Source organism: Prosopis cineraria, unplaced genomic scaffold (genome assembly GCF_029017545.1).
Source record: "Prosopis cineraria cultivar Desert tree isolate PC_DT_omini unplaced genomic scaffold, ASM2901754v1 PC9, whole genome shotgun sequence".
Lineage (NCBI taxonomy): Eukaryota > Viridiplantae > Streptophyta > Magnoliopsida > Fabales > Fabaceae > Prosopis > Prosopis cineraria.
This window is the reverse complement of record NW_026555340.1, coordinates 26,246,598-26,318,686: the sequence shown is the minus strand read 5'-3', so window position 1 is coordinate 26,318,686 and position 72,089 is coordinate 26,246,598. Positions and strand designations below refer to the sequence as shown.

The window sequence follows — 72,089 nt, the reverse complement described above, 5'->3', positions numbered from 1 at the left end:
AAATCTTTTATATCAGAATAAAAAAAGTTTTAGAAGCATGAGATAGCTTAGAGAAGTAAAAGAATTCAAAACTAGTTGAAAAATAAACATGTGCTGTGATACAGGGCAATGCGTTGTGGCTTGTGCACATTACAGCCATAGTGTATTGCTCTTTGTGCCATGCACCATGGCGTGTTGCATGAAAATTCAGCAGATTCTGCTATCATTTGACAGCAGAATTAGGAAACTTCTGATGTGCCCTGATTCTCCATCCGACGACCGAATGATGTGATTTAGGTGTTTGTGAAAAATTCATTACATGAACTAAACTAATGGCATGAGTTTCACTTCCAAAAAAAGTCACATCAAGAAGTTGGACACCTAAATACATTTTGTAACAGCCCTCCTGGGTCACCACTGCCTCTCAAGGGTCTTTTCCCAGGCGCTGGACAACACACATGTCACCACATGATTGCCGGCTTTCCCACTGGTGGTACAGTGGTTGTTCCTCACCCCACCCTCACGGGTTGACTCAATGGTACCAGACTTCGCCTCAACTTCGTTAAGGTGGTAGAGGTTGGAGGTTCAAGTCTGGGGAGGTTCTAAAAGACCCCCGTGAGGGTGGGATGAGGAACAACCACTGTACCACCAGTGGGAAAGCCGGCAATCATGTGGTGACATGTGTGTTGTCCAGCGCCTGGGAAAAGACCCTTGAGAGGCAGTGGTGACCCAGGAGGGCTGTTACATAAAAGGCGCCTTTTTATGTAACAGCCCTCTGCTCACCCGCCTACCTGAGGTCTTTTATGACGCTGGACACTCTCCCCCAAGCCCCACAACAGGGCGACCCCACCCCTTACGGTGAACATCAGGAGACAAAAGCTTTCCGCAGGATTGTTCCCCTTGTGGAAAGCCTCCCCAGGTTCGATCCTCTAACCTCTCCTACATAACAAAATTGAGGCTGAACCTAGTGCCATTGAGTCTAGCTCTCCGCAAGGGGAACAATCCGCACACTACTGCGGGAAAGCCTTTGTCTCCTGATGCTCACCGTAAAGGGTGGGGTCGCCCTTGTGGGGCCTGGAGGGAGAGTGTCCAGCAGCCTGGGTGACGGATAAGATAAAAGCAATAATACTTGACGGTGGAAAGAGTAACTGAGTCCTAATGGTTAGCCTTTTGGGGAAAGAGTAATGGTCTCGTGACATATAGCTACTCGTCTTCATTCCTCGTGTATTTGCAATCACTGAATAATGGTTGATCTCACGTCTATCTACTTGCAAGATCTAAGAGGTCTAATCTTGTGGAAATGATTCAACGATAAGAGGGGTCCGCTCACACATCTTCTCCGGTGCGTGTCTTAAACTTTCATAACCTCATTTTTGAATATAAAAGGACAAGGTATTCTACTGAAAAACACAAGGACTAAACAAACATTTTAGGAAACTCTCCTGAGATCATCATCTCGTGTGCTCTCTCTGCCTACCGAAATACGTGGCCATTATAAATATTTTAGACGTATGTGATAGCTGCTGTGTTTCATGAGCAAGGGGTCACTAATGTTCTATATAATTTCCTAACTTTTCATTTTCATTTTCATTTTTTCTTTATATCATTAATTTTTATATAAAATAAAAAAACATTTTGATATCTTAAAATCTCAAAACAATGAGTTTTTATGTTTTTTATGATTTTTTAAAAGTTAATAAAACAATATGATTGTGATTATGTTTCCTTAAAAAATCATAAACAATTCAAAACTTCACAATTTTGAGACGTCAAAATATTTAAATGTCTTTTATTTTATATAAAAGCTAAAATAAAAAGTTGGGAAGAATATAAAAAAAAAATACATTAGAGACCTTAGCTATGTTTATTAAACATGAAGAGGATTTAAGATGTGCATATAGGCTCTGACCAAACTTTTCTGGCCTTTCCAATTAAGTATTTCAGAGTAATACTATAGACTTAGTAGACTTAGCTATCTAAGACGTTCTATTTCAGAAAAAAATCCTATTAAATTTCCAAATAATTTAGTGCTGTGTTTCAATTCATGACAATTAGATTTTGGCCAAATCTCTCATCTTGATAGATGAAAGTATGGATTGGAATTTAAGTCAGCCAAATTCAAATCCCATTTCCTATTATAACTAATTTATGAATTCAAATTTCCTACTCCCTCCATTCAAAAATATAAGTCATCTTTTGAGGAGTTAGATATTTAAAAATATAAGGCATTTTTAATTTTTTGAGGTGTAATCATTTCCTTTTTTAAAAAAATACCCTTATTGATAATGACTTTATATTTATTATAGGATGTTTAATAAGAATAAATATAAAAAGATGTGGTTAGTTTGAAAGCAGGTAACTACTTTATAGGAGGGTGAAATTCGGTTAAAAATACCTTATATTTTTTAATGAAAAGAGTATGTACTTTACTTATTTAAAATTTGCTAAAGTATACATTTAATTCTTTAATTTATAATCATTTTAATATTTTAACTTTATAAAATATTTTATCCCAACAGATTTTTACATTGAACTTTTAAATATTCACAAAACATTATCAAAATACTTTTTTCAGAATGACAATAATTAATAAAAAAATAATTATTTAAAATTAATGATGTTAAGGTTAAAGGATAAAAAAATACTTTATAAAATTAAAAAATCAAATTAAAACTTTATGTAAAGTTAAATTTGAAACTAACGATGTTAAGGTGAAAGGATAAAAAAAATACTTTACAAAATTAAAGGATCAAATTAAAACTTTATGTAAAGTTAAAGCTATGCTTTAACCTTAAAATTTTTGCCATTCAAACTCTCTCTTCTCTCTCTTCATATTTTTATTTTTGGTGTTTTTGTCACTGCTGCCTCTTTCTCATCTCTAACATTTTGTTTTGGATTGGTTTGAATCTCAACTTGTCACTATTTTTTCTTTTGAATTTTTTATACTATGCAAATAAATGATTTTAAATATATAAATTTTAAATGTAGAATTTTAAATATGAAATTTTAAATCTAAAATCTAAATATAATTCAATCTACCAATCCAAATACCACCTTGATGAATTAGAATACAAGAACAATGGAATACAAATTAGTATTCAAACAGATAAGTATATTTAAACTGAATTGACATACAACGGCATAATATTAGGAATAAATAGCTATACAGATGACAACAATCGCCATGGAAAAAAAATACAACTAAATAAGAAATTTTAAGCATAACAGTAACCGTATAATATAACAAAAATGCAGAATTAATGAAGTGACGTGGGTATCAATATATACCTACAAATCATTGGCGAATTAAAGCAAGGCCTTGAGCATACCCAGAGAGGTGTAAGCATAAACTTAATCTGGAGCACGTGCATTTTGATGTGATTCAATCTTCACTATTATGGTATCCTTAATCAACGTACTCCCTTAAGCAACCAAAACTTCGCTCATAAGGCAATTCCCATAAACAAGAACACAGAACTTCTCGAAATTACAATTCTGGGCCATTTGTACAGCAAAAAGGAATTTGTAGTTTTTTTATCTTGCATTGTTTTTAATTTTTTTTTTCGTTTGTTGCGTTTTATTAATATTAGAATCGGTTCGATTTTTGTCCGTCCAATCGGCTTAACTTAGTCTGATTTTGGAGTCATCCATACTGGACTAGTGATTGGTTCCCAATCCAACAAGTTGAATTGGATGGTCCAGTTTAATAAGTTGTCTTAATTAAATTTTTTATTAATTTTACCTCCTAAACAAAGATAATTTTAGAAAAATCTTACTAATTATATTTTAAAGTTTAAAATGTTTAAAATACCTTATATTTTTAAATACAAATAATTCAAAAAGTGTTTCTTAAAATATATGGGGTGAATACCTTGAAGGTAAAGAAACTACGTCTCAGCGATAATTTACGTACACAATGAAGCTGACGAGAATGGGTGGAACAATGGAATTGATGGCAGTACGGGACCAAAGAAAAACCCAATATGATGGCCACCAGCCGAAGATCGTTTAATTTAGAACATGAGTGCTCCTGGCCTCTAATGTTACTATCCACCACTATCTTTCTTTTAACGTGGTGCTTCTCAGCTTCTGTGGCACGCTTTTCTTCTTAGATCCTTCACTGGGCCGGGCTGCTTTTGTTCGCTTGCTATTGCAATGCGATGACCTTTCAACAACTTTATATGGGTTAAAAAATTCAACCACAATTAGTTTATAGTATTAGCAATCAAGAATGGAGAGCGACATTTCGAAAATAGAGAAGAGAAGAAATGAGTAAAAGTAGTGAAAGGATACCAAATCTCAATTTAAAACCTTAAATCTCAAGTCTATGAACTTTTTTTTTTATTTTATATCAATTGTTAAGTTCAATTTTATTTAATATATATCTCCCTACATCCTCTCACCACTCAAGTGTGAGCTCGTAAGTCCCTATTCTAAGGCGAATCCAATTTCATGAGTTTCAAACAGTGTGACTTACATGAGTTGTTTGAAAATGTATTTTAATAACAAAAAAACTCAAGTAAGGTTTTGTTTGTGCATATTATAAACTTATATATAACAAAACCATCAAAGAAAGCAAAGGCTCGAGATCAAGGGGATATTAGACTTGTAGATTTTATCTTATATTTCTCTTAGATTATGTTGTTAAAAACCTTGAATCATGAGAGCTTGCATATGCATGGTAAATGTTTCGAGAGACAAGTCTTAAGCTCATATATTCACTCATGGATTTTGAACTTAAAAAATATTTTCGGGCATTTCATGTTCCCAATCTCTTTCTTGCAAGAGATCACCTTACCCACACAAGTTTTAGTAAATATCTTAGATTATTCTTCAGTATTGCATCTCATACTCACAAGCATCAAAGAGTTCCCTTACAAATTTTAGAGTTTCAAAACATTGATTTAAATTCGGTAACTGTACTAAATACAAGCATTGAGTGTCAGTATTATCTAAATCATTAAAATCCAAATCAATGATTTTTAATTTGTACTCCTCTTAAAATTAATAAAGCAGTAAGTTTATCTAAACTGTTGATATAGATTTTAATGACTCAAATAGTATAATGTCTGTATTAAATACATTTACCAAATTCAAATGTCCAAAACACATTCTGGTTTTGTGATGCTCAAACATGCAAACGTTAATATGACACACACAAGTTTTAAAGCTTAAGAAGAAAAGGAACTTCTAAAGTACTTGAACTCACGTGGGCATGGCTAATGCCAATGCAAGTTTGAGTTCTAGAAGGGAACTTAGTTTTGAGTACTCAGAACATGCAATTAAGGCCCAATTGTAACCCATGCAAGTTTTAATATGTCAAGGTAAACCAAGGTTCTAACTTCTTACCCTCACGAAATTGAAGTTCTTGACCTCATGAGTTTTGAATCTTATTTGCAATTTAAGTTCCTGAACCTTCTAGTCCTCATGTTGGCAAGTCTGTCCACTGCATGTTTAATGCATTACTCAAGTTTGCCTTAGATTGAGTGTTGAACTTGAGCCAGGCCAATTCATTTTTTTAAGCATTCAAAACTTATCTTAACCATGCTCGTGTTGTTTGGATTTGTCCCACGCATTTTTTTTAGAGTGACGTACTCTCTTTGTTTTTGAATATAAGTGGATGGATGGATTTTTATATAATTTTCTAGTTTTTTTTCCCAAAGTGACGTACTCCCTCTGTTTTCGAATACATGCAAGAGAATTTCAACACCTCACATAATTTGAGAAAATTAGTTAATCCTAATAATTATATATGAAATTAAAATATTTAGAATAAAATATCCATGTAATTAATGCTTTCTTTTTACCTCTAATTTAATGATACTATCCACTTATGAGGACAATTTGGGGAAATGTAATTAATATTTTTTGAAATTTATAGTTTTGCTTATAATAAAAAAAAAGAAATATAGAGTAGTTTCTTTTATATTTAAAAACAAAGGAAGTTATGTGTGGTCCTTACTTTAGTGTTAAAAAAAATACTATCTTAAATGATATTATATTATAATTGATCTTCATAAATAAGAATATGGTATTATAAGAAAACCTTTGTTCGAAAATAAATTCTTCACCATGCAAGTATGTTTGTCCAAATTTTTGAAGCAAATAATATAATTTATACAAATACATATACACAATAAGACAGATTAAATTCTAATCTATAGTGAGGCTCAAGATTAAAGGCAGATTAATATTATGTAATTTATCTCTTTCTTTCTTTCCTTTTCATTTTTTTACCAGTGGTAGAGGGAGGGTGGGATTGAAGACTCATATTTGTTTAGGTATACCCAATTCTTCCATGTTGGCACGGGTCCAAGTTGATTTCGTTGAAACTCAACTCAAATAGCATTCCTTTGTATATATACAGAGAAAGAGGATAATCTCATATGAAAAAATTAAGGATCTCCAACAGAAAATTAGAATTCGACCCAAATGCTTGGCTGAGAAATTTCTCAGGGCTTATACTTCTCCCATGATTAATCTTCACGAATGGGTTCACAGAAATATCAGACAAGATGAAGATTGTCGGAATATTAAAGGTGATTAATTAGGTGTTAATCACTTAGTAGTTAGTGACTCTAATGTGTATATAAAAGGTACATACAACTGTACATTAGAAAATAGAAAGGTTAAGTTAGTCCTCACCTCATCATTTCGCCTCAAGTTGGAATTGGTTTAGTACATATCTTTTAAGAAAAGGCTATGTAATTTCTTTGTAAATTAGCCAAGAGGTTTGTCATCTTCATTATCATTTGTTGAGTTGATTTTCATCATCATCTTTGTTGTTAATATTCTCTTCTTCAATATTCCTAGCACCGGGGGAAAAAAAGCAGAAGAAGCGAGAAGAAAAGAAAAGACCAATAGGATCTGATAATGCCTTTGAAAAAGTTATCTTCAATGGGTCTGATAAGTCTGATAATGCTCAAACCTCACCTAGTAGTACTAGATATCGGATAGCTGTGTGGAGGAGAGAAAAGAAAAGGAAAGAGGCTACTATAGACCTATGCGTGGAAGCCCTCTAACTCAACTACTGTACATGTTCCCAAAGGAAAGTACTTGATATCTTCCCCGGCCAGCCCGTATTGGATTTGGATCACCTTGAGGCATGTTTAAGAGAATAGCTGTTTATACCTACACAAAAGTATGACTGTATTTTAAAAGAAAAGGGATATACATAAAAGGGACAGGTAAGACCCAATGGGCTGTCATAAAAAGATCCAACTCACTCGTTTGATTAGTCATAGATTTGCTTTGGGCTTTCCCATCACGGTCCTTCTCTTCTGACTCCTATGTGCATGCTTAAACAACGAATTCCCAAAGCCTCCAAAACTTGGAAGTGTCCTTTTTCACTCACTCACTCACTCACTCACACACACACACACACATTTAGCATTGTCAAATATTTGCTAGCCATTTTGTCTTAATATATAATTATGTTTTGGTCCATCCATATAGTTGGTTGATCATCAGAGAGCAGAGGAAATGTTTGCCATGAATTGCATTCTGCTCAATGTGTAACGATTGAACAAGACATTATTACGTGAATCGCACTGACTTTTTAATTTGTTCACAGGATGAATAATGGTCCTTGTATTATAGCGTTACTCTTTTGCACAACAAAATAATGAATTAATCGCCAAACCCTTCTCCTTGCACCGACCAAACACTTATAATTTTGTGCAGCTAAGGATGACTCATGTTGTCGGGCATGTGTACCAAGTCCCGAAAACAGAATGGGGTCGATTTTATGCGATGCTGGAAGTTGATTATATATATATATATATATATATATGAAATTCAATTGAAAATAAAACATCTAACCTGATCCCACGATACTCGAATTAAGCTACATATACTATGTTTGAACGTGATAAAAGTCTTGTACGTCTTGATAAAATGGAGCTCTTCATTCTATTGTTATATGTGAAGATGAATATTTATAATGAGAGCGTGTTTTTCTGTATATGGTGTTCATCAACAAGATCGAAAAGAATGCTTTTCTCTGCAAGTTTGGATGAGCTTGGCTCAAGTTTTAGGATTAAATCCAGAAGTTGTTTCTGCAAATTAAAAACCTGAGGTTGACATTTATTTACTTGGAACAACCTTGAGTCCGAATTAATTTTCTTGTGGCCATCATATGCTTATTCCATTATCACAAGCTAGTGTTATTCAGCTTGATCGGCTCTTTAGAGTAAAACTTTTCACTTACATTTAAACTCAACAGTTATAACCTCTCTTTTTTTCAAAAAAGAAAAAGGAGCTGAGCTAGCTAATTAAGTGCGTAGCTAAGGAATTCTAGAGTGTAAACTATAAACATTCTTAAAACAAACAGAGACTTCCAAACGCATGCATGCATGTTGATCAGTGTGAAGTGAGATCTTGAGCTATAAAAATATAATTCTGGTTAGTGAGAGAGAGAGAGAGAAGGGGAAGCAAGTTGGGTTCGAGTAAAGAGAGGTGGCTCTCTTTGTCCTCACTAGCAGACAAGTGAGCTTGACCTGATTGCCATGCATGACTGAAACACACACACACACGGAGATCAGAGTCAAAGTCTTTAATTATATTTATTTTTTCGTCATAACATTTTTCTCCTTCCTTGTTTCATGGCTGAAACTGTTGCACCTTCTACAAGGCATGGATTTTCACCTCCTCACAAAGTAGTTTTTTTTTCTCAATGAAATTATAATGTTTCCAAACTACCATACCCAAAAACACAAAAAGGGGCGACAAGTGGAGAGAGAGAGAGAGAGAAGATTCAAATATTATGTTGAACAGTAGCTCTTAGGAAGGCATGTTAGCTTTTGTTCATTAGAGGAGGGGCCAGCATGCCCCCCTTTGGCTTTTAGAAATGTTAGTTATAAGTGGAAACACACGCTTGCAGTCATAAAGACCAGCTACCATATTCCTGATTATTAGCGCTGAGCATTCACAAAGTTTTATGTTTGCTACAAGGCTAGCGTTTTGGAGTACATTTAAGAAATGAATAACCCAAGACCCACAAGGAAATCATGCTGTGTGCTGTGCTAGCTCGGATTTTGAATTTCATTATTTTCATCTTTCTTTTTCATCAAATTTGGAAAAAAAAATATTAATGCAAATATGTAAAGCCCGTCATATATCATGCAAGTAAATTTCATGCAGTATGAGAATTATATCTTCACTTTTTAATGTTCAATTATCTAATATCTAGTATAAATAGATCAAATAAGAGTATTAATTCATTAATTGTCAGACCTAATTAAGAATATTCTTTTTAAGTTGATTTTTTTCCGTATAATTTGAATATTACCCTTGCTTATTTAGGAGAGGAATCAAGTTTCTTTCATTCAATACAATCTTTAGCGATGAATGATATTTATCTTCTTTAATTTGTTTTTAATTGTATACCGGTGTTCTCTTATAGAGGCAATAGACATAACGTTAGTGAGAATTTCAACATTGATTTGCCATATTATAAGCAACTAGTCTGCTAGATTCAATCCTGTTGGTATATAGATTTATCTTCTAAAATACTGAACACCATCATAATATTCTCTCCTCTTGCCAAAAAAAAAAAATCATCTAAGAGGAAGAAGAGACAGGCAAGCCAATGTGTGGAACTATCCGGATAAGTGGGTGTGGAACCTTCTTAATTAGTTTCCATGTCTATCTCTTTCATTACAAGATGTTCATGCTTATCATGTGGCATGAGAGAGCCTGTAGAAATGAAACATATCCTTTTTTTAAGGGAACAAAAAGCTTTTTCAGTGAAATTGAAGTGCGTCAGAGAATGGTAGAAAATGTTGTTGAGAATGCTTTTGACCGTGGAGGTCCTAGGATCTGGTGATGAAAGTAAGAAAGAACGAAAGAAGTGGGGAAACGATCGAGGACGAGATGGTTCAAGGCGTGAGGGAATCTGTGTTGTGCTGTGGCACGCCAACTTTTTTATTATCAAACCCTTCTTTTCTCTCTTGATATATATTTCCCAACATATATCTTCATATTCTTCACAGGACAACAAAATTAACTTTCATGATGGCCATATATCATTAAGCAGCAGTTTATAAGTGTTGATAGTTCCGTTTTGTTAAAGAGTAAAACGTGACCACACTTAGCTTTGAAAATATAAATAACCAATTCTCTAAAAAGAGAAGAGAGAGAAGAATATAATGGAGTGATTTAAAAAAAAAAAAAGGCAAGAGGGAAGCAGAAACCAAGAAGAGTGTCTGCTAGTGGAGGTCCAAGGCAGGGCTGCTTTAGCGCCGGTGTCTCCGCTTTTGTTGTTTCCTATTTTCCCCTATTCGCTCTCTGTGCGTGCGTGTGTTTGTGTTTCTAACTCTGTACCTTCCTAGGCAATATCCCCTTCGCTGACATTCTGCATTCCTGCTCCCTCTACCCGGACCCGGATCCGAGTTCTCTTATCCGGATCCTCTATCTGTGCTTTGACCAAGAAAATCATACATCTCTACAGTGAACATATGTATATATGTGTAAGCCAAGTATCTCGTTTTTTTCTCTCTCTCTCTGACTTAAAAGGTATAATGATCGCAATGCAAGCATGATGTAAAAAGCGTCATGGTTAAAGACAATAAGTAATGCTAGAAAGAAAGGGGTACAACATAGAATAGAAAGGACTTATTTGGGTATGTGTTCCTTTTTCTCTATTTCTTTTTTCTTTTTCTGTGTGTGCGTATGTGTTTTGGAGAATATTTCAGGTGCATGCGCAAGCTTGATTTCTATTGAGTACAAACTAAGCATGAAAAACCCTAAAGCACTCGTTGCTCCCCCTCGTTATCATTCCACTCACCTTCTTCACCTTCTCATCCCGAGGCAAAAACCCACCCTTAGCTGCTTCTTATACATACGCTCACCCTCACACTCTCCTCGTTCCACCATTAATCCTCAGTTCTTTCTTCTTCTTCTTCTTCTTCTTATCAGAGCCATGTATCTGTGTTTTTTCCCTCTTTGTGAAAAACCACAGCTATATGTGATCTCAAGATCAACGTCATGAAAACCCTTTATTCTGGGTTTTGTTTCGTCCGTTTTAATTCGAGCGTCAGAATGTGGAGATCCCACTTATTTATGGATTTTGTGCGTTCCACTTGATCAGTTCCTAGTGCATTATTTGCGGCTTCCATAAATATATATTTAGCTGCACGGCGTCATGCATTGATTTTGAAAGCCACTACTCAAGATATATATGGGGAAATTTAAATTGTGATTAGCTGTGCATATATATACACCCCACCAAGACCATATATATCGTCGTCTTCCTCCGACTACTCCACCAAGTACATATCATATTCATGCTTTAGTTGAACATGGCCACCTAAATTTTTGTCATTAGGAGTACACTAATGGGTTCATTTCCGCATTATTTATTCTCTATGAACCACCTTTTTCTCTTCCTTTTGCTTTTCAATCCTACAATTAATATATATCCATAAACATCTCTTGAGTCGATTATCAGGTCTTATTCATGGAGGAATTTATATGATTGAGATCATCTCAACTTATTGTGTTCTGTGGTTTATTTTTATTTTTATTTTTTTGTGGGTTTGGGTCAAATGATTGATATGTATAATGTTTGGGATGTGGGAAGCAGAGAAAGCGATATTGGTGAGGTTCAATCCGAAGACGGAATTACATGTAGCAGCAGTAATACGATCTCAGATTGAGCCGCGCCAATATCACTTTTAATGTTTAAATGGTTTTTTCCAGCTTATCATCATCCCACCTCATCAGAGACATTCATTAATTCTCTTTTCAGGATATTTCCATTAGTGATTGTCAGTTTTCACCACCACGCACTCTTGATCTTCATATCACACACACACACACAACATACATATATCATCCCTCTCTTCTACGTCCAATAACCAAGAAAGGATTATTCTCGAGTGACCTGTGTAGGGATTTAAATGCAATTAATTACTTCTTTCTCATGTGATGGCACACAGGTATATCATATATGTATATAAACGTACACACATGTTTTTGATCTTCTTCTTCCTTCTCACCGTCTTTCACAAGATCCTTCGGTAGAGACAGAGAGGTACGGAATCCAATCTAATTTCGGTTTGGTGCGACCAGTTCTTTTTGCAGGTATACTGTTTTGTATATGACTGATTATTTACGCAGATATCTCAGTATTGATCAAGGAATTTTAGATTACAAGGAGAATTCACAGATGGGGTCAACCTGTGATTTGCCAACAATCATATGTGTTTCTTCGTAGTCATCAGTCATCTCGCCATATGCTCGGACTGACCAGGACAGTTGCGTTAAATCCTCGACAGATTGGCAACATATAAATCACTGTGTGACGTGAATCAAAGGTGTTTGCTGTGACAGTCTACACTATACCATCCACGAGCTTCAAGGTAGCAAGCTAGGTTAATTTGCTAAGTATAGGTAATTATATATTTATCCTGAATTTTTCATGATTATTTCTTCTTATTGGGATCAATAATTGAAGGGATGGCCAGAAAGAACAACAGTGGAAGATATATTGTTGCAAGCCTAGTTATATATATAGCATATCATCTTGTAGTTTTGTTTAGGGACCAAAATGAGGAAACATGGGAAAAGTTAAATTCACTGTTGTAGATACTGATATGCATATAAATCATATCCATTATACATATATATATTCACCATTTTTCCCTTTTTGGTTAAGTTCTTGTTTTACCCCTCTTTTTCTTATTGAACTTCGTTACATATTAGTTTGAATACTTGCATAATTGAGACAATATTCAGCACCTAGCAAGAATCTCTAATTATAATTATATATATTATATTGCATCATAATCAATTAAATTTGAACAGAAAAGAGAGACCGAAAGAAGCTGATATGTGGCCAGTTTGTGTTAGGCTGCTCAATCATTTATATCTTTATTAGTCAACTGCAATACCTTTAATTAGTTTGCATTTTATTTTTTGTATTGGCACGAATTATAGCCTTATGATTTTTTTATTTTTATTTTACATAGGACTTTTCTTAAAAAGTTTAAAGTTAATTGATAACTACATCAAAATTTTCCAAGTCAATTAGTAGCATCAAATATCAAACACTTATAAAAAAGTATTTCTTAATTTTAAAGATTATGGTTATTTAATAGTATGCTTGTTAATGATTAGAAGAACATATCTATTGCCATATGAATTTAAGTGAAATGAATTCAAAAGTTTACTAGAGTGTAGAGTCAGGACAACATATATTTATTCATTTTTCATTTATTGAACATTTCATATGTTTAATTAGAAGACTTGGATGACTTTGAATCCAAATAAAATCATATAACATATATAAAAAAGTTATTTAAAAAAAGTCGATCAACTGAATTGTATTTAAATAGTAAAAGTAAAAAAATATAATGAAGTTGTTCTCAAAAAAAAAAATACAATGAAGTTCATGTATAGTTTTTTTTTCAAAAAAAAAAGAAGCTATAATTTTTTTTAGTTGCTTAAAATATCCTCATAACTAGCAATTATGAGATTAATCCTCAAAAATTTGAATGTCATTTAAAAAATTATCCTCTCTTTTAAATAAAAAAAAGTTATAATTTAGCTTCATAGAAATGCACGCTAAGTGGTGGGCAACTGGGCATGGAGTCCATTTCCAGCCCATAATGAACATTTGATGAAGGAAATGAGTTGACGTTGCCATTCATTCTCTTGACAAAGCCAATTAGTGGACATTTACATGTACTCGACAAAATAATTAAATAAAATATAAAAGTGACTTTTATTTTATGAGTTTCATTTTTATCTCTATTTCTTTCCTCAGTTAAATAATTAAATAATCTATAATCAACGGTCGCTTCGTGAAAATAAATTAACCATCATTCCAATCCTAGCCCGGCGGGGGGGACCATCATTCCAACCTTCACATTCTTTGATATAAACCAATTTTTGCAGTTTATCTTTGATAAAATTGACAAGACTTTAGCCAAAACTTGATCCTAGTCTATAACAATATAATCTAAAAAGATATTCCCTTCGCGAAAAAAATGTAAGGCATTTCATAACAATTTATCTTTGATAAAATTGACAAGACTTGAACGGAGGGAGTACTTGTTTGGCCCCCTTCTTTTCTTTTTTTAATCTCTACTAAGATAATATCATGGATAAAAAATTTGCATATATTGGAGGAAAGTTAAGTTATTTACCTATATATGTCGTACTTGTTTGGCCCCCTTTTTTTCTTTTTTTAATCTCTACTAAGATAATATCATGGATAAAAAATTTGCATATACTGGAGGAAAGTTAAGTTATTTACCTATATATGTGGTTGTGTAGTTTATCTGTTTGTCACTATCAGTCAATGCCATTCTCATATAGTATTAGGAATAGAAAGTATATACATCAAGGCACATATATAATTGTCACGCATACATACATGTGCGTGTGTGCGTGTGGATGTAAGCTGTTCTAAGCCCAGACAATATAGCTTACCTCAAATATCCAAGTTTTGTACGAAAAGATCATATTAAATGAAAATTGGCACCGACTGATCATGTTCTATTACAGTAAAAAACAAAGAGACTCTTAATTCTTAAAGGCAAGTGATACCGTGGGTTTCACTAGAGCCGTCGATAAAAATTGAGCCCTTCAATTACTTGTTTAGATCCTGCAGTTTTTCAGGGTTGGAGTTAGAAAAAGGGGGATTTTTGCATGAGAAAAGCTTTTAGTCCCAGCCCATATAAGTCCTTTAAAAACAGATTCAGATTAGAGCTAATCCATTTAAGTCTTGTATTTTAATAATCTATCTCTTTTTTCTAGTTAACATGTGATTGGAATTGTTAAAAATTATTTAAATAAAATTGTTAGTATTAAAAAATAACATGGTTGAAAATTGTTTGGTTTATTTTCACTTTTTTAATTAATATATGAAAATGATACAATCTTTTAAATCATATGTCAACATAATTAAAATTTTAAATAAAAATTAAAAAAAAAAGTCATGTGAGCTTTCAAACCCAGCCTTGAACCCAATCAATAATGGCAATACTTGAAAAATATAGTCATGTATATTGATGAAGATGTTGTTTTTGTTGTGGTGACATAGTGTGTCCCATAAATCTTCATTGAAACGAAGAGCATATGAGGCAAGAAGACAATTCCAAGTGAGAGTCAAAATGAAGATAATTTGGGTCACATTTTATTGACTAGCTCCTCCTCAGGGTTTGGTCCACTTTATTTATAAATTTTCCCACTGAATTTGTTGCTCACACTCCACGCACATGCTGATATAATAAGTCCGATACAAAGGCTTTTGACTATTGCGTCTCACCCAATTGTAGCCAATCATGAGACTTCATTCTCTGGATTGTGATCGTTCACCACCCCCCTCCTTATGGATGCTTTAATTAACCAAATCTACCTCTTATCAAATAATCATATTGAATCATTTGAAAACTAAACAAGGATTAATAAAACAAGTCAAGAATCTAGTAAGAATTAGTCTTTTATTGTTACATTATATTTTATATTAAAAAAACTAAACATATAATCGTATAACTATGATTAGATAAATAAAATTTGAACCAAATGATCCCTAGGATTCAAAACTATTAGTTACAAATTTGTAAATTACTTTAAAAATAAAAAAATTAAAAAGTGAAAAAAAGAGAAAAAAATACAGAAATTTATTTATTTTATTTCTTTGATTTTAGAAGGACTTCAACTTGTACATAGAGAGAGGGGGAAGGGGACTTCAATTTTTTTTAAAAAAAATTACATCTAGGTCTCAGATAAAAAAATTTTTACTAAAAGATATTATAAAACTCACAAAATACTCTTAAGTCTCAAATCTTGCTCACTAAAAGCATTGATAATTGGATAACGGCTATTTATAATTTGTAAAAGGAAAATGATAAATTGCAATAGCAAATTGTAAATGATTGTTATCCAATTATCAAAGTACTTAATCAATTTGTAAATGTGTAGATTTAAGACTTGAAAGTATTTTGTAAATTTTCTTATGCGAAACCTCTTGGTAATAAATTTCTTTATATAAGACCTAGGTGTAATTTTTCCTGAAAAAAAAAAAAAGAACTATGATGTCTATGCTTAGGATGTTATGTTGCTTTCTAGAGTTGGAAATTGAGTGAACCCATAAACAATCCTTATGGGTTTAGCTCAACAGGACTTGACTTTAAAGGTCCTATTTAGAGTCGGGAATTCGGGCGGAGCGGGCTTATTCAGGCCCGAATAAGCCCGAACCCGAACAGGCCCGACTTCTCGAAAAGCCCGAATAGCCAAGCCTGACTCAAATTCCTTCGGGCTTCGGGTGGCCCGAATACCCGAATTTAATTTTTAAAATTATTTTTAATTATTCTTTTACTTTGAAATTAATTATTTTATTTTATAAAAAATATAAAATATATTTTTTCAATACTTAAATGATGTCTAGGACTCAAATATATGGTATTTTAGTATAAAATAATCTAAAAATTAAAGAATTAATTAATATTTATTATATTATATATATTTTTTAAAAATATAATTTTTTTTTTGCCCGAATTTTTTCGGGCCTATTCAGGCCGGCCCGAATAAGCCCGAACATAAAAAAAATATTTTTTCTTTCTAAACTTGACCCTAAAATTTTTCGAGCCAATTCGGGCTAGCTCGTCGGGCTTGGCCCGAATTACCAGCTCTAGTCCTATTTCCCTCAAAAAGACCAACTTTCAAGGTCCAGTCTAAATGATTAGGGGATTAATCAAGGGGTGAGTGGATGAGAGTGTGGTCATTTGAACTTGAAAGGTATAATGTAACCAATAAAGATTGATCTAATTAATAAAAATTAAACTAATAATTTACAAGATTATAGGTTCAAATCTCACTATCAATGTGAGAACTTTATTGATTTTTTAAGCTTGGAGAGCAAAGACACGCCTTAACTTTAACGAGCTCTAAAATTTAATTTGCCTAAACTTTTTTATATCAAAAAAAAGGAGGGGAAAAGGCATAGTGCACGAGTCATTAAAGGTTTGGACTTAAACAAGCAATGGGTTAAGGTTAGAGTTGTGAGAATAAGAAATTAAAGAAACCAATTAATTTTTTTAAAAAAATAAAACATAGCTTATTTTTTAAAAAAATAAAACATAGCTTATGTGCTAACCCGATCTCAACCTCCTCTTTTAGGGCTTTTGAACTTGAGATTGAGAGTCATTTTCTTTACTCTCTCTTCATTTTTTAAAGCCGTGTCCTATCATAAATATGAGAAAAATAAGTGGCCCCATAACCCTGTCCGAATCCTCAAATCTAATAATTTTGACAAAATTTAGAGAAATAGACCGGTCAAGATATTCTGAGACTTTGCGTAATCCCTCAGCCTGAGGCCAGGAAACTTAAAAGCTAAGGACTAGCTAGGATTGAAGAAAGAGTGATCTAACAAAAGAGAAAAGCATCAGCATGATTGGCACTAAAGTGGCATGTGTCTCCATAACTGACCGCAAGCATATTATATAAATAATTGTTTACTTTGATGTAAAACACGCAACTTTATTGGGCTACCTTTCACTGAAATTACGAATAAGTTTAAAGTAAAGGTCAGGTTCTGCTTTGCAATTCAAATTCTCACCCAGCACCTGCATCATGCAGTCCACACACATAATTATGCCTTCCATAAAGAACAGTATAAGCTTCGTTAGCTGGTTTCAAGCATATGTGCTTACTTTGGTGGATTTATCTCCCACTACCCCTCATATAGATTCCTTTTTCCGGGTGTTTCATAGGTAAACAAGTGTCACTGAAAAACTTGGATGATTTCTTCTTAGGCTAAACAGTAATACAAATATACACCACCCTAATATTACTGATCAGGTTGTCAATAACATGCCAGATCCCTTTTCAACCAATACAACCTAAATACAGCTTTACATGAGGCTGAAGATGCAAAGTAGTTGAAGGTAACATAGCAAGACACACACAGTTCATTTGTATGTAAGAAGTAAGATTCTATAGAATTAGAGAAAGCATGAAAACCAGACCACTGAAGCAGAATAATGGTATTCCCACAGCTCAAAGCAATTGATTAAGGTTGCTGCTGCGAATGATGTTCTCAAATGTAAGGCCTTTCATGTACTTTTACTGGACTACATCAATTACAGCATAGACAAATGGTAATGAAGGCATGTTCCACATCAATGGTTAGCTAGCTCTAATAAAAAGGGCTTTAAGAAGATCAGTATAACATACTCTTCCATGGTTCTTCTTGCCCTGATGGATCTTAAACACCCAAAAATTACCAAAACCTGAACTTTCCATCTCCACACAACATAAATTACAAAGGAGGTATCCCAGCCTTTGTTTCAATCAATGATTGAGCCAGCAAAAGAGAGAAGCAAATCACTTCTCATCATCATCATCGATGATGCTTGCTGGTGTTCAAGGGAGAAGTACCCTTGATGATTTTGGATTGTGTGTAGGCAAGCTGTGGGTGGGGAGTTCCATCTGCTTTCTTTTTTCTTCTCCCTTGTTGAGATGATGAACGGGTGTGGTAAGATAAGATTGCAAGGTCATTGAGATCCTGCAATGGAATAAGAGCCTTCACAACTTCATCCATGTTAGGACGGCATTTGGGGTCCCTACTGAGGCAATTGTAAGCTAATTGAGAAATTTTATGCACCCCTTTGAGAGAATAGTTTAATTCCAAGCGAGGATCCACAAGTTGGTATAGCTTTCGCTTGTCAGCTAAATATGGCCGAGCCCATGATACAAGATTTTGTTCCCCACTTGGGCGCTTCTTGTCCATAGATCTTCTTCCTGTTAAAATCTCAAGTAATACAACTCCAAAGCTATAAACATCGCTTTTAGCTGTCAAGTGCCCTGGTAAAGAAGAAATAGAAATCATATAAATAAGTTGAATCACAAAAGTATCAGAAAGGCCTCTATACTTTAGTGAAACATTTGCATATGATGCTCACTTTTAGTTGGATGAAGATGGATCTTGCTCAGTAGAGTGAAGCTCTAACTTCCCATATGAAATGTGAACAGGAGATAATAGTTCATTTACTACAGTTTTCAATGCCCCACATGAAAGCTCTTTCCTTTATTGACAGCAGAAATAAGCATTTTAATGGGTCATATGATCGAATTGATCTTCCTGGCAAGCAAGTTACCAATGCCAGGGACCACATTATATTCCAGGACCAGCTTCTTTATTGTTGGTAGCACTGAAGTGAGCAATAGTAATAATAGTAGTATTGGAACATTTTTTATCCTGACACATTACCTCATGGACCATTTCATTTTTGCCCATGTCCAGCACAGGGCCCAAAAAAAGCCTACTTGAATTATTTGCGTGTGCTGCTTACAGAAAATGTTTAGCAGAAATTATGACACGTTATGACTTTTAGCACTATCTATGAAGAAGCATTTGTGATGTGTCAGATTCCAAGAGTTTTATCATCAAACGTTAAGCTATCTACAGATGTCGTCTTACCAGTCATGACATATTCAGGAGCAGCATAACCATAAGTTCCAACAACTCTGGTAGAAACATGTGTCTTGTCTCCTTGAGGCCCTGCTTTAGCTAGACCAAAATCTGAAAGCTTCGCATTATACTCCTGTAAAAAACGTCACATTAATAATCAATGAAACACGTTTAAAGATCTCAGGCATTGATCTAGTCAGTAACCACATACCGAATCAAGCAAAATGTTTGATGTTTTAAAATCTCTATAAATGACTGGTTCTGGACCACTATGAAGGAAGGCCAACCCTTTAGCTGCACCAAGAGCAATCTTTACCCTATTGGCCCATGGAAGCGGCACAGTTCCTTCAAAAATGCAAAAAACATCCAGGCGTTTTTGTAAGAAACAAGTAAAGGATCAGAAGAGATAAACAAGCTATGAAGTGTTCCAGATTTATCCACTTCATACAGTTCAGTGGTTGCTGCTTATATTGCACTTCATGATGATCAGCGAAAACGGTTTTGCATGACATAACATTCCAGAAACCACATTTAAGCCAGTTTTACATTTCCAGGAAGAGGCAGAAAAACCATTTTTGAATTCAAGAAACCACATTTAATTACCTCAACAAAATAATTCACACGCAAAATGGGGAAGAACATTTGCAGATGAGAAGTTTTAATATTGCTAGCTGCATAGGGAAGAAGTCATAGATTAACAAAAACCATATCTTTCATGACAATTTCAAGGTTCATGCGCTTCAAGAAACCACATAGAGGAAATGATTTACAGTAAAATTCTAGGAACCATAGTCAAATAGTATCCTTTGCTTATAAAAAGTCACTTATATCTCATGACTAAGATCACATATTATACTTAATTCCCACATGATTAACTCATGTCAAAAGAGATTAGCTGTGCTCACTTCTGAAAAGATGATTTTCTAGACTTCCACGGGTCATAAACTCATAAACAAGAAGTCGTTGATCATCTTCAATGCAGTAACCAATAAGTTTCACAAGGTTAGGGTGGTGGAGCTGTCCGAGGAAGTCAACTTCAGCCTGCATCAGTGAACCAACATGTTAAAGTATATCTGCAGTATCCCTAAAGCAATTATTTTATGACATCAATCTACTAACCCAAAGAAAGCAGATATTTTACTAACCACCCATTCTCTGTGGCCCTGGAGACCATCTGGCTTCAAGCTTTTTACAGCCACCGTAACCCCTGAACCAGGTTTGGCAGGGGCAGTCCCATTTTCTTCTATCCACCCCTTGAACACAAATCCGAACCCACCTTCCCCAAGAATGCTATCAGGTCTGAAATTTCCGGTTGCAGCTTTTAGTTCTTGAAAAGAAAATTGAAGAAGCTGGCAAGGAGCCCTGTTTTCCTCAGATGGGGGAACAGTATTATCATAAGATAGTTGAGCTTCATTGGGAGGACATAACTCTCGATTACTAGCATTCAGGTAACGTGTCTCAGTCGCTGCATCAACATAAGTAACGTGTTTGATATTAGAGATCAGATACTGTAAGCTGAACAAAAATATAAAACTGATGACAGACTTATAAACAATTTCAACAGTACTAGATTTTGCAATTCAATTGAACTTGAGTTTAAAACATGGCAAACTCGTAAAAATCCGGGAATTGATCACCAAATTTCGTCCACGTCTGTAATGGAATGGACCCCTCTGATTTTCCAAGAGGGACTAGTTACCTTCAGGCGCTCAGTGTGTTTTCTCTTTCAGAGAAATTATGCAGTCAGCGAAATTTCAAGTGACCAGAACACAAGTGTAGGCAAAGACTCTTGGAAACCAGAAAAAGATGGATTATTTTAGGCACCATCTCATAATTGAACACAAAAATGCACGCCAAGAGATTCTTTGCTTGAAAATTCCGTGAGTTTAGGCAAACCCGGAACCAAATCAAATTTCCGTAAAACTGTACAAAATTATAGCGGGTTCTTTAAGGCTATAGAGAAGAAAAGATGGAGAGCGTCAGAAAACTACCAGTAGCATGATCAGAGGAGAGTTATAAGCGGGCACAAACAGGAGCATTTCTGAGATGTGCCCATTACACCTTGAGATTCAAAAAAATATATATCTAACACGATTCAAATATAGATAATCTTAGATACCTGCATCGTAAACGAGACTAGCACGAGGAATAGTGGAAGCAGAGTCTCTAGGAGCTGAGGGTTTGCACGCACCTCTAACGCCGCGTTTCAGAACAGCCCAGCACCCACACTTCTTCTCCATGGCTCTTGTTGGTCACAATTCTCATGGGTTTTCCATGAAATTACATACCAGAGCGATACGTGAGGACGAGAAGAAGAAAAAAAAAGAAGGGATCAACCATGGGCAGGGATGAAGGAAGAGAGAAAGAATCGGAGGAGCAGGAGGAGTAGAGAGAGAGAGGGTGAGAACGAGAGAAAGAGATGGAGAAAGAGAGAGAGAGGAGGTGGCGTAGGCGTTTGTGTTGGTGAAGGATGCTGCTGGTGTTGGAGATTGCAGGCATCATCATCGCCATCATCGCAGAGTGTACAAAAAGAACTTTTTCGCACCACCTTTTGTGTGGGGATAGGAACGGGACACTTCCTTCCCTACTCTGTTTTACCTCCTTTTACCATTTCGTTCTTTCTTTTCTTTTTTTTTTCTTTTTTTTTTATGGCAACACAACATTTGACCATTTATAAATTAATTAAAACAAATAAAATTTTTAATCTCTATATTTCATTCATATTTTATTACAAATTTTTACTTTTTTGTAAGTTTTAGATCCCTACACTATCATTTTTTAATATTTTAAATCTTTTTAAAGTTCCTGCACTTTGTTAATTTAAGGACTTCAAATATTAAAAATAAAAGTGTAACAACCTAAAATATTGAAAAATAAATGCAAAGACCTATAACAAAATACAAGTAAAGTGTAAAGATTAAAAGTTATGTTTTTTTTATTAATTATATTTTTCCGCCTTTTTTACTAGAGACAATTAAGATTTTTTTATAGAGTAGGAAAGAGAAAATACAGACACAAAAAATGAAAACAAAAACAAAATAAAAAACAACTAAAAACTAAGAAAGTCTCAGCTCGTTATACTGATGAATGTTATTTGAGTTCAAAGCATAAAAACCTTTACATAAGTACATTTTGCCAAACAATAAGCTTCAATATCAGAGTCATGTGAGAAATGCTTGACTCTAGTCTGCCAACTCCTTTGCATAAGTTCTTGAATCTCTGTTTTGTATAGATGCTGGTCCATGGTAGCTCCTCGTATCAACTAGAGAGTGTCGTAAGAGTTCAAGTGTAAGCAGATTCTTTGAAAACCTTTGTCCTAGCCATCCTTTTGCCCTATTAAACATGCCTAAATTTCCCCTTTCAAAATATCTCCATACAACTTAAGCATAAAATCTCCTAGTATATTCCCATATCCATCCTTGAATATTCTACCACAACTAGCAGCTTGGGTTCAACTTAAAGACACCTCATCGACAAACAGCTTTACTTCATCTTCACTCCCTTCCAAGTTTCTAAGGGCTGTAAAATCTTTTGGAGCATGTTGATTAACCATGTTCAATGTCTTATGCGTGCTCTTCATACAATGCCAAATGGCCACCACTTGAGAGCTGATAGTTGAATTTGAGGTAACACTACTTTATAAGATATGTTCATTTCTTCGATGCCAAATCAGCTAATAAACAATAAAAAACCAATTACCCCAGCCTTCTTCCAATGCTCCTACATCATTTATAACATTATAGTTGCACCACTCCTAAAGTTGAAGGCTGAAAAACTTATCAATGTTTTCAAGCTCTACAAATCTCAGCCAAATCTCTCGCACACTTAGGCAGTCTTTAAAAACATGAAGGGAGTCTTCATCCTTTGATTGGCACCATGTACACACTGCATTCGTATATAACTTCCTCCTCACAAGTATTTGGTTTGTCATAGGTCGATCATGTAGCATCAACCACATAAAAGATTTGCATCGATGTGGTATTTTAAATTTCTAGAGTTTTGACCATATTTTGGATTCAAGGGATTCATCTTCTTATAGTAAGGTATAAGCTGATTAGATAGAAAAAATTTTGTGCTTCTCATATTTCCATCTTACCCTCTCTCACCCATCAAATTTTGTGATTCTCTACAACATTGACACAAATAGATCCCAAGTTATTTTCATTCTATTCCATAGCCCAGACCCTAAATGAGAACGATCAACGATTGGAATTAAATTTGGGCCACACTTATACCTTCTTTGCACCACTCTAAATCATAAGGCGTCATTATTTTGAATAAGACCCCATCCAGTTTTCATAAGGAATGCTTGATTTTGAAAATGTAAATTATGAATTCCAAGGCCTATTCTCTTCTTTTCTTTACACACATTTTCCTAAGCTACAACATGAATCTTACATTTCTCTTCACTTGAGCCCCATGGAAAGTCTCAAGGTCGCTTTTATAATTCATCCATAGTTAAGGGGGGTAGCATAACAGTCTGCATGGGTTGTATAGGAATGGCAGCTAGACAAGGGTGTGTCTTCTTGCTCGGGAGAAATTTTTTGCTTTCCAATTGTTCAAGTGAGTCTTTACTTTGTCCACAAGATACTTATAAATGTCTTTAGCAACCTCTCATGAATCACGATGCATAGGAACTCCAAGATACTTGCCAAGATCAAAGGTAGATGAAAAACCTGATAGTTCATTTGACTGTTGGGATCTAGCATGGTTTACATTGGCTAAAAATAACAATCTTGTTTTATTCTTATTAACCTTTTAATCGGAAGCCAAACGGTATTTCTCGAGATAGTTATTAATGATCTCCACCTGGTCGATGGCAGCTTCTGAGAATAGAATTAAATCATCTAGAAAAAAAGAAATGAGACAGGGGGGCTATCCTTATAGAGTAGAATCGATCTCCATGTTTGGACATCATTGTCAAGTACATTTATTGCATGACTTTTTTATGTCCCTACTATTAACTATATAAAATAATTAAGTTTGTTTAATATGATATTTTTAAGTATTTAATAAGCTTGACTTTTTTTTATTTCTCACAATATTCTTTTATCAGAGATAATCATATTCAAATTAATAAAGGTTTATCTAGTTATTAAGAAGTTGGCCTATGAACTATAAGGTAGTAGGATCAAATTCTCATACCAATAAGAGAATCTTATTGATAAAAAATTTGTAAGCATTGCCATAAATACTCTTTAAATTTGAATACACGGCCAGTTGGTGAGTTCTTGCAACTCAATTTACCTGAATTTTTTTTAAAAAAAGAAAAGAATAATTACATTGAAGGCACGACAAGAATTAAATAATAATCTTGACTAGTTTTAACTTTTAACTTTATTTTTTATCTTGGCTATTCCATTACTGTCTCTTGCAACAAAAAGTCGGGGAGAGTATTGTTTACGCCTTACATGATGTGTCTATTCTAATTTAAAAAAAAAATGATATAAGTAATAGCAAGACTGGCTAAAGGTTTCTATAACCTTTTTTATTAAGAAAAAATTAGTTAACTTTGTTCAATATCTTCAAAGATGACGTTATGTTTCTATGGTGACAATGATGTTTGATAAAAACAGGAACTTTAATTAAAAACAACCACAATTCTAGTAACTAATTTCTTAATTAAAAAAATTACAAGAATTTTGATCAAAATCACAATATAAAAATCTAGATCAACCCATCATTAAATCAATATTTTAATTGATTTAATAAAATATTTTTTATCATTGATTTGATCACAGTTTAACTGTAATTTTAACTATCAAATATTGAATTAAATTCTTAATCAGTGTGATAACTAATTCAATTTTAATACCCTGATCAATATTGACTAAAAGTTTAAAACTTATACTCAATTGGTAAATTTTTTTAATCCAAATAGGAACTTTCATGTATACATGCAATTTGAACTGTGAACGTGTTTGCATATAATTAATTTTATAAGAATAATAATAAAAAGAAAAGAAAAGAAAAATCAATCATGTCTGGTAAAGTTTTGGCTTTTTGAGAGGGGAATCATCAATCACTTTAACCAATCAAGACTATCACCCCGGCCTTGCGGTTAATTTAAAACAGTTGCAAATAATCTTAGTCTCTGTTTAATCATTTGGATTCTCTCCTGCTTTAACCATTTTGTCGTCACAAGATTTCTCTGCACCTTCTTTTCTTCCCATAATTAAATTAAATTAAATAATAATCTCAACTGCTCTGGAGCGTAACGTGTATTGTCGTCAAGTTACATACCTCTCTTACGTCAGGATAGGTACAAAGTGTGTTTCTTTTTTATTTTAATATCTGTCAGAAAATAGTTCGGAAATTAGACAATGAGTACAGATACAGATACAGATACAGATACCGAGAGTGTATTTGTAGTATTGTGGATCGCACACATTGTACTCATTCGTGCAATGACTGGTGAATTAATGGTGATGAAAGAAAATTCCATTACAGGCTGTAGTTTCTAGAAGGTATCAACCGATGCTTATGAGTCCAAAGATTCAATGCTCACTAACCATTTTGATTTCAAAGATGCATATTTTAGCCTACTGGCTTTTTGTTCTTTCACTTTGCATAAAATGTAGTAATTTCGTTAATAAAGAAAATATAGTAATTTAGTAATTCTTAGTGGGAGGTATACTTTTAAAAGAATTATCCACAAGCTACTAATTGGATTAATCTGTCTTAGGAGTCTATGATGCTGGAGCGAGAGGGAAAAAATGTAATTTAAGTCTTTTAAAAATCTTTATTGATTAGTTCAATTATCATTTTTTTTTAAAGCTAACTAGTCTTGACTGTTGATACTCAATGGCATGTATTGAACTCACTTCCTTCATTCAAAAATGTTAGTGATTTTTTAAGGAATTATATGTTCAAAAATATAAGCTGTCTTTAATATTTTAAAGTGTAATTATTACATTTATTTTAAGTTTTCCTAATGAATGAATAATTTTATATTCCCTCTAGTCCTATTTATAGGGCAGAGAGAGAAGAATTTTTTAATCTTATTTATAAATCACGTCATTAAATTTTTATCACAAATTTTCTCTTTTACCCTTCATTGAATGTTGGAGAGAAAAAATATATTATTGAAATGTGTATTTTAATATAAGCAAAGTTGAGAACTTACTAAATTTTAAAACAGAGTTAATAAATTTTAAAATTTTTCTTGGTATTGGTGAAACATGTTAAAAGTGACTTATAAATAGGATTAGAAAAGTATTTATTTTAAAGTGAAACGTCATATTAAATAAGGATAAATATAAAAAGATGATATTGATTTGAAAACAAGTAACTACTTTATTGAAGGTGAAATTCGATTAAAGATATTTTATATTTTTTAAAGAGAGAGTGATTCTAATATAATTGAAAGTAAGCCTGGGCTGAAAGTATTTCATTTATAACGAATTGTATTTGTTGCATAGGAAAAAAGAAAAATAAACTCTTGATCTACAGATGAAAAGTGACCAAAAGCTTGATCCAAAAATAATTGAGAAAATCGATCAATAAATTTTTTTAAACAATGTGTTTAGAAATTCATGAAAATTTAAAAATAAGGTGGGCCAAATTTTGAAAAATGAATTATATTATTGAAGAATCGTAAATAGTATATTTATTATAAATTTTACAGCTTCTATTGACGAGGATTTCATTTCGACTCTCGTATCTATTATTTATTGAACTAATGAATTCAATATGTCCTCCACATCCAACACTCAAATGTAAAAATGGGGCAAGGATGACTCCTAAGTCCTAAGAAGGCTCACTTGCAAATAGTGTCAACCAAAGAAAAAAAAATCTCACAAAGAAAGCAGAAAAAAAATATAATATTCCGAGTCTTATTATTACTGAGTCAAAACTAATAGAAAAAGGTCAAGAGCACAATTTGAGTGGCGATCACAAGAGTCTCTCTCTTTCACTCTCCCAAGAGTGGGCAGGTCCGATATAAGACGTTTTAAGAGGGCTATTTTGTAAGTACATGTCTGGCATCAGAGAAAGCAAATATAATTTTTATTAAAAAAGGGGCAACAAAAAAAAATTTTTTTTCTCAAAATATTATTTTATATATTTTTTTGTATGTAGCAGAGAATAAAGACGAGGGTAGGCAAAAAAAAAAAAGAATAAGAATTTGGGGGGTGGGGGGCTTGGTGAGAGGTCATTTCAAAGGAAGAATGAAAAGCAGAAACAAAATGTAGTATTGTAATTGGAATGATGCTTTTTGGGGATGAAAAGCAAATGAAAATCCTATTCTTTTTTCCACAATGTGCTTCCAACTTGACTAGTGATGCCCATTGCCCCCACTACTCTCTATGGGTCCTCCTCACCCTTGTCCCCTTCCACAATTCAATCCAATTTTTTCTTTAAAAAAAAAAATCACATTCACGATCCTACACACAATTCAATGCTTCTTCTATTTCATTTTATAACATAATTTTATATAAATATATATACCAATAAAACTTATTAATAACACTCTATGATTTTATTTTTTAAATAAAAATAAAAATTTGTTTTAAAATATCATTCATTTAATATATTTTTTATTTGTCAAAAATTAAAGAGAGAGAGAATATAATAAGAATAAAGGGTAATACTAGAAAGGTATGTTAATAAAATTTTATTTTTGTCAAATTGTTTTATATTTGAGATATTAAATCACCTCTGAAATTGTCTTATAAACTAGGATGAAGGGAGTATTACCTTAAAAAAAAATTATTTCTAGTAAAATAGTTTTGAAAAAATATAACTTTAGATCCCTACACTTTATCTAAATTTTAATATAAGTCTTTGCACTTTTTTTTGTGTTTTATGTTCTTACGCTTTTATTTTTTAGTGTTCGAGATCTCTTCATGAGTGACGTTCCTAAAATATTAAAAAATAAAAGTGTAGGAATTTAGAATATAAAAAAATGTAAAAATTTATAACAAAACTCAAACAAAATATATGAAACTAAATTTATGTATTTCCAATGGTTTTACTTACAGTTCAGAATATCACCCTAGACAGATTATTCACATATTTTATAGTATAAAATCAACTCATCCACTATATATTTATATAATCGATATCATATATAGTATACTTTGTGATGAATTTTTTATTTCATATTAATTGTTTCTTTTTTTCACACTTTCAATGTTTAATGCACTCAAATTATTTTAAAAAATGCAAAAATAATATATGGAATATGAAATTAATGATAAACCGTATTGTTTTGAGGTTATAAATAGCCTGCCTTATATCAAATTATATATCATCTTGACATCCATCCCATATATGGGAAAAGCAAGACTAATATATAATATTGAAATCCACAAAGTTGGAGAAACCATATGACTGGAAAGGAGAAATAGAAGAGAGGGGTGGGGTTTTGAGAAAATTTTAAGAAAATTATATTCAAGGATCCTTCAAAAAAAATTATTCACAGATAAGAATCAATACAAAATAAATTATTAAAATAAAAATATAACTTATTTTTTAAATGAAACTCATTAATAGTCTTTACCAATAAATAATTTAAAAAAAATTCTTGAATATGATTCTCCTAATATTTTTGGGGGATATAGCCTGTTTGGAAACCTGTTCGGAGAACAGTTTTATGTTCTCCAGAATAAAAAAAAAAAAAACATGTTTGGTAACATGTTTTTAAAAAGTATTTTGGAGAATAAAAAAATAAAATATTGCTTTCAAAAACAAAAAAATAAAAATAACTTTTAAGTATTTTGTGATTATTATTTTGAAAAACAAGAAAAAATAAAAAAAATTTATTTATATTATTTTTTTACTTTTAAAATATGTTTTATAAAATACTAATTTTTAAAATAATAAAATAAAAATAATTTTAAATAACCCTATAGTATTGTGTTGGAGCACAATGTTAGAATCGAGTGCTTCCTTCACGCCCGTTGGGCACTGTCCCCATCTGTTGGAATACTAGCCATCTATTAAATTCTCGTTTAATAGCCCTGTAAATATGACAACTGATAATTCTAAAAATATCTATAGAATCTTTAAAATATTAACAAATGATTGAATAATAATTCAGTGTGGGGTTTTAATTGAAAATAGTTATACTGTATAAAAAAATAAGTAACCTTATTTGGAATACCCACTAAATAATAGGCGAACTTGGAGTAGATTTGAATCCATGAACATGACTGGGATCAGAAGTTTGGTCTGAATTTTTGGCTGCTCGTGGCATTGAATATTATTAATTACACTTTTAGGTTATTTAATTTTTCAAGATTAAAATTACTGAATAAAAAAGATCAGTGTAATTTCACTTTTTTTGCCCAGGCAAAAAATGACCAGTGCCTCATGATCAGTTTTTCCATAGGATCATGTCTAGTCTACCTGCCTCCCTATTCTTAATCTCCAGAAATCGATTTAAGACTTACAAAAAAAAAAAAGACTATTAATTACTCAATTTTCCTTATCTGAAGTTTTGACCTTTTTTTTTTTTGTGGCTTAGAAAATCCCAAATTTTCTATTGTTGACGCCGTTGGGTTGGAGCATATCAATTCTAATTTGACTCTCCTGGAAAGTTATTAATGTGTGTGTGAAGTGTACAGCTTGGACTTATTTATTGTCTGCACGCAGGGCCATTTAGAAACATGCACCCACTTGGGAGATGACACATTTCATCGTCATCACTTGAGGAAATGCCATGTTATAAAAAAAGTAGAGATAAGACTTCTTTCTAGAACAAGCCATTCATCGGACTACTCTTTCACCCCACAATACATATACCTCATGCGTATTACAGGGGCATTTCAAACTTCATTTCTAGACAGAATAAATTTCTATTTTTACTTCTTCTTTTTTTGGGCTAAATTCTACTTTTACTTCTATTAAAATAAAATACTTTTAAATTTACATAACGTTTGCTCTATTAATTAATGAGTTTAAATGATGTAATATTGGAACAATATAATTAATAAACAAGTGATTTATATTAAAGGCTAAAAAATTGTCTTACAATGAGCCTCGTAATAGAGACTGGAAAGTGTATACACACACTCTTAGTTATATTTATAAGACAAAGAAATAGTATTCTTATCACAGATTTTTCCTTTTATCATGTTTGTGAAAGAAAGTATAGTACCAAGGTATATATATTTAATAAAAAAAAGCTAACAACTTATTAAATTTTTGATAAAATTAATGAATTTTAAAGTTTTCTTTAATTACAGTATAACATGTTAAAAAATGTCTTATAAATTTGATCAAAGAAGTATGTGTGTAGTATTTGAGTACATGTGGCCGAGTTTTAAGGCGAGGTACGTGGATGCATGAATTTAAACCATTCGAGTTGGGAAATGAATCTCTTTAAGGACCCAAGAGATGTTGCCTCCCTCAAATACTTTCTCGTTTTCCTCATTATATGTCGCTGACAATTCAAGTGGTTCTCCCGGGGGGGGGGGGGCCTAAAAGGAAAATAAAGAAATTCACACGTTTCATTCAATTGAAACTCATTAAATGATACTCCGTCCGTTCTTTTTTATAAAATATTTTTAAATAAAATATGTATATTAATAAAACTTATTACATATATTTTATAATTTTATTTTTTAAGACAAAAATATAAATTTTAAAAAATGTTCTTTATTTAATATTCCATCTGTAAAAATATATTAAGGCGTAAGGGGATATAATTAATAGAAAGAGTAATATTAAAAAAATATCATTAATACAAACTTATTTCTATCAAATTGTTTTATATTTTAAGATACTGAATCTTCTATAGGAGTATCTTATAATTTAGGATAGAAGTAGTGTATAATTTTCAATAAATCGTATTATGAGCAATGGGCAATACATATTCCGTGCAAGGCCTAAGATCCACACAAATGACATGTAATTTAAAACAAGAAAAATTAATTTCACCAATGAAGCGAGGCATGGAATAAAGATAGATTTCTAATCATAATTTTGTGTTGTATGGTGAGTTCAGAAGAAAACATAAAAAGGAAAAGATATGTAAAAGTTAAACTATCTAAATTTAATCCAGACAATCCAACAATTATTACAGAAACAGAAGAAGATGAAGAATATATTTCAGATATCTTCATTCCAGCCTAATTGTTTGAGGATTGAATGTTGATATCGGCCTAGACTTTAAGTTGGCCTTTTTCTATGGACTTGTGGTCAAAAGTTCCTTAATTTTTTTTTTAAAAAGCCCATCTTATCAGTTTCCGACTTTTAATTTTTTGAGTGTGGCTTAGTTTCGTTTTTCATTATTAATTATACGTGGCCGGATTCTTTCGAGGGGTACAAAGAAAAGAGAAAAAAGAATAAAAATTTATTTAAAAAAAAACAGGGAAGAAATAAGGAGGACAGAATTCATGAAATTAGATCAAATGAATCTTTCATAAATATAATGTTACAACTTTTCTTCTCTATTTATTTTATCGATAACTTACACTTCATATTTTTACTAAATTACATAGCAAGACATGAATTAGATGCAGAGTATTCATGATCCTCACGTTCTTTTTTTAAACTTCATAATCCAAACATTCTATCTGATTTACTATTCGAGTAAATTCAACGAGTTATTTTTTTAATACTCATAAATTTAGAAAGTAATAATAGAAAAATGTAATTGGATATACAATTCATACTCATTTTTATACAAACGATAATAAAATTCAATTCCTATACTGTTGATAAATATAATACTTTTTCCAAATATATTTAATCAATTTAATTTTGTATACATAAAAATTTAAATTATTTTGTTGTTTTTCTGATTTTTTGTCATTTTTTAAAATCAATTGAATGAACCAAAACCAATGTACATTGATCTTGAGGGGTCTAAATTAAGAACAAGGCCCAGAATGTGTTTCTTCTTCTCAAGCTTTAGGAGTTGGGCCTGGAGTCATTTTCAACATGGCTAGACCTATAAAACCGACTTGATGGATGACCCGCAATAAACAATATAAATAAATGAATTGAAAAAAAACCGACTTTGCAGGACCGAGAGCTGAAGGCTAAAGACAATGGATTACATGGCAATATTTAAGTGGTCGTTGTCCTAACCACTGCAATTTGATCAATCACGGATGATCATGGTTTGTGTCTAGATCGATGGTTGTTGTTACTAATTGCGCAGCCATGAAAGAGGAGCGAGGAATCTTAAAGGATTGAGGAGGAATACGACCAATCAGACAGTACGGTTCGTCGAACGTCAAAAACCGAGGGAAAGAGGAAGAAACCCCTTTTTGTTGATCTATCTGCGGCTAATCCGTTAATTTTCTGTTTTGGAGGCTCTGAATCGAACTTGCATGAGCAATTCGGTGGGGGTCGGAATCGGAGGATCGGACGCAAATTGAGCAGACTAGTGCTCCGAAACATGTCTGCCATAGTGTGTGGGAAGAGATCAAACATATTCGAAGACCTACCTGCATCGTCTCCACCTGTTTCAAAGAGGATTCGTTGTTCGTCTTCTTCGCCTGTTCGATTCTCTCCCCCAAGGACTTCACCCAATCTTCCTTCTCCTCAATCCCTACTCATCGACCACCTCAGTGCTTTATTTCCTGATATGGACAAGCAGGTACTCTCATCTGAATTTTATTTTTCCTTTTGCCTTTGGTTTAGATATTCTGTATCGTCACTTTCCTTCCCGTTAAATTAAATAAAATTTGTTCTAAAAATTTTCGATCACGTTTCCTTCTTAGCTTTTGGCCGTAGGTATTTGCTAGGATTTTTAATTCGATGGGTTTTTTTTTTTTTTCCCATTATCGGCTTTGCCGCTTACACGTTCGTATTCAGTAGCAACTTAGAAGTACCGAGATCTCAAGTCTGATTTGTGGCAGAATAAGGAGTGTTGCTTCAATCTCTGTATGTTATTATCTAGCCGGGAAACACCAACGCTAAGGTCATGCTTTGAATAGTGCAAAGTAAATTTTAGGTATTATTGGATTTGCAAGAGTAGTTACTGATTTCAGGAAACATTTAGCTCTGGCAAATTTCATGAAATGGTTGAATCCTTTATGGAGTGACTCTGCTGCTCACATGAATATAAATAAGTGAATATATGTTTTAAATTTTTTTGGATTAAGTTAATGTTTAAGTTTAGACGAGGATAAATGTGAATTTTTATCATTAATCTGGTTATTTGCAGAATATCATGATTCCTGCCTGTTTTAAGTTATTTGATATTTTTTTCAACTTATTGGAAGGAACTGTCCTTATTCAAATGTTGTCTATTACTCGTATTTATGCCTTATTGATATTTCTAGTTCTAACCATTCGGTCGATGTTCATTTCAGCTTCTTGAGAAAGCACTTGAAGAATGTGGTGATGATTTGGATTCTGCTATTAGAAGTTTAAATGAGCTTCGGTTAGGATCTGCAGATAAGTCTGTAGATTCTACTGGGGGTATAACTGATGGAGTGGTTGACTCAATTGCACAACTTCAACCAGAAGGTATGCATCAAAAGCAGTTTATGTATCTTGAGCTCACATGCAAGATTGTGGGAGATTGTAATATTCTAATGCGCTAGATGCTTGCAATGATTACATTTCACTTTGCTTTTTGTTATTTTCTTCCTCATGTTATCATCTCTTAATTAATATTGATGATTCTAACTCTTGATTATCTCTCTACATGCTGCATCAAATCATAACCCATCCCTTTTGGTTCGTTGTTAAATGTATCCTTATTATCTTACCTTCATAATGTGGGTCAAGTTTGATTGGAAACCCATTTCTTTATACTGTAAATATCTTGTGAACTTTGAAAATAGCAATAACAATCGACTATAACTTGGGAAGAAACTTCTTATTTTGGCAGGCTTAGCTACTTCACTTTTATATATTTGAGGTAAATATTTTAGCTACTATCGGTCCCTTAGGTTGCGGTTAACTTGTGGATAAGAATGTTATAGTATATGGTTTGCATCAGTTCATAGGTGTGAGCCAAAAACAATAGCCTTAGCAGTAGGAAAGAAATTTTGCTTTTGAGAGACTTGTACTTCATTATCTGCATGCCTATTAAACAGAAACAAGTGCTTTAGTGGTATATTTATGTTTTGATTCCTCATTTTTACTTGATCAAAGATTCACCATTTTTTAGCCCCATGGTTTACATTATGTTTATGCGGTGGATTTTGGATTCTGTTCATAGAAAATTAAAATTGGCATAATTGCTTTGTCCTTGCTTTAACTGAAAGTGATTTTGCATTGAAGGGCAAGTTGAAGGTGTCAATGAAAATCGTTCAAGAGCAGTTTCTTGATAGCTTAAACTTTAATGATTAAATGATCCTTGACACATGTGATCATACATAATGATCTTTTCAGTTATTGATCAGAAGTGTGGGGCTAATTTATAATTGCTGCAGAAATTGTAGCTCCTGACGGCCCCGCAGCTAAACAAAATCATCCTATGGATGGCGCTGAATGGGTGGAGCTTTTTGTGAAAGAAATGATGAGTGCCTCGAACATTGATGATGCTAAAGCTCGGGCCTCAAGAGCACTTGAAGTGTTGGAGAAGGCCATATGTGCACGAGTTAGTGCGGAGACAGCAAAGAGCTTCCACCAGGTGTATAATTCACTTCTTGATTTGCTTCTCTTATATTCAGCCAACTCAATTGTAATGTGAAGACGCTCTCGTTTATCTCATCATTCTCCGTTTCCATCCATTTCCTCCCGAGTGGTTGTAGTGTGCTTATTGTTTGGTCTACTTCAGGAAAATATGATGCTAAAGGAACAAGTGGAAGCCCTAATCCAAGAAAATATAGTTCTGAAGAGGGCAGTGGCAATACAGCATGAACGGCAAAAAGAGTATGAAGATAGGAACCAAGAATTGCAGCAGTTGAAGCAGTTAGTGTCTCAATATCAGGAACAAGTAAGAACATTAGAGGTGAACAACTATGCCTTGACAATGCACCTAAAGCAGGCACAACAAAGCAATTCCATCCCAGGGCGTTATCATCCAGACGTTTTCTAATCACCTTGGACTTGTTTCTTGGCTCTTCCCTTCCCATAGTCTAAATAATCACCAAGAAGGAACAGAGCACTATGATTTTTGGAAATTCTTTGAAAATGCATGGCTGTCCCTGCCCTTTTAATATACCACCCCATGTTAACCAGCAGAGATTTATATTATTTTATGCTTGTTTTGAATTTGATATTTGCTTATTGAAATATGCAAGTCCATTCAGTTGTGCTGTATGGTGCCTATTATTATGTTTACGGCAACATCCTCGTTATACAATATTCCATTCCAGCATCCCATCTTCCGTGAGAGTTATAGAAACTGACTTTTCTTGGGATCTTTTTCCATCATGCGTTCTTCTACCTCCTATTTTACTGAAGGTGAAAAAACAAGTGCAATATTGACATGTTTAGATTTGATTGAAAATTTCATATTGTAAGCAATATGTAGTGTCTAAATCTGTGAGTGTGTAGTGTTGAGGTGTTGTGAGGCCCGGCCCATTTATGGTTGGATTCATGATTTGACATTATGTGACTTTAAGGATCTGGTGGGGCTGGGCCCTTTACTCTTTCTACATTCTATTATCCCAACGATCATCCAATCAGCTTCATTCTTCAACGCCACCAAATCCAGTAAACATCTCATTTTTTTCCAAAACAAGATTAATGTATGTTCCTTAAACAACATATAAACATTTTTAAAAATTAAAATGTCAAAATAAGAAAAATACAATTTTAGCACCAACAAATCAGGAAAGATAGATAGCAATTTTTGAATATACTTTCTGGTGAAGTCATGTAATTTTTAAGGCGTAAGTATGCATTTAAAATATAAAAGAGAAATTAAATAAGTTGAGCGTACTGGGAGGAATATATAATTAAAAAGACAGCACCATAATTCTGTGCATGTTCCTCCATTAACAATTCAGACCCATCCCCCACGCGAATGGACAACTATGGGCTCTACTCGAAACACACAGGCCGATTCGATACTGTGTGTCCCAGGCCATGTTATAATCTGTGCAGTGTGCACAGTCTTCCTCACCTGCACAGTCACTTTCATAACAGTTCATTCTGTGACTGTGACTCTGCTTATCATCAAAGAGAAGATCAGACCCCGACCATCACATTCAATTGCCAGTACATGTCCCTGGTCATTAATCCTCTCAAGTTTCCTGATTGTGACACTAACATATCTACTTTCTCAAACCTTCTTTCACTCTATCTCTCTTCCTAATTACTAAAATCAGCACCATTTCTTTGATATGCATACATGATACATGCACACACAAATATTATCTCCCTAGAGACGCTAAGCCAAATGAAAAGGGCGGTTTTGGGTTTCAGAAAGTGATCTAGCTAGGGAGCTAGCAAGTGGGGTTATGCTAAATTTGCGATGCTGCAACAGATTCTGAATTCTGCAAACATGTATCCCTGAGCGAGTGGGGTGGCATCTATATATATGTATGTATCAGTGAAGATGAGTGAAAAGAACCAAAAGGTATGTGTCTGTAATTTGTGAAGTGTGAGTGTGGTGACAAAAGAGAAGTAGATGAACAGTGGACGAAAAGGGACTTGGCAATGGCATACACATAAATGGAGGACCCTCATCAGTTATGTTTTCTTGTGGTCTCTGTGACGTCTCTCTGGAGCCTTCAAGAATTCAAAAGACAAAGTAGCATCTTTCACCAATACACATATGTCAAAGAAGTTTGCAAGGTTGGGACAGCACAAATATTTAAATGAGATGTGCAGCTATAGCTAGCTGTGAAGAATTTAATTATATATAGTAGATATCAACTTATTCACAAAAATAATTATAATGGTTTGGTAGCATTTAGCTAGCTGAATAGACCTCACAAAGGCCATTCACCTACCTTGTCTCTCACTTGCATGTGCTTTCTTCATGTCTTGCTCATCGCAACAAAGCCCACTCTCACAGTTTCACGCACACCTCTCCAAAAATGTAGGAGCTAGATTATTGTTACTTTATATGGAATTAGGAAAATGAGCTAAGCTGTTTATTTATTTAAAAAAAAGTGTAACTTTTCCTAAAGTATCCCATTTAATCATGTACATTGAAAACTATCCTTATTGATCAAGATCTCATTTAATATGTGCAATTAGTAAAGATTAGTTTGGGGACGTGGGAGACGAAATATATTGAAGTCTTGCATTTGAGACCAAAACAATCTTCTTAACTAATTCATGCATGTAGGATTCGAGAGAGCATGTAAGAAATATAATGATTTTCTAAAGTATTTTAATTAGGGCAGGAAGTGATTGAAGTTAGAGAAATATATTTTTTTGGGGAGTTGAGAGAAAGTGTCTAAGAGGTAAATTCTTTCTCTATGCATATTTTTCAAACTCAACTCCCTGGAGCACTGCTCCGTGAGATCATTATACATAATGACTATCATCACCATCACATGGTTTTCAATTTTGTCAAACTATATGTTATTTTCATATTTTCTCAACATTTTTTGAGATATTTTTTTTAAATGTAATTTTATTTTTTTATGGAAAGAGATTTTTCTTTCTTTCTTTTATTTTGGTTAAAAAAGCACTGGGTTACAAAGTTAGAGATGGATGGATGGATGTGCATGTGATCGACCATATCTGAACATTTCCTTATTTTGGGGCCCTAATAATATGCCTCTTTTTGGGCTGGCCCCCTCTCTTTTTTCTGTCCACCAACTCACAGATGAATGTTTCCTCCCATATCATACTAATCAGTATTCACCCCTAATTTAAAAAATAAAAAATGATGAAAAATTAATTTCATACACATTATTTTAAACTTCCTTTACAATGAATATAATTAACCAAAAAATAGGATACTTACTTATTCTATTCCGAGTGAAGAATTCAATTTGAGTATTACAAAAAAATAAAAAAAATTGGTTTCAATTTGAATTCAAATTAATGAGTCAATAAAAAAGAAACAATAAAGCTAATTAAACGTATATTAAAAAAATAATTAGGAAGAGAGATGGCGAGGCATGAGGGCGACATGATAAGGGTGGATATAGACAATCACTCTCTATCAAGGCCCGTGAGAGAGAACAGCTTTATTCCGTTGGGGCCTGAGGGAGATGAGATGATCACATGGCGCTAGACGCAGCGCCGTTAGCATGGTCCCCGTCCCGTAATTCTGGACCCCACTCGGTCACACATACCATTCCCACTATGTACTTCACCGTTCCTGATCCCTAATCCCTCCCCACCTCTACTCCTTCATGGCTTCATCTCACTTACCCACCACTCCCTCCACATTGGACAATTGCTTTCTATCTTGCTAGAAAAACAAGTTTTTTTTTTTTATCCTTTTCAGAAATGTTAAATAAAATTGGAATGATATAGAGAAAATTAACATGACTCCTAGTATAAGGATGTCACGCACAAATCAAGAAATAATCCAAATATACAAGTCTTTTTTAAAAATTCTAATTCACAATTGACTTTTAATTATTTAAATTAGAGGTAAAAACTAACTGGGAAGAACAGAATGAACGGGATCTCATATTCGTTTCGTGCAAAATCAAAATGATCTTGTATCAAGGATCATATCAAAGTTATTAACTAACTCTTATGTTTAAGATTTGATAAAATACTGATTAGGGCTGGATTGAAGAAATCACTCCTTGAGGTCTAATAATAAAATATTTTTTTTACTTTATGTACTTTTTAATTAAATTTTAATTTTGAAAATAACTCATACATAGGGTGCATGAGGCCATAAATTTTTGAAAGGCAATGACTTATAAAATAGAATAAATTATTATATGGACTTTAATTTGCCTGTGGAGAACTATTCTATAATAAAATAAGGTATTATGTATATTTTTAACAAGTATGAGGATAAAAAAGTTTAAATCAAAATAAGTGGTTATTTGTATGTGTCAGATAATAAATTTTAAACAAGAACATGTTTAAATTTTAACTACGTGGGATCATACATTTTGAAATAATACGTTGTTCTAGATATGATTACTTTATTTTAAATTATCAAATTAATAGCTATTTTATTTAAATTTTTTAGATAAATTATAGTGTGTTTGATTAAAAGGAATGAAGAAAATGAGAGATTTTAAGGAGTTTAGTTATATATATATATATATATATATAAAAGTAGAGTTGAAAGTTTTAAATTGATTTTCCTTAACTTTTTCTTCTTACACCTTCTTTCTATTAAAATTTTACAACTTGACTTTTTTGATTTTATCTTCTATTCCCCTCAGTTAAAACAGACATTGTAAAGAGTGTAAAATATAATTAAAAATATAATATGGTCTAAAAGGACATAAATAAAAAAGATTTGTGGAGGAGAGGGTGGAGATGAGAGATGATCCGTACGAGAGCGTGTGATTAGAAATTTAGAATAAAAATTAAGGAAGCAGTTCGTGCGCCTGATTTGTCAACATCACCCTTGTGGTAAAATCCCTCACCCGTGGGACCTTCCTTCTCAGCCACTATTATCCCATATTATCGTAAAAAAAATTAAAAGAAATGGCCCATGCCACATTAAAAAAAAATCCAAACAAAATTAATTTGAGCTTGTAGTCAACCAATATTGATTTTTTCTGGATTATTTAAGATGGTAAAAAAATAAAAACATGTTGCGAATAAGATTATCCTGTTTTCCCCAATACAATAAGGAGGAATGGGTTTTACCAATACAAGAAAAAATTGATCTAGTGAGGGATTAATTCCATTGTAAAAAACAATCTCACTAAATTTAATATTGAAATACATTACCTTGCTAATTTAGTGAAGGAGTGAGGGATAAAATCCCTTATTAAAAATGTCTATATTTAAAAATAATTATCTAATACTACATCATTGGTATCTTCATCAATCGTACATAGGTAAGCCCATGTCATGTCAGCCTTCACTTTATGTCATATCACTTATTAGTTGTTATGTCACATATTTATTATGTTTATATGAAGTTAAGACTTAAACTTTTAAACCCCTTCTTTTTCCAAACCTTATATATGTTTTTAATCTTTGCCAATTAAACTAAAATGTATATATATTTATTATATGGGAAATTAAATATATGTTATCTAACTATATAAATATGTCACATCATATGTTACAAAAATATACATGTATATGATATTTTATTTTTAATTATTAATATGTTAAGAATATTTATATTTGTATTTATATGACTCTTTGTATTATATTTTTTAATAAAATATTATTTTTATAAGGAAGATGAACATAAAATAAATTAAATATTAAATAATTTTATTATAAATATTTTAGTTAATTTTTAAATTTGATTTTTACTTTTTAAACAAAAATAATTAAATATATAATTAATTTAAAAGTTAATTTTTTGTAATACTTAATTAGGGATAGAATTCTTCACTAATTGTCTAATTTTAGACAGGGATGATAGTTTATCATTATTTTCTTAACTAATTATTTTATTTTAAAGAGAGATTAACACTTCCTTATTAATTATATTATTTTAGAGAGGGATCGATATTTTCTCATTATTTTTCTCGCTAATTATTTTATTTTATAGTGGGATTGACATACCCTCGCTATTTGCCTTGCCAGTTTTAAGTCTAATTATGAAATTAACATTCTTCACTAATTTTCTCTCTAATTTGGCATTTTAGAGAGGAATAAATAATCCCTCACTAACTCTCATTTGCTATGGACTTTTGCTATTATCTTCTCTTTTCAAAATGTCTCATAATACTTATTGGATGTGGAAAGGCATTTTCAGTTGTTTAGATGTCATGGTCTGATAGCTTAAATGAAATATTGGAAATGGGAAGAATATCAAACTCATTAGTATGTTTTAGGAAGGTTCTCTTCCACATAACTCAACTTTTATGCAACTTAAACATCTGATCTCATCATTCCCTCCAGCTCCTCTTTATTCCCTCTAAAATGAAATGTGGATGCCCTTAACTTATCCTATACAGACTGTTAAGAAGATCTCTTTCACCCCTGCCTCTTTCTCGAGGCAATAAGATAGGTTGATCTATAAAGGACATGTCTCTGGTTCTTATAACACTAAGGATGGATATAAATCAATTTCAAGGGAACTGAGCAACTTTAATTCATCATGATAGTTTCCTATGGCTCCTTTTATAAAATATTAAACTTCCTTGAAAAATGCCAAGAAGCTCCTTCATGAGGCATTACCTGCCAATGACATTCTCCAAAAGCACCAGTTGTTTTCAACAACAAATGTTCATTTGGTTGTCAAGATGAGGAATCAATTTCCCACCTTTTCTCAGATGCCTTTTCTTAAGAGCTTTCTGGTTTGGTTCTCTATCACTCAAGATTGATTTCTTGAATTGTTCAAGTTACTTGCAGCCTCTTAAGGATTTCATCAAGAAGTTATTTTGGAGAAAATGGATCTACTTGAGAAATTTGTTATTTTACTATATAGTATTTTGATAGATTTGGAATTCTGTCATTCATAATGAACACAAGCTTAATTTGAAAAGAGCTACACAAGAATTTCATCATTCACACTACTTCCCAAAGCATATTTGTACCTAGGATGAAAGAGATTTGCATGCTTTTAATTTTAGTGCTCCTTGCAACCCATTGGGCAGGTGTAATATGACTAGCTCCCTTAATAGAAGGTGATTTCCTTCACTCTGTGGATTAGAATGATACTGTATTTGCACTAGGGAAAAGGAGAGTGTTTTCACAATAATTGACACTTTTAAATTTAAGTCTTTGGACCTGAGCAACATTGAGACTCTCTGTCTTTGGTCTACTCTACTCTAGGTTATATCTATAACTCTTGATCGTCGGAAACTCCATTTGCAAGATCTCATCCTTCTATATTGGTCAAACTGTTTCTTCAAAGAACTCTTAGTTGGAGGCTTTAGTTTGGCGATTGCTAGGGACACTCATTCTCTGCTCACAAACTTCAATTTGGTATATGCAAAAAGCCTAAAATCTATCTCCACGCAAGCTGAAATGTGACTTTCATCCTTTTAGTTCCTTTTTTTTTCCTGCTTTTAATTTTAGTTTCATTTTTTTTCCTTTAAGTGTATTTGAACAGTTAGTCTTTTTATTAAAAAAATTTGTTCAAACATGTTGAGTTTAAGGGTTCACCTGTTATGCAAAAAAGTGAGTAAAACCTAAAGTAGGTGATTTGTTTTAATTTACTTCAAATGTTAAAGAAGAACCGAAAAAATTAAAAGCCCAGCTTCTAAAAAAAGCTTTGGAAATATCTGGAAAAGAAAATTGAAGATAAGTATAGCAGTAGTACTTGAAATTCAAGTTATTAGATCCAAAAAGTGCTCGACCCTGTTGCTTTGTTTTTTTAATTTTTGGGTAAACATAACTATGTATCCTTGTACTTTACTCGCACTTTGTTTTGGTCAATATACTTTTTTTCGCTGTTTTACATTCCTAAACTTTTATTTTTTATTATTTTTCATCCCTTTATGAGCAAAGTATAGGGATCTTGTAAGGATCCAAGACAATAAAAAATAAAAGTATAAGAATTTAAAACACCAAAAAAAATATAAGAATTAAAAGCAAAATGCGAGCAAAGTATAAGAAGTAAAAGTTATGTTTATCCTTAAATTTTTCATGTGGTTTTTTTTTTCAAAAAAAGCTGAGCATTTTCTTGTTTCACTTGTTATGGTTTTTTATTTTTAGTTTGCTTATTAAGAAATCTAACCTAACACACATTTAACATATAAGCACAAACTTAACAGTGTTAATAGATGTATGAGCAATATTATCATCATTTGTGCTGCATCAACTTTCTTATGAAACTATGGAGGCCAATGTTATAAACTGAAAAAAAAAAAATATAAGGAACTAGAATGTTGAAAAAAGGTGCAAAGTTTTACAATAAAATTTAAGTAAAGTACAAGGATAAAAAATAATATTTTCCCTTTTTTTCATTGTTCTAAGTGAAAAAACAAAAAGAGCAAAGGAAACAACAAAAATAAGACATTGGATGGCAAGAAAAGAATTGGTACCCATGATTAAGACATGCATGCTTTATTTTGACCTAGTACGTACTCGGATGCAAAGTGAAGCGATTAAATTTTGTTGTTTTCATCAAGTTATGATATTTTTTTCAATCAGATCATCAGCAGAGATATAATAGTCATACCTTACAGGTTTCAATCGAGTCATATATCTAAAACATGAACTCAAAATCGCTTATTAAAGTTAATACAACGTCCTGCCAAAGGAAGTAGATGCTTGCTGATAGTACAATATCTTTTTATTTAGAAGAAGGTACAAATAAAAGCATAATAATGTGTGGGCTATCAACCTATAAAGATGTACTCGTTTTATTTTAAAAATATAAAATATTTTTTTAAAAATTAAATATTTAAAAATGTAAAATATTTTTAATTTTTTAAAATATAATTATTATTTTTTTAAAAAATATTTTTATTAATGATGACTTTATATTTATTATAAAATAATTAATAAGAATAAATATAAAAAAATAGAGTTAATTTAAAAATAAATAAAAATTTAATTGAGAGATAAAATTTAATTAAAAATATTTTATATTTTAAAAAGGGCAGTAAATGAAATGTAAATCATGATGTAATAATAATAAAAACTAGTTAGATTGGACGCAGAAGGAGTTAAAAAAAAAAAAAAGAAAAGAAAAGAAGGAGGATGCGCCGTGAGGGTGGGTGGATATCTAGGATGATGCAGTTACTCTCTGCTCTCTCTTCTGCTGTTTCTGCCGTCCTTCTTCCTTTCTTTCACTTCACTGTCTCTGCTGCTGCCACACGCTTGCTTGGCTCCACTCTCTCTCTCTGCTGAATGCTCTCTCTCTCTCTCTCTCTCTCTCTCTCTGCGCTGAATGCATGCATGCATGCATGCATGCAGCATGAACAGTACTCCTTGGAGGCCCAGTTCCCTCTGCTATCTTTCTCATCTCTGTCTTTTGCTGCTTTCCTTTTTTTCACTTCTATATTGTCGCTTTCACTCTCCCCACTCTCTCCTTACAGAGATAAATAATTAATCACGCTTGAGGGGCCATCTCTTATACTTGTTCTCTTTTTCATCATCACCCATCCACTACTGTTTCATGTTTAATCACTCCATCAGCCCCACACCCACACACACTATAATATATCAATATATATATATATATATGTAACCCTTGCACTATCACATTCTTACATCCACACTCTCTCTTCAGCACACTTTGTTCAGTGGCTTCTACACTATTCCTCTTTTAAAACAAACATATCCGATCATGCTACGTATGTATACCCGACGTACGAACTAGCTGTGTCCATTTGTTTTCATATATGCGTTTACAAGGAAAATATTACATATATAATAAGATTCATTAATTCACATCTGTTCCTAATTTTTCCTTTAAGTTAGTAAATTAATTATATTATTGCACATAAAATTATACAATGACCTTGCGCAGAACCTACGCTTGATCGATGTCACATGGGAAGTATTGAATAAATCAGTAGTCTCGAGTGCTGAATAATATTGAAAGATTTAATTTAAAAGACTGGGACATATATGGGAACCGTGAAGTATATATAACTCATGGCAAAGTCCTTATTGAGGCTAGAAAATGATCTCGAAATGCGTTTGATTTCAGAATTGAAGGTATAGGTTGTACCGCCATAATAGGCTGTTCCTCGACTGATCTTCATGTGCCAGGCAAGCAAGCAAATGCACTCAAAAAAAATTCTCTCACTCAGTAACCATTCCAAGAGAGCTCAGGGTTTGTTGGTCAAAAAAGAGAAGAGCTTAGGGTTTAATATTTAGAAAAGGATCTAGCTAGACTAGGGTTGTGCTATTATGTCTGTAAAGCTATAATAAAATCTGAGTTCTGCAGTCACTCTGACTGCCATTTATATACTTCCACAGATCAACAATGAGATCACTGAAACTGCAATTATATGTGCATAATAGCATGTATATGAACCTTTTTCACATGCTATATAGCTAGACTCAACGGGCAGACAGATACATTATATATTTATATTCATACACATATTCGTATATATGTTGTACTACCTGCCGACGATATAGAGAAGTGACGAGTAAGGACTTGGCTTTTATGTATGTATGTGTGTGTGCAAGTACAGAGTAGCTTTATATAATTCAAAAGATAGATATATAGATCAGAGACACAGTGTATTAAGCTCTAGATGTGGTGTAATTTCAGCCTCGAGATTGTTATCTGCGTATCCTATACAGATCAGATATGCCATATATCATCAGTACCACATATGATAAATAATGCTGATAGCAGCAGAATAGACCTTGCAAGCAGGCACAAGGCCTGTCCTCTGACTTGCATGTGCATTATGCCACACAGCACACCATCTCAAAATGAGGTTCCTCGCACCTTTATTTGAAACTATAACTTAAGTAATTAATAAGTCACATTTTAAATTTTAGGTTCTGTGTAGTGTATAAATAAACTTGAAATAAACTGGGGAAAAGGATGCAGAAATTAAGGAGAAAAGAGAGTTCAGAAGAGAGGACTGGTGAAACTGAGAGTGGGGCTGTGTGCGTTGAGAGCGCATGTGACCTACCTAGCTAGTTCTTTCAATTCAAAACCTTATATATAGACCCCAGTCTGAAATTCTCAGAGCAAGCCCCAGTCAAAAAGCCTAAGAACACTCCCTTGCTTCTTCTTCTTCTTCTTGTTTTTTTTTTCCTCTTTGCTCAAACTTCATTCCAACAACTCGTCCCCACCAAAGTATATTTGCCCCAAAGAATTTGGTCCCCCTCTCATTTTTTTTGGGTCATGGAGCATCCTCTATTTTAGACTTACCCCGCGTTTAGTTGATTAAGAGATATGATCATTTCGAATGAAAGCTCTATTACTAACGTTACTCCATTTTTAGGATTCAAACTAATCAATATTTCTGGTTAAGATGTTACAATTTTTTTACTAGTTGAATCAGTCGGCTGGTGGTAGATTTGGGTATATTTTTTATATGTTGGATCGTTAATTTGATATTTGTAATTAGTCGGGAGTTATCATAATGGACGTTGGTTAGCAACATGATGATGGCCTTTGCTTGTAAGTTGTAACACATGAGGCCCACCTCCAAGTGGGCTTCATAATGAATATTTTGACATGTAACATCTGGCGTGCTTAATTATTTCATTAATTCAAACATAAAGCATTTTCATTTTGTTGAAAAAAATAGTATTTTCATTTTTTTTTTCTTCTGGAAAAAGCGGCTGGAAGAAAAAGAATATATCTGCGGTTATATGCTCAACAAGAGAGAGGTGGAGTCGATGTTTAATAATTACGCTCCTCCTCCCTTTTTTTCCCATCTCTTTCCAAATATAATATATAATTTTGCGAAATTAGAAGATTTGGAGTCCAAAAATAAAATGAATCCTGTATATTTCCATTTCTTTGTATTATCTCTCTTACAAGTCACAACATTAAGTACTGTTGTGGGTCGTCAGATTAAAAAAATAGTATCTTTTCACGCCACCAAGAATAACTTGTTTAAAAGAAATATTAATAAAATTGAGATATGAAGAATTATTTGTATAACATGTTATGTTTAGAAATTTGATTGTATTGATTTTTTATTTATCACCTTGAAAGACCGGGATCTTGAAAAGAAAACGGAGTCTCCTATCATGCTACTTGAAATTTAATCGATTTCAATCAAAAATATAATCTTTAATTGTGTCTCTCTAAAACTCTTTCTCTCTTAAAAACTTGATTCTTTAATATCAAGTATTTATCATATTAATTAAGGTTCAAGTATACTTTGTATTTGCCTCTTCGAGGAACCTGTATCTCAAAAAGAATCCAATTATGATCCATGAGTTTAAGCTCATGTCACTACGCTTAAAGATCCTTAGGGTTAGGATGATGGGGTGTTTATACTACAAAAAAAAAAAAATTTTGGTGACAACAAATCAAAACCGTTGCAAAAAGTGACAATTTGTTACCACCAAAAGTTTCCACAAAAAAAATACTTTTGGTAGTGACTTTGATATAAACTTTTGGCAGTGACATTTGCTGCCATTAAAAGTATTTTTATAAAAAAATTTAAAAAAATAAAAATGATTTATATAATTCACTTTTGGCGGTGACATTTGTCGCCTCCAAACCTATTTTTATAAAAAATAATTTATATAATTACTTTTGGTGATAATGTTTATCTCTACTAAATGTATTTTTAAAAAATTAAATATTGAAAATTATATTAAATGATTTATAAAATTATAATTTAAATTATTAAAAAATTTCTTATGAATTATCTTAAAAATTTAAAATTAAATAAAATTGTTCAAAAGATATTTATGAAATTAAATTTCTTATTTTATATGTAGAACTAGAAATAAATATATTGTGAAACAAACAAAAATAATAGTCAAGGTGTGCTAAGTTTAATTATTAAATTATTTCTAATTTTTTATTATTCATAATCTTTTTTTTTTACATATATACTCCCTCCGTTTAAAAATATAAAGCATTTTTAACCGAATTTTACCCTTAATAAAGTAGTTACTAACTTTTCAACTAACCCTATCTTTTCATATTTACTCCTATTAAACACCCTACAATAAATATAAATTCATTATCAATAGGGGTACTTTTAAAAAAAAGACAATAATTACACCTCAAAAGATTAAAAATGTCTTATATTTTTAAGCATCTAACTTCTTAAAAAATACTTTACATTTTTAAATGGAATGAGTAGCTCTTATTTTTTTAAGAATTATGTTATTAAGCTAGTATTTCAATATGATAAATTAAAATATTGATGTATTATTAATTTCAATTATAATTAGGTTAAGTTATATATAAATTATTGCTTACATATAAATACAAAAATGACATTGGGATGTTAAAGTTGTATAAATGCCACAAGATGCAAATGATATTGTAAATCACTTGGCATATTGCACACTTGATGTCAGGTTGGTATATGTCAATCCTGCTAAAACATCCAATCCTGAGATAAATCTAGAAGATCTTGCACTGGCTTAAGAAGAATATGTAGCTTTGCTCAAGAGCTGACATCTGATATAGGAAGAACATATTGGATATTTTCATCTCTCTTAAATTGTCCTTCAAGAACAAATTCAATATCTTGATCATCTTCAAGAGGGATTATAGTCTCAAGGGACTGTCTACTTCTTCTACTGAACTTTAATGGCTTTTGAATAAGGACTTCATGTGATTCTGCCTAGTATATTTAGGTTTTCATTGTTATAAAAAAGAAGTTACTAATAACATTTTTTATAATTGATTATTACTAGGAATAATATGAGTAATTATTCAAATTCATATTGCTATGAGGTTGAGGATGATTGGATGTTAACTAAATTAATCACATGTGAGATTTTTGTAATTATCTTATATTGTAAAATTTATTAGTATTCATTAAAAATTCAAAATTATTCAAAATGACTATTAAAAAATTTTATATGGTTGAAATTAATTTGTTATTAAAATACTTGTTTAAGATATTAAAAAATTATCAATAAAATATATTTTTAATAAAAGCGGGGGAACATCTAACTATTTTGAGAAAAGATAAAAATTTAATCATTTTGTTTAGTAATTTTTGAGAAAAATATGAAGAATAAAAAAGTAAAAGATATTTAACATAAAATAATATAATACATATCTATAAATAAAATAGATAGTTAATAATTTTCACTTAAGAATAAAAATAAAATTTAAAAATTAGTTACAATGTATATAGGAATATTATTTAATATTTAAAAATGGTTTATTTTAATTTCATTTTCCTGAAAAAAAATTTACCAGTAAACAATAATATTTCATTAAAAATACAATTTAAATATTTATATAAATTATTTTGTCATATTAATAATTGAAAAAAAATATAATATACGTATATCTTTTTCATAATATATCATTTGATATATGTGTATGCAGTTATATAGTATATACTCTCTCCGTTAAAAAATATAAAGTACTTTTTAAAGAATTGAATGTTAAAAAATGTAAGACATTTTTAAATCTTTCGATACATAATCATTGTTTTTTTTAAGTGTCCCCTATTGATAAATGACTTTATATTTATTATAAGGCGTTTAATAGGAATAAATATGAAAAGTAGGGTCAGTTTGAAAGTGGATAACTACTTCATTAGGAGGTGAGATTTTTTTAAAAATGCCTTACATTTTTGAACGAAGAGAGTATTTAATTTTACATATAATAACTGTAAATGCATTTTAATTTAACAGGCAAAGAAAAGAGGCTCAAGGCTTGGTGGTAAGAGATGAAAGGTTCAAACCTTAGCTTTGCATATTTTGCAACAAATAAGTAACGTGGCCCATCACAATGATGCGGCACATTAGGTGGCTTGCAGAGGCACACACATAGCCGGTGAGATGACATAAGGTGGCTTGAGGAGGTACACACATGGCATGTGACGTGGCATGATGTAGCAAGATGATGTGGCATCATCTACCGAACACATAACTTGTGACGTGGCACAAAATGGCAAGTGACATGACATTATCTATCGCATACACATCAGGTGACGTGACATTATACAATGCACACATGGCGAAGTAATGTGGCATAAAAATAACTTATTGCTTAACAAAAGTTTTAGCAAAATCTTTTTAGCCATGACATTTATTTTTGGCAACAAAAAACTTATTGTCACTACCAAAAATTATTAGCGATAATTGTTATAGTGATAAACTTTTATCGCTAAAAATTTTAACAATGACTTTATCGCCATTAAAAACTTGCTTTTTGTAGCGATGATCTTAAAGCGGCCTATATTTGTCTAAGAGAGGCGTTGAAGAGCCTTATCTGGATTAATATGCCCTACAACACTGAGGCACTAGGATTTTTCAAACTAGGCACACATGAGTTTGGCCCCCATGCCTTTGTTGTTCAAAATTTTGGGATCCTTGTGATTTAATTGATATTAATCAAGTCACTATCGTTTTAAAGCATAAAATAAATGGCCTTTGTGACCATAATGACATTAAACAAAGTTTCCTTCAAGATATGTTTTTTTTTTGGTTGATTATTAATTACTCCCTCGGTCTCTATATATAGAGTATTTTTTAAAAGTTTATTTAATCCCTAGGGTGGCATGATATTTTTGAATAACTAAATAATTTTACTCTTCTATTGGAAAAAGAAAAGAGATATTAATTACATATTTTATCAACCATCACCATGATATTAATTGACATTATTATAGACAAAATTAAAAAATTATCATGATTTAATGTAATTTTAATTAAATAATAAGTTTTTATTGACATACAAAATTCGGTTAAAAAGCATCTTATACATTGGGACAGGAGAGTACTTGTTGGATTGATGTTAATATAGGCAGAAGGGACCGGATTTATTTAATTACTTAATACTTAAAACCATTCCTTCTATATTTGTTGTTTTAAATACAGGGACCATTTATTTGATAGTGGTCTCGAAACAATAGATACCAAATTAATACCAATTAAGCCAATGATACCAAACTGTAAGTTGCGTGATGCGATGCCTATAGCAATTAACTTGTTCTGGTGAAAAAAATCAATTTTAAATTAATGAAATTGTACATTTTTTTTTACTATGGAATTATTTAAAAACAGAGAAATGAAAGGAACACCAATACAAGGAGAGGAGGGGATAAAACAAGGCCACACCCAGAATTTGAGCATTTTAACGTCAGTTCCTTGTGGATCACGAACTAATTAGTTAAAGAAGTGATTATTGCCGTGAAATTTTTGTTTCCAAGTTCGATATTAAATAATGTCGACTATAGCCTGCTCAATTTGAAAAATAAAATTGAAATGATATGTTAAAATAAAAAAAACAACACCACTAGGGTTAGAATGTCATTAGAGAGATATCCGTATTTAATATTCAATTATACCTTAAGATTATTTCTAATGGGAAGATATATGTGGGTAACAACAAATATAGCCCCACTAAGAGTTCTTGTTACTTAAGTAATTAAGAATTAAGTGATTTGGAGTTAAATCGCATAGTTTTCATATATATCGTTTGCTTTCAATGCCTGAAAAAACTAGTCTCTGCAATCAATGATGGGGCATATTCCTTTTGCTTCATTTGAAAAAAAAAAAAAAAAACCCTACACCATTGGAATGATAAGATTCACAGGACTTCAAAGGATGGGGGTTGAGTTCAAGTAATGGACTAGTCACTCACACGGGAACAAACTAATGTTAAAATCTCCTTTAAGAGAAATGTTCGCTTTTAATTTAATATTTAATTATGTCTTGAACATAATTGTCTCTATTAAGAAGACATTTGTGTCCATTAGGAATGAAAAATGTTAAAGAAATTTGTGCGTTGTCGAGCTTAAGGTTGGTGAAAAAATTAACACTTTGGTTTTTTGGCACAACTATTTGAGTCATAATATCAAATAATATCGGCCATATATTTAAATATTTTTATATAGATCAATTTGAGTACTTTTTTCAACTTATTTTTTCATCCACAATCTTTAAATTAATCTTAATTATTTTAAAAAAATTGAGTTGATTATATAAAGTTGACCAAGCACAATTGGTAGTAATTGATGATGTAGAAAATTACATACTCCTCTTATTTTATTTATAAGTTACTTTTAACATATTTTACTAGTATCAAGGAAAATCTTAAAACTCAGTAATTTTGTCTTAAATTTTAATAAGTTCTTCACTTTATCTTTATTAATAATATATTTTTTCTCTCTAACATTCAATGAAGCATAAAAAATAAAATTTATAATAAAAATTTAATAACTTAATTTATAAATAAAGTTAATTTTTTTTATCTTATAAATAATACTAGAGGTGCATGTAATTGGTGAAGAAATATGAAGAGAAGAGCATAGCATGAAGTGTGGTATGGCGGCACACAGAGGATAGAAACCAAAGGAATATTGAAAGGTCTCGTGCGAAACTTAAACCAACCCACTTGCTCCGTACACTGTCACTACAAATGAAAACAAACTGAATATCAAACTGATGACTGGTGACGACACATCTGGTGGACCTCACTTTCTTTCAATTTATTGCCACTTCCTCTTTTTCTTTTTTAATTTCTTTCAATTTTTATATATATATATTGATCCCATTGAATTGAAATTAATGGAAAATAAATAATAAATAGATAAATATAAGGTGACAAAAATAATTTAAGAGATGATAGGGTTGGGGGACCCAAGAGCCACAACCCAGCAGCAGCAGCAGGTGTTGATAGGTCCACAAGAGTGACATAAACTTCCAAAGTTTGCACATGCTATATCTATTATTTATTTATATTAATAATTTTTGTGTGTCTGCGAGTGTGATGATAATATCTTTTGTTACCCATCCAACCAATTCTGTGTTGTGCGAATGCATCGTTAGATCTCACCCATTCATTTATTTTACTGATGCCCTAACTCTACATCGTTTTTAACTACACAATATTAAACTTTTTTTTTTTTGGGGCCCGACACAAGATTAACTGAATATAACAGTTAAGCGAGAGATAGAGAGAACAAATGTTAAAAAAAAAATGTTTGGGTTTAAAAAAAAATGTTTGGGTCGTGGTCACATTCCTGATTCTGTTTGTTGCAAACTCTTTCTATATAATTTAGACTAAAATATATAAAACCCTCCATAAATTTTAAGATAGTTACATATAATCCCTTCACTTTTAGACGTTTGAAATTAATCCATATAACTTTTAATTTTATTTTCAAAATCCCCTAATGTTAATTATTTTGTTATGTTAATAGAGTTTGCATAAAAGCTTACATGACATTTTATGTAAGCAAATAATAAGTGCATAAAAATTACATTATTTTTTAATATTACTTTTGTATTAGTTTTATTATATTTATTCATTATCAAAGGTGTGTAGTTTTCAATGATAGCTTTGAGATATTTTTCTTTTCATTTGTTTAATATAAAAGGCTGTTTTAATTGATAAAGAATAATAAAATTATAGTTTTTCTCTCAAATTATGTTACAGTAAATAATTAGAACAATGTTGTTGAACTAAAAAAAATGAGAACATAGTCATGTGTGTTAAAAGTAAAAATTACAATTTCAAGAACCTCTCCAAAGAGAATTATTTGCATATAAGAACTAATATGAAATTGTTTGTTGTTAAAATAGTAAAAACAACTTGTTTTTTCCAAATGGTGATTTGTTGTTTGTCATTGTCTGCAAATAATTCTTTTAAAAAGTTCTTGACTGCAATTCTCCATAAAAAATTAATAAAAATATTTTTTTCATGTCATGTGTATTTTATTAATATCACATGAAAAACTCTATTAATAATATAATAGAGTTAATTAAGAATAGTGGTTTTGAAAAATAAAATTAAAAGTTATGGGAGTTTATTTTAAATGTTTAAAAGTGAGAGAGTTTTATGTATTTTAGCCTAGAATTTACTAATTAATCAGAGCGGCATCCACACATGATTTCTTCATTGGGAAAATATTACAGTAGTGTCCATTAATTATGATTGATTCAAGAGGGTCTATCATTTTTTGTTTTTTGGTTTTTCATAGTTTGTCTTCATATTTACTAATGCTCTTTTAATCTTATTTATAAATTACTTTCAACATATTTCACCCGTACCAAGAAAAATTTTAAAATTTATTAACCCCATCTTAAAATTTAATAAGTTCTCAATTTTGTCCTATTAAATATACGTATACTTTAATAATATATTTTCTCTCTCTAACATTCAATGGAGGGTAAGAAAGAAAATTTATATAAAAATTTAATGATGTTATAAATAAAAAAGATTATTTTCTCTTTACTTTATAAATAGAACTAGAGGGAGTAATAACTACTACATACTTAAAAAAACATAAGTCAAAATACCCAGCTGATTGATTTTATATATTGTCCACCCATTTTTAACACAATCGCTTTGATTTTAGTAATACAATCAGACAAAGACTCTAGCTCCATTTGCTTACTAGAAAATAATGGAATGAATTAAAAAAATAAGATAAAATAAGATGATTAAAGGAGATAGGTGAGCACATTCCAAGGAAGAGTAGTAATTTAACTCATAGGGTTGGAAATTATAATTCATGAGATTTTTGAAGAGTGTGATGATTCTCACATTTATAGTATATAATAATGAGTTATTAATATATATTAAGGTAATTTAATTTATTTTTGTCTTATTTTTTTATTCCATTCTATTCTATTCATTTATACAAACCAAACGGACCGAAGTTATTACTTTTTTCATGATAAAAACTACCTTACTCGACATCAAATATGAGTCGCAATTATATATACCTATACATATCATGAAAAGTGGTAATATATATATATTTTTTTCAAATTTTCCCTTGCTAACTAATTGGTTTTTTTAACTCTTTCTTTTTTGCCCAAATTTTAAATTTTGAACCAGACATATTCATGGAAAATAAGCATTTAATGATCTATAAGTAATAACTTATTTCTGAATCCTTGAATTTTTCAATAAATTCACTTATATTTGAGCACAAGTGAACCATTACATTTCTGTTATTTTTCTCTACTTGTGGTATATTTAATTTTGTAGTTCATGTTCAGCCAAGAAAGATAAGAGAATAACAATCAATACTCTTTATTTTATATCATAGATAACAAATTGGTCACATATATATCCAGTTGAAAATTAAGAGTGGATTATCGAACATCAAATCAATTTTTATATTCAAGATATCTGTCAACATTTAAAAAATTAAACAGTGTCAAGGTTTAATTGGGATATATTCCCTTCGGTCCTTATTATAAGACACTTTTAACTATTCTACATATCTTAAGAAAAGTTAATTTTTTTATATTATAAAAAAGTGAGAGATACTTTCATTTTTATCCTTGACTTTAAATAATGATACAATTACAGGGGTAAAATTAGAAAAAAAATTAGTTATTATAAGGTGTTTATATTTTGAACTAAAAAAATATTTCTAAAAGATGTTTTATAAGTTATAAATAGAACTGAAAGAATATATATATATATATATATATATATATGATAGAGGTAGCTAGAGGAGGAAAAGTGAAGAAAATGGATGGGTAGATTTATCTTTTTAATTTGGAGCAAACATTTGGCATTAATAGCTCAACCACTTCATGAAGCAGTACATGTTGATTGCTGTAAGTAGGTAGTTACAGGTGTGAAGCACACATATAGCTGCCAAAGTCCTCAAGGATTCATATATACTAATAGAGCTGCAAAATTAGGAATTCACTTTTTATATACATATTTGCCTAATTCCTTACCTTCTTCCTATCTCTTCTGCTTCTTTTATCCTTTCCTCTCTGGTTACAAGTTAAAACCCATGCACCTACATTATATATTAACATATTAAGTACAAAAGCCTCTTCATTCTTAAACAGCTCATCGATCAACTTGAAAAATGCAACAAAATACCAACAGGGTCTGGTTTAGCAAAAGGGCTCATCCTCATAATATATCGAACTAATGTTTTTAAATTCTGTAATTGAAAGAAGTATTCACATTTAATACTCGATCATGTTTCGAACAAATTATTTTCAATAGGAGAATACATACGTGCAATCAACAACAAATTTTAACAAAATGATTCATGATAATCTCGAGAGAAAATATAAATTTTTTTACCCTTGAATTTGTTCTCAATCATGACTTTGTCCTTGAATTTTGACTCAAGACCTCAATTCCCATTGTTTATCAATTCTAAATAATTCATTCCTTATGATCTTTTAATTTGGTATAAATCAGTCCCTATAATTTCTTAATTCAATAAACTAGATGGATTGTGAGTTATACTAAATCAAAGTTCAAGGAGTACTGGATTAACTGTTGAGGAAAACTTTGAAAACTAAAAGTTATATTATCCCTAATTTAGAACTATAATTTAACTGATGCATGCATTGATTAATTGATAATGTGTATGTGTGTACAAAGGATTGGGGACCATAAAACAACTCCATACCTTTAATTTTTTGTAGTTGATAAAATAAAAAAGGGAAAGGGGGGGCTGCTCACATGGTTGCATGTGAGGGGATGGGGAGTTTTTTTTTTTTTTGGACATTAAAAATGAGGTCTTTATGTTTATCCTTTTCCTCTAGCTTAGCTGCCTGCAGCTCCAGGCCAGGCCAGCTTTGAAGAATTATTTTCAATTTTTAAATTCAAATTCAGATCCTTTTATTTTGGAGACGACTTGAGTATTACAGAGCGGCCGAATTTCATTGGTTCCTTTGATTTGTCTTTTTATGGGAAGATTATTGTTCTTTATGCATATGACATGTTTGTGAGTGTTGTGTGCTTGTTTCTGTGTAATGAGTATGTGACCCACTGCGCACTCACACCGCGAAAGTATGCCTATTTTGTTGGTAAATACTCAGACTCTCTTAGTAAAATGAATCATACCTTCAAACTTTACTGCCATTTATATTTAGCATCTCACCGTGACTCAAACGTAATTGTTTTCAATGAGAAATAAATTACAGCCGTGAAAGATAGCAATTTCTAAAAAGATTATGCTAACTTAATTAACCAGCATAGTTCAAATTCGAGCTTTAGGTAACTGTTGAGAGAACTTTGCTTCTCATTGTTAGTTCGTATTCAAGTTTTGGGTATATCTGTCGGGAGAGCCTTGACGCTCGTGTAGTTTTAACCCGTTTGATACGGATTAGTCTTAGTTTAATATGACTTTTGAATTCTGAGTGGTTAATTTAAAAAAGATAGAAAAAAAAAAAGAAGAAGAAGAAGAAAAGAATTAAGGCTACAGTTATACTCGCTCTTTTTCACAGCCTTCTCTCTCTATAAAGCTGGTAGATCGATTTATAAATGGTAGAGTGGTCCATGAGAGCTAGATAAATAGATAGCTAGCTAGCTTTGTATGGGCATGGCCTTATAATTTCTCGCTCACTCTTATTTACTATATTCTCTGTTCTACTTCGCCTCCTCCTCCTCCTCCTTCTCCGTATATGACGAGATCTGAGGGTCAATTCTTCGTTCAAGTCCTGGTCATGCTTTTCCACAGCTTTCTTGAACTTCTTGAGCGTCTTAACTCGCAGATTGGAAACCCTAGGAGTTCAAGAAAGCTGTGGGATAACATGGCGATTCAGGCTTTCTTTTGTTTTTTTTTTTGTTTTTCCATTTTCTGTGCTGTGAAGATCGAGAGAGTTGCAGAATTTCCGACGAACCGCGACGACAACGGCGTACGGTGAATTCCCGAGTTGCTCTTTTTGTTATCCTTATCCTCTCGCCGACTCTGATTCATTATATCTCATATGCGGTAATTAATTATCTTAACTCCTCTGTTAATCTGTGCTTCAATTACTGTCTCTCTGGCAAGATCGATCTAAATCCAATCGTTTTCCTTCTCTCTCCTCTCTGTCTCTTTCTCTCCTTAAGGAAGAGAACGCAGGACCCAAAAAGAAAAAAATAGAACCGGTGTACCGGAAAAATGTACATCAAATCTCTTCCGATTTCAACGAAGGAAAACGAAGGTACGGCTGTCAATTTGCATAGATTGAATAGATTTCTGTTTGGGTCTTGGATCCTGAAAGCTGAAAAACAATAGTTTAGTGTTAATTATTACAAGTGATGAGGAAGAAACACGTTGTTAATTATTTGAGCCATGCAGGGGTATAGTAATTGTTGTAGAATTTTATGGTGAAAAGTCGTAACGAGAATCTGGTAGATTTGAAGTGGTGAAAAAGAAAAGTTACAGAGAATTGCTGTTTGAATTAATAATAATAATAGTAGTAGTAGTAGTAATAAAAATAATGGCGCAGAAGAGTAGCAGAGAGAAAGAAGAAAGAAGATTCCCAAAGGAGGACATTTATAAATGATGAAAGTTTCTTAGTGTTGGGCCTTTTAGTGAAGGCGAATCCATATCTCTCTTCCTACATTTCTGTGAAAAAGGTTAGCCTTTGTCACCATGTGACATCATTTTTTTTTTTAAACCACTCCCTCTTCTCTCCCACCTGACATCATTTTTCAATTTTCCCTCTCACATTTCACATTTTAACCTCTTTCTCTGCTCCCCTCTCCCTCTGTGTGTCCGCCTGTCTCTTTCTCTCTACGTAGCCAACTTGGTGCTGAAATCACTGTAATTTATGACTCTTTGTTGTCACTAAAGGTAGGTTTTCAATCCTTTTCTCCATTTTACACATAAGTTCAAGGCATCTCAGTTTTACTGATACTGGATATTGACTACTCCCTTTCCATTCCTCATGTATCTTTCAATAACTCATACAACCACATATTCTTCTTTGATTGACAATTTTAGAACTCACCTTAGATCTTTCAATTTTACAGCCAAATCCAATTCCAAATGAATAATTAGGTTAAAACAACTTAATTAGAAGCAATATTTTTTATTAATTAATCATCAAATTATTTGTTTAATGAGCTGGTTAATTACTTCTGCATATAATTGACATGTTGATGTCAGCAGATTATTTTGGTTCTTATTCTCATGTTCATGTTTCAATTCAGTTTATATATATGCAATGGATAGTATTCAGCACCAGAAATCTTGCCATTGAAGTCAAAAGAAGCTCCGCGATATGGTATAGAGTTATAGCTATATAAATGAAGAAACAGATATATGGAGAAAATAAGATTAACCCAAAATAGCACCTTTACCAAATCGTAAAGCATAAAGTTTTACAATTTGAAGGTTTAGCCAAAGGGAATACAACAACTTGTGCAGAGGGGGTTGGTCCACCAAAAATCAGGTTAAAAAATCAGACGCTCGACAGAGAGGCATGGCCACGTTTCCGAGCTTCCTAAGATATGATTATTATATAGTACTCTTTGTATGCGTGTGTTTATATGCATTATGCAGTAACAGTGAAGTGCCATATATTAGGCTAACTTTTACATATTTTTTCCCTCAAATTTTTGGGGCGCAGATGGGAAATAGTGGGAGGTTTGAACACAGACACACGAAACCTCAACTGAGAATCACATGAATCTCAGTTTTTGAACTGTGACACAACATTGTATGAATGTTGTGGCAGGAGGAGAAGTAAGAAGGAAAAAAAAAGGCTTAAAAGATCTGAATTCTGAGCCATGTTTCATAGTACGGAATTATTCTTTACTTGCTTTTTGAGACCATAGTTTGAATCCCCAGCTTTTGTTTTTCAGAAAGAAGAAACACAGTTTACTACTTGTGATTAACTCTTGTACAAGTATCTGTTCTGCAAACATTATAGGTGTGCCACGCAATGCAATATATAGAGTAAAAGATGTCACTCATTATTTCTGGAGTACCTTTTTACGTTAGTAAACCCAAAAATGTAGATTTATAAGGCCGTAGGGTTATATGTCGAAACAAAGAGGATTTTAATTTCATATGTCATTGCTTATATTGTGTATCCACACCCGTATGAAAGTATTTAAGGAAGAGATTAGGAACATGTCAATTTATGTAAGTTAATTATAAGGTATGCAGCTCGAAATAGATTATACATCTAGTTAGTTTCATCAGCGTTGAATTTTGTCTTATTTAAACCGCATTTAAAAGATTTAGGTTTCACAATGCAGGACATAATTATAATATATAACTCCTTTGCATTTGTGTGTGTGTAGGTATATACACTTAATGGCTTTTTTCAAAAAAAAAAAAATCCACGCAAATATACATCATCAGCAAGGAGCATCTTTTTTTAATTTCCCTATAAGGACGAATCTTGGAGTCCAAGACAATATAGCTATATAGGTAGCACATAAGGTTAAATGAAACTTAATTATCATCCAAAGCAGTTTGTGTATGTGTGTTCTACTATTCAGAACATGAATGCACGACCCCACTTCATTTTCCTTCCTTTTTTTCTTCAAGTCCTGATCAGCATCAAAAAGGCTAATTCACACATCGACATCTTGCCAGCCACTGTAATAAATATTAAAATCATATATACTCTGTGTGTGTGTGTGTGTGTGTCCTTTAAAGGCTTAAAGCCGTAGTCATAGATGATAGCCTTTTAAACAAGTTAACCTTGACGACTCAGTACTAATGATCTGCACTAACGAAGGACAGTGCAGTGAGCTTGAAAGTTCAAATTCAGGTCATATACTGCAACTCGTGATAGCAGAGAAAGGCAGAAAATAGATGAGTCATATATATATATATATAGTGAGTACTTCGAATGAAAGAGAAGGAACAGGAAGGCCAGCCATGAAGTGTAGGGTATGGTATTGACGTAAGAAAACTGATGAACAAAGAGGACGCCAGATGATAATGGTAACACTTTTCCTTTTCTGATGTGAAAGTGCCTCAACAAACAACAAAAGCAAATCCATCCTTCACCCATCACGGAAAATTATATATATAGCCAACAGTTTTCAATTGTGCATATATATATGTATGTATGTATGTATTTAATTTCATTAAAAATAAAAATAGAAAAGAGGAACCAATCCAAATATCCATTGGACCTAGTCTATTATATTATTCCTTGATTACCATCAGTATATATGCTCTTGCTTCTCTTTCTTTCTTGTCCTTTTTGGAAGAAAATTTATAAAATGAATGGTAGGTATTAGAGTAAAACCTCTTCCACATAATACATTTTCAACCTTATTAATCAATGCAAGTTTTTACCAATTGAAAGTTGATCCAGTTGATAAAAATTTGATCAACTTCACAAAATTATTAATCTAAATCTCGTTACTGATGTAAAAATTTTTTAATCGATGATCTGTAAGTTTTTTTATAAATATTCTTTAAATCTGGAATCCTAATCTTGGTGAGTCAATTTTTAATAATAAAAAAATATAAATTATTTTTAAATGAATCAATTCACATCAAAACCATCAAAATATAAAATTCAATCACATGTAGCTTATATTATATAGAGGGGGGGGGGAATGTAGGGTTGAATCTGCTACATCTCGGGGAAATTACTGTCTTGTCCAGAGACGGATGTGTTCATCACTGTCATGTATAGCATAGTTTAGAGAGCTGGCTAGGTTGATCAGAATTCTTAGCCAATCGATGCTGAACTTTCCCTTCTAGATAAAATCAATGAAGGTCTATGTACTGAGTAATGTTATTATAATTCACAAAATGCGTAAAGATCGAGAGGATTGTCTATTAATTGGCACATAAATTAATTTATCTGCTGTTTAACTCTTTTTCACTGATCTCCCACCCTCCCCGCATCACAAAGCACAAGGAAATCTAACTTTAGCAGTTTTTATCTTTCTCCAAGGAAAATTAGAGCCTCTATATTTAATTATATTGACCAAGAATCAGACAAAACAACATTATTTGACTACAAATTTATGCACTGTATTCACTTAACCCGCATTATCAGTTCAATCCCATAAACGTTTAACTATTTAAGACAGATAAATAATTATAGAGAAAACCATATTGAGAAAGTAGTGGGAGGCTCTCACTCTTTAAAGTATTAAAGAATTAAAGTTAGAATATAAATAAATAATAGATCAAGAGACCAAGGAGGGAAAGGGAAAAAAAAATAGTAAAGCAGAAACATCATAATCAAGAAGTTAAAAAGAATTTGTCAGAAACAGAAAATAAACTAGCAAAGCCATTAAATCAGGAACAAATCAGCCTGTATGTTAGATTAGTGGGTTACATTAGGATGCTGATCCTTGCAATTAAAGTGACATGGGTCATATGACTTTTTTTCCATTATCATTTCAAAAAGAAAAGAGGTTTTCATTTATTGGTTCTCTCCCTTTGTATTATATATTCAACAGGAAAACGATTGTTTACTGTTTCAAATGCCCTCACGAGAAGAAATTGAACAAGTATAATTCAAAATGATTAAAAAAACCCTAATTCACTGGTAATTTCATGCATAGGAACAAAATAGACTGATGATTCCACTCTCATTTCTTACACTCATTCGATCTTTATTATATTCCTTATGACTTTAGGGAATATGGATTCTCTAGTTAATACCAGTCATCTCGAGAGCTAAGGGTTCAAATTTGAATCTTAATTAGTTGAAATCAAAATAAATAGTAAAAACAGTTGATAATCAAAAGAAACAGTACTTGCAGGTGGATCATCATCTAATTCCTTGAATCTGGAAAATTGTGTAACTTAAAAAGGGAAAGGATAGTAAACCCTAATTTTCATCCAGAAGTTGAGTGCTGCTTCTTTCTGATCTGCATATTTTCTGGGGGCATGTGTGTGTGTGTGTGTTGGTTTCTTTAATGGAGAGGAAAAAAACAAGCATGGTACAGATTTCTGAGTGAATTGTTAGGGGCTTCCTTATGGTTATTCTTTTCCATAAAAGCTTTCACCTAACACTCTAGCATCACTAACCAATTGGCTTAAAGGCTTTCATATATAAGCTGTTATTGGATGAAGCTTCAAACAACAGAGATAAAGGCATAGTATGGTCACACCTCTGTGGTCCATCGCCTATCCATCGCCAAACTGATGAAATTAAAAAGAAAAATGTCACTTCACAAAAAAGAAAAAATGGGAAGTCTTTATTGTGACCTGCAGATATTTTAAAAACAATATCTTCATATAGCTCACCAGGATGAATCTGAACAATGTACCATCAATTTTTTTTTTTATAGTTACTGTAAATTATAAGAATGATGAGTTTATGAAAACGGTGAAAGTGTGAGAATGTAAGATGAATAATTGATTAATTAATAGAAACAAGCTAACAATAATGTGTGTGCTGATGAATCTGTGCAGGCTAGAATATGAATATTTAATTACTGAACCACCTGTGAGCTTGTCGACTGAAATTAACAACACAAAGAACAGATCGAAGGGTTTAAAGAATTAAGTGAGACATGTTCGTATATACAAGACTAAAATGATGACCTTTGATCCGCCATTAATTCTAACTTTTGCCTGCAATGGAGGCTACACATGGGGGACGCTTTAAAACAAAAGGAAAAAGTTATATATTGAAGAGAGAGTATAGGGGAAAGATTTTAAATCCTGGAAATTAACAGCTAGCACAGGAATATAATGATAAACTTGATTCGACACAGACCGCAATTAAAGAGACATATATAGATAGATAGATAATAAAAAAATAAAAAAAATCCCATCATACATCCAGACAACGCATATCACAACATGTTTGTCATGTGCATTCAAAACAAAATAGGCATCCCTCCAACATTTTCCAGGTAAAAGAGGAAAAGGAAGAGAGATGAATTTGACACAAACAAAACATCATTCGAAATTTTCCCTTTCGTGTATTTCTATTACTCTTAGTTTGAAGAAGAAGAAGAAGAAGAGGCCAATATATTCTGGCAATGTATAAATCACCAGTTCATCGCCATGAATCTGTGGAGGAACTAACGTGCATCGTATAATTCTGATAAGATTCAGAAAAGTATAATATCGAATCTGAGAACGATCTGAACCGATGCGAGAATTACACAGCACGGCTTGGAGATTCTGAAGCAGAATCTAATCCAAAGTTGGAAAGTTCGTCGTTGACCCTATCTGTATCTTCCCACAGCTTTATTGAACCGCAGAGAAGACGATTCGGCATGCATGTAAAGAAGCTTGCTCTTCGATGCAGTTCAAGAAAGCTGTGGAAGAATACAGACAGAGCCATAATTAAGAGAGTGGCGTGGAAGGTTCATGGCAGAATCAAAACCCTAATTCAAGAGGAGGAGGAGGAGGAGGATTAAAGATAATGAGAGGGTGAGAGATGGTAAGAGAAGAAGGAGAAAGGGAGGCTTAGGTGTAGGAGAAAAGGGAGGGAGGGAGGCATTTATAGGAGAATTTAGGGTTTTTTAATGAATTTTTAAAAAGGAAAATTTAATTTAATTTTGGGATCAGCAATCCCTAGAAGAATATTGGGCCTAAGATTTCAGATTACAGAACCCTGCCTTTCTGGAACCCTAATTAAAAAGCTGACTACGTTTGATCCCATTAGACCCCTAAATTAATGGTGCTATCTCTTCAATAAACATATCGTTTATATTTGTGCGGTCATGATATCCTCCCTGCCGGATCTGACGGTGCCTGTTGCCTCTTGTTGGGGCACATCATGGTCCCGTTCTTTTTTTTTTTTTTTAATCCAGTAAGAACACGTCAAAAGTTGGAATGCGTTTTCTTTAATTATTTCATTTTGATTTTTTTTCAAATACTGTACATTATTGTTGATCTCTCTTAATCAGAAATTTCCAGTTCGAACCTGAGTATGCTATAGCCATTAAATTCTTAGTGGGAAACATGTCTCCCAAAAAGATACCCTCAGCTGCTGACTAAATAAATATTATATCTGATGCATTTGTTATAAAAATAAAAAAAACTAAGCATTTTGATTTTTTAAAAAAATGAATAGTTTTCTAACCTTTGATTTCTTCTTGCCAAAAGGCTAGCTATTAGCCTTTATTTATCACATCACGGATTATCGAGCAAAAACATTTCAAACTTCATAAATGTTGAGATAATCAATTGAGTTAAAAAAATGTTGAAATAATCACTTTTAACATCACATTATTTAATTACAAGCAATGAGTAATGTAACTCACTTTTTAAATTGCTGATTTAATTCATGAAAAAGAAGTTATATACTTGAGTTTAAAGTTGTTAAACTCATGAGTTTAAGTGAACTCATGACAGGTATGTAATCTCAAAACATAAACTTGTAGGAATTTTTAGAAGCATATAATTAAATAATTAAAATATAAAATATAACTATAATTTAATTTAAATGTAATTCAAGTATAAATCATTAAAATTAAGTCTATCTACATTTAAAGATTATTATATTCAACGTGGAAATTTCAAAATAGGAAAACTTATTTTTGATATTCTTTATTTTTTTAACATTAGCTTTTATTTTTTTAGTTTTATTTTTTATTGAATCGGATCCTATTGCTTTTAGCCTTCTATGAATCAAGTTCTACATAACATATACCCATTTTGCTCAATAAATTTATGAGTAGATTGATATAATTTTATAAGTAAAAAAACATAAAAGTGATAAACTCGAATAGTCAACTCATGAGTTTAATTGAGTTGTCTAGTTGGCGTTTATGAGCAAGCTAACATGATTTTATAAGCTAAAAATAATAAACTCACGGAGTCAACTCGAGGACTTAACAACAATAGTAACTATTTTTGATTGAATCAACACATGGATCTTTTATATATTACTTGTGATTCATAACAAGCCCTTATTATTAATAATTGTCAACACTTGAAAATTCACTTGTTTTGATTTGATTAGAGAAAAATAAATTAAATATACTCCTAAGGCTTAATATCGAAGACTTTCCCTTAATTTATTTCCAAGATATGATTAAAATATATTCATGTGGTCCTCAGGGATTAGCAATATATAGCTGGCACAAATACTTTTTGATGCTTGGATGAATGCTAGTTGATTGCAACGAAAAGGCCACTGCCTAAGATATTTCTTAAGGACTAAATAGAATGACGACAAAGGACAGCCTCAAAATTAAAACCACTGCTTATCGTATGAAATTTTGATTTGATTGTCTTCAGATTAAAAGATCGATGATAAACAGAATAAACAAATGATATAATTACACTTAGATTATTGTTCGTTAGCAAAAAGATGGCTAGGATCGCGTTTTGATTATAAATAAAGGCAACAAATCATTTATAAATTGTTCCATACTATGGATGATTTTCTACTTATTTCAAAGAATTCTTCAATGGTAATCAGTCTACTTCTGCTCCTTGGCATTGTATTTTATTTTTTGTGATTTTATTCAATTATATTATATTATATATTATGATATGTAATGCAAGATCCATTTGAGCTCAATTTTTAAAAAAATAATGCGAACTGGACATCATTAATTAATTAACATGAACTTTTTTGAAATGAATTCATCACAATAGCCATATGCAAGTCTAATGTAGATTTTCACCAGGACACACTTCATGGAAAAGAAATTGTAATATAATACTAACCTTGTAACTATTCTATGAGGTTATGAAATTAAATTCCACTGATAATATGAGAATTTTGTTAACAGTTAATACGTAATTACAATGCTCTTTGAGTTGCACCTCTTATCCTACTGAATTTGTCTATTAAATATACACACACACACACACACACACACATGTATAGAAGCAGACATTGTTTGTCTGGACGATTACTGCGTGAGTTGTTTGTCGCGGCCAGCCTGCCACTGCGAGGCCGAGATCTGCCATCCTGTTCAACGGAGTTTGCATTCCACGCGCTTCGTGGCACGTTTAGTACGCTATTCAGCTGATCACATGTATAATTGCTTCTATATAAAAAAAAAAGATTACAAAATAAATTAACCACTCAACAAAATGTAGAACAATATGCGCTGATGCAGGTATTATTTAATTTTTACCTTGTAGTGAGTTTAGAGAATTTTGTTTTTAATTTGCTTCGTGAAATCTAAAGGATGAGTTGTATCACTTGTTTGAAAAATACAAATTGGCATAGAATTTATATTTTATATTATAAATTAATTGTTAATTACATTAGTAGCACTGGTTGATAAAACTGCATTTATCCCTTTTACTGCCGGAAATTAGAAGCTATAATGGTTGGGACTCGCTGTGTTTTTTAATAGATGTGGGTTTAACCATGTGTAGTATATAAAACCAGAAGTTATAATTGGATAATATTTATTGGGATGCACTCCTGTGGTCATATTATTTACAAGGCACAGATAATATATTTTTTATTTATAAATCACATCATTAAATTTTCATTAAAAATTTTCTATTTTATCCTTCAATAAATATTAGTGTGAGAAAATATATATAATATTAAAGTATCTATATTTAATATAAGCAAATTTAAGAATTTATTAACTTTAAAAAAATTAATTTTTTTTCTTAATTCTAATAAAATATATTAAAAAATGACATCTTAGCAACATAATTGGGTATGTTCCGGTCTTTTTATTGAAAACATTTTAACAGTTTAGGGGGTAATAAGTAAAACTTCTAGTCTTGGACTCTTCTATACTATTGGGGTCTGGATGAATTATGTTGATATAAAATTATTATTATTATCATTATTGCTGCTGCTTCTGCTAATTTATTATATATATACAGGAGAGTAAAGCACAAACTTTTGTTTGAATTTCGGCTTGAAAGCAGTCCCAAGTCAGCTTTGCAAAAGAGCTCAAAATTCGCATACGGGCTTGAAGAATGGATGAGGATGTGGATGCCACCTTGCGGTTAGAGCACTGGCAGAAGAAGGACAAGAGAGCAAGTGAGATGCACGGAAAGGGTACGCGAGTGGTGAGAGAGGGGGCAAGGCAAAACCGTCCGAGAACAAAAACAAAGATAGTGGGGAGAGGAAGAAGACAAAAACGGAGCTCACATGGCAGCATGTGGAGGGCCCCACAGGAGCTGGCTGCGTCGTGCGCTTCCAATTCTATTACCATGGAATTGGGAAATGCTCGCCGCAGGGTATAATCGTCATTACACATTTACACTGCTTGTTGCAGCTTCCCGCATTTCCCGGGGGATGAGGTCGCTTTGTCGGCCAGCTTCGGTCCTGTCATCACCACCTCTCCTTTGTTATCCTCATTGGTATTTCATTGCACTGGCTGCTATATTATACCTCAAATGTACTCCACCTTTAATCCTAAACTACCATTATAAATCTTAAGTAATTTACCAATTTAGACTCTCCATCAGCACTAAATAAATAAAATAAGATTAATATTTCATAGGTGATAGTTGGATAAATGAAAGAGATTCAATTTTATTTAAGCAACATTAAAAATTTTAAATTTTTTGAATCGAAAAGTATCACTACCAAAATATATATTCTGACCAGACCCTATAATTTTACACACACATGTAAGCATATGTATTATAATAAAAGATTTAGGATGGGGCAGGGATGGGACCTATTTTTCAAATATTTTGAGCCACTATAAAAACTTATTTCTTATTTAACTTGATATTAAAAATATATATATATAAAAAAAAAATCTCTCCCACACGCATGTTTATATATGCGCGCGCCTATCCAACGTAGTACGCTAACATGTGTGTGGGTGAAGCTGCATGATCTTATATGAAAAGTTTGAGTTATAAATGAAATAGAGAATGTGATATTTTTCTTCAACCCAGAGCATCACCATCACATCACAATATGGGAATAGGGTGAGAGGGAAAGTAAATAATCATAATGTGCAGCAGAATTTTTCCCACCTTCACCAAAGAAGTGTAGGCAATGACTCAAGTCTTGGTAGTTACGGTAAGAAGTTTTGAGGTCTAAAAAAAAAAAATTATTTATGAGGTTGCTATATTACTATTATTTATCTGTTTACATATCGCTTTTCTAGTTTTTTTTTATATGTAAAATCAAGTATTTAAATTTTCTAATCAAATAATTTTAACATTTGACTTTCAATAGATAATATAACTAATTTATTTAATTTATTTTGTAATTATATGAATGATTTTAAAATAAATTTAAACAGTTTTAATTTTAAAAAATTTCTTTCAAAGTAGTAATCCTGGTGTCATCAACAATAGTCTCTAGGCAATATATGTATTTAAAAAACAGTTTAATATTTTAATATAATATATGCATGTTATCCTTCTAATTAGAAAATTGTTAATTAATATTGGGAATAGAATGACAGGTGCAGTAAAATGTGGGGCAATAAATTTTTAATAAGAAAACGTGATTAATATTGATGCTTGATGTAAAAATGATGACTAGTTATATAAGATATAAGCAAGAAACAAATTCTTAATGAAAATATTTGATTAACGTCAAGTCATCAATATTTAATAGAAAAATAATGACCCATTCTATAGGATATAAGATAATTTTTTTTTTTGAAACATAAGGCCATGGCTTTAATAGCCTTGATGCATGCATAGCCATGGGTATTCATTAGAGTTAATTAGACTTGCTTTTAAATTTAAATAGTGCTTATAAATGTACTTATATGATCAATGAGTTGGCAGAATCCTTAACAATAAATGTAAGGTTTATTTTAATTATAAACTCTTAATTTAATTTTTTTAAGTATCCCTCTTTCATCACAAATGAGGAAAATTAGAGTCGCTTAAAATTATAACAACTAAACAGCTGAAATGTTTATTTGCCTACATACAAATAATTAATCTAACACGCAACAGTTTGCGAACAATCGTTTCAATTTTTTTTTTTTTGTAAATAAAGATATTTGCTCTTCACTTCACTCATTCACACGATTCCCAAAAAAAAAAAGGACTGGTGTTTCTCGCGAACAATCATTTGATTTTTTTTAATTATCTTATCTTTTAATTTATCGGCTGTTCAAGATCAGTTTTCAATTTATGAGGGACTCCTAATTTGCGTCTACGCATACAATTAACTAAGGACACAAAAAGGGAAAAGGCTATGTTTGGATTGCTATTAAACGAGCTTTTAAGAGCTCCTAACTTAGGGTGGAGGGCAAAAAGCCCGTAGCGTGATTTCAAATCTCACGTGAATAAAAAAATAATTAAAAGCTCGGTGGAGAAGTAACGAGCGTTCTGGCTAAAGCTGGTGAAAGTAGCTTCTCATTGTACGGTAGGGGGTGGATGTTGGGACATTCTCTCTCTCTTAATTCGAGAACCTCTTGACCCCCTCCCATCTCATTGCTTTGTTATCACTCTTCAGAATCCCTTCACCTCCTCCTTGCCGTCGTCGTTAACGGCCTACTGTGCTCACCGCCGTCCTCGTTCGACAAGATCTTACATCTCGCCTTCCGTGATCTGTGTTGTTCACCATCTAGACTGCATCACCCTTCTTCTTGAGTTGGGACCAGAGCTGATAATTTAAATCAGGTCCAACATTTATCCTGAATCTGTTTGAAAAATTTAGAATCAACTTTTAAAAAATAACTTTTAAATATTTAAACTTATTCACACCAAGCTTGATTGAGTTTAGGCTTAGTCCAAATGCTCAAATAAATAAATAAATTTTTAAGACATATATAAAATATAATAAATATTAATTAATTACTTAAGTTTTATGTCATTTTATACTAAAATATCATATATTTAAATGTATTACTATAGTTATTTAAAAAAAAATATTTATATCTTCCTATTTTTATTATTTTTAATCAATAAAATATCTTAAAATAATATTTAAAATATATTTTAATATTAATTTTTATATTTTAAGATTCAATTTAAAAAAAAAAGTTTTGAATTTTATACATCATTTTCTTACCCAAAAAAATTGTATTTTATATTTTTATAAAATAAGATAATTAATTTTAAAGCAAAAGTAAAAATAAAAATAATTTTAAAAATAAAATTCGAGCATGTATAAATTCCTAACTCTACTACTAAATAAACATAATAAATAAAAAAATATTTTTAAATAATTATTTATTTATCTTTCACACCAGACTTAGTTAAAAATTAAAAATAAATTAAAATAAATATCCTTCATATATAAGGATTAAATAATATAAAAATTAAAGAAAAAAATTTTAAAAAATAATATCTTACTCATAATTAAGTAATTTTTTATATAATATAATGATATCAATATTTCTCATATTCTTAAAAATAAAAAGTCTAGTTTGTCCAATAACTATTAAAAAATCTAAACTAATCAAGGTAATAATTTTAAGTTAATGATATAACTGTGATTGAATTGAGATCAACTTGATCATAATTAAAATAATATTATTTAATTAAAATATAAAAATATTTTTACATGACCTCGATAAGAGCAATATTTAAATAAATAAGACATTAATTTATAAGTAAAAGAAATATTCATAAGTAAATTATACATAATACAACAAAACAGTAACATAGCTTCTCAATAACAAAGTTGATAAGTTATTTTTTTATTTTATTCTTTTGAATTTAAAATAATAATTTATGCTTAACAAAATTATTTAAAATTTAAAATTAATTAAAAATTAAAAAGTTAAAAAAATTTTGAATATACAAATAACCTTTTTAAAAAATATAAAATATTTTAAGTTTAATTTGAATAAACTCAATTTGAGTAAATTCGATCCGTCCTAATTATTGGCTGTAGTTGGGACTATGTTGCTCACTGTCTTCTTCTGCCTGCTGGATCTGTCGGATAGAGTAGAGAAAGGAGGAAAGGGATGAGTTTTCAATTTTTCTTCTTTATTGCCTTTTTCTTTCTTTTGCGAGAAGGTAAAAAATGCTGTCATTTCATCACTACGACCAACGAAAGCTGTTAAATTTTTAAAAAAAAGTTCAAAAAGAAAACATTATTTTTGACTATTTTATAATTTTTAAAAATCGTAACAGGTATGCGATTGAGAAGAAAGCTCCAAACTGGATATAGAAGAATTGCCTTTTTTTTTTTTTCAGGAAATAGCTTATATCTGGAAAATATCAAAACAAGCTCGATGAAAATATAGAATTTTTTTAAAATTATAAGTTAAAGTTTAATATTTTTTAAAAAATATTAAATTTTAAAAAAATATTATAAAAAATTCATGCCCTTTTATCCATTCATAAAATTTTGTTATTTTTGCTAAAAATATTAAATGGTTCAAAAAATATATATAATCAAGTTCATGTTCTTTTTTATCTTTATACAATATATAAACTAATTTTTAAATTAAATTATCTAAAAATTTTGAATTATATTTTTTTATATTTGTATTCCACTCTTTAAAATTATCGAAAATTAGTCACAAAAATATATACAAAAAAATCACGTTTATTTTTATCATTATAAACTTTAATTAATTTTTAAATTAAATTATTTAAAAAATTTTAATTTATCTAACTAACTTTTTAAAAAAGATACTAAATATAAATTATGTTAAGGTTATAAATTTTTTTTAACTTCAATTGTGATTTTTTTTTTAATTCAAACGCAC

The 72,089-nt window shown here is 31.6% G+C and overlaps 2 protein-coding genes, 1 long non-coding RNA gene and 1 other non-coding gene across 5 annotated transcripts; 3 read left to right on the top strand and 1 right to left on the bottom strand.

The window, feature by feature from the left end:
• Positions 1-17,957: 17,957 nt before the first annotated feature.
• On the bottom strand, positions 17,958-21,927 carry LOC129320210 (serine/threonine-protein kinase PBL34-like). Of its 2 annotated transcripts, none has more exons than XM_054965506.1 (6): positions 21,591-21,927; positions 20,545-20,864; positions 20,305-20,440; positions 19,611-19,744; positions 19,409-19,532; positions 17,958-18,792 (listed from the first exon to the last, which is right to left on the bottom strand). In XM_054965506.1, the coding sequence occupies exons 1-6, from the start codon at positions 21,637-21,639 to the stop codon at positions 18,329-18,331; spliced, it is 1,227 nt and encodes a 408-aa protein (XP_054821481.1). In that variant the 5' UTR covers positions 21,640-21,927; the 3' UTR covers positions 17,958-18,328. The 2 variants fall into 2 exon arrangements, with proteins under 2 accessions (XP_054821481.1, XP_054821480.1); XM_054965505.1 differs by having other exon boundaries at positions 21,519-21,925.
• A 10,439-nt stretch (positions 21,928-32,366) lies between these two features.
• Positions 32,367-35,593, top strand: LOC129319366 (uncharacterized). The gene is made up of 4 exons (XM_054964412.1): positions 32,367-32,951; positions 33,670-33,826; positions 34,741-34,940; positions 35,088-35,593. The coding sequence occupies exons 1-4, from the start codon at positions 32,751-32,753 to the stop codon at positions 35,346-35,348; spliced, it is 819 nt and encodes a 272-aa protein (XP_054820387.1). The 5' UTR covers positions 32,367-32,750; the 3' UTR covers positions 35,349-35,593.
• Positions 35,594-38,656: 3,063 nt separating this feature from the next.
• On the top strand, positions 38,657-38,763 carry LOC129321128 (U6 spliceosomal RNA). The gene has a single exon (XR_008595918.1). It is a non-coding gene; the product is annotated as a U6 spliceosomal RNA (small nuclear RNA).
• Positions 38,764-57,140: 18,377 nt separating this feature from the next.
• Positions 57,141-59,540, top strand: LOC129320267 (uncharacterized). The gene is made up of 2 exons (XR_008595707.1): positions 57,141-57,564; positions 57,684-59,540. It is a non-coding gene; the product is annotated as an uncharacterized LOC129320267 (long non-coding RNA).
• Positions 59,541-72,089: the final 12,549 nt, after the last annotated feature.

Excerpts from the sequence above, each read along its gene's own strand:
- LOC129320210 (XM_054965505.1), bottom strand. The coding sequence starts at position 21,639 with ATGGAGAAGAAGTGTGGGTGCTGGGCTGTTCTGAAACGCGGCGTTAGA. Across the intron at positions 20,441-20,544 it reads AGGGCCACAGAGAATGGGTG|GCTGAAGTTGACTTCCTCGG; the intron begins GTTAGTAAAATA and ends TCACTGATGCAG. Across the intron at positions 19,533-19,610 it reads CAAACATTTTGCTTGATTCG|GAGTATAATGCGAAGCTTTC; the intron begins GTATGTGGTTAC and ends CGTTTTTTACAG.
- LOC129319366 (XM_054964412.1), top strand. The coding sequence starts at position 32,751 with ATGTCTGCCATAGTGTGTGGGAAGAGATCAAACATATTCGAAGACCTA. Across the intron at positions 33,827-34,740 it reads TGCACAACTTCAACCAGAAG|AAATTGTAGCTCCTGACGGC; the intron begins GTATGCATCAAA and ends TAATTGCTGCAG. Across the intron at positions 34,941-35,087 it reads CAGCAAAGAGCTTCCACCAG|GAAAATATGATGCTAAAGGA; the intron begins GTGTATAATTCA and ends GGTCTACTTCAG.